General features: G+C 45.2%; 1 protein-coding gene and 1 pseudogene across 1 annotated transcript; both read left to right on the plus strand.

Moving 5' to 3' along the window:
• The first annotated feature begins 7107 nt into the window (after positions 1-7107).
• On the plus strand, positions 7108-17813 carry LOC116833358 (E3 ubiquitin-protein ligase TRIM39-like; annotated as a pseudogene).
• An 11674-nt stretch (positions 17814-29487) lies between these two features.
• LOC116833357 (olfactory receptor 12D1-like) lies at positions 29488-30677 on the plus strand. The gene has a single exon (XM_032794830.2). The coding sequence runs from the start codon at positions 29676-29678 to the stop codon at positions 30615-30617; it is 942 nt and encodes a 313-aa protein (XP_032650721.1). The 5' UTR covers positions 29488-29675; the 3' UTR covers positions 30618-30677.
• The last annotated feature ends 21177 nt before the right edge of the window (positions 30678-51854 follow it).

A 51854-nucleotide genomic window follows, 5' to 3' on the forward strand; every position in this document is an offset into this window, starting at 1 on the left:
TTGCTTAATTATTTCGGTCTTTGAGGGTGCCAACGGTGGGAAGCCCCAGACCAGGTCATAGCCCCTCTCCAGCCACTTCCTCATAATGAGGTCTCCCATTTCAGTGAGTAGCCTGTGGTATGCTGTCCTTTCCCCCAAACAAGACCCCCGAGAGGCACCCATGGACTTTGCCTCCTGGATGCCCGGACAGTAGCTCGAACAACACCAGGGCTAAAACTGGTGTGTCAGCTTTAGCAGACATTTTGCCAGGTAGGTTTTGGGGGGGGGGGCCCCCTATGACATCCTTACACATTCGGCAACGTAATTCCTGGTCAGGACCATGTAAAAATCTGTGGGAAGCTCATGAGTGAATCACTTGGTTTCCAACCCTTACCACCATCGAACCCAAGCCTGTGAGAGTCTAAGGAACGTGGACCATGTACAAAGAAATTAGTAAAGTTGAACACTCCAATAAGTTGGGACCCTAGTGTTGCAGCAGTTGGCTTCTTGCTACTAGGGCTGTACCACATACCTAGCTTAGGGTTTCACCAGTTCAAAACCTGTGACGGCCACGAGGTAAGGGCCATTACACGTTGGGAAGCAAGCAATGGGATGGGTGACGCCTCTCTCAGGAACTAACATCAGATCGTTTGTACAACTCTACAAAGCATCTCCAACACTATTTTTAGCCCTTGCTAAGAAAACCTAAAGGCTCAAGAAGAGAAAAGGCCTGGTAGGATAAGACAACCAAGAGCGTTCCTTCAATAGGGGACGCAGGTTATGGGCTTGAAGGGCACAGGTCCGCATAATGATGGAACAATCATGGAACGGCCCTTCACGGTCCAAGAGCGCCTGAACTTGTTAACTATCTCAGAGCATTCCCCCTCAACATAAAGCCTATAGGCGACCATGTTAAATTCTCTATAAGCCCTCTTATTTCAGAGACTAAAGTTTGCATTTAAGACCCAGGAGGAGATAGTGCTGAGTAGCCTTGAAGGGTCTACTACGACATGTAAAAAATGATGGTGGCGTGGAAGAGTGAACCTCTCATAACCGGAAGGTCTGCCGCGACGAGCAGATCCAAAGGAGCTGGCACTAAGGCTTAGCCCCCTATATTCTCACCACCTCAATGTATTAGTAAGGTCTGGAAAAAATTTAAGAAAAGTAGTTAAGGACATTGAGTTCCAAGAATTGGACGAATTGCAACATGGTTTACTAAAGGAGAATCGTGCCAACTCAACCTGATCCTGCTGAGAAAGGTACAGATACTTAGACAAAGAAAGTGCAGTAGATCTAATTACCTTGATTTCACGTAAGGCGTTGACTACGGTCCGCATGGGAACGTTGTACGTAATGATAAAGGGGGATAATTAAAGTGGTAAGGGTGATAAGAACTGTAAAGGGGAACTCCAGCGGTCGACTGAAGGGTGAACTGTCAGGCCGCGGAAGGAGGGGTACGATTGGTCCCTAAATCGTTTTGGACCGATCTTATTAACCCTTTATGAACTGACCTTGGCAACAAAGAGCGGAATGTGCTAATACAGTTTGTGGAAACACACAAGTTGTGGGGTATGTAACAGGAGAAGACTGGATACAAACGGAAGATCGGATGACCTTTGTAAACGGAGAATAGAATAGGTATGAAATATAGATAGTGAAAAGTGCAAGTCCATGCATAGGGAGTAATAATTATAGAATTTTTAGATAACATTGGGACGCATCAGTTGAACAACGGAGGAAAAGGACCTGGGGTATTGTTGATAGCAGATTCTATGAGCCGCCATGCGATCTGCCGTTAAAAAAGCAAATCGTTTTAGGGTTTGCATCGGTGAGGTAATTTCAGCACGATACAGGAGGTGTTAGACCTGTTATAGTAAGCGCTGGTGAGACCCCACCTGAATATTGTGCATTCTGGTGGCTGTAAGAAGGATAATTTCAACTGGAACAGTCAGAGACGGGGCCTACTAGGAGGATCCGAGAATGGAAAACTGCCTTATGAAAGAAGACTCAAAGAGCTTGGCGTTTAAGCCTGCCCAAAGAAGCTGAGGGAATGCTTGCTCTAGATAAAATATATCAGGATGCAACGTAGGGGAAAGGGTAAAAGGGAAAAATTTTATTTTTTTTAGCGTAGTAGGCACAAGGAACAAATGTAGGCAAAAGGACAAATGGACAATTACTTGATATAGGAAGTTAGACTTGAAATTAGACGAAGGTTTCTCACCATTAGGAGTGAAGTTCTGAACAGCCTCCGAGGACTAGGGGGCAAAAGACTTATCCGCTAAGACTAAGGCTGATAAGTATACTGAGTGGATGATATGATGGGATAGTTTAATTTGGGCAATGATCTTGGATTATCAGCAGATAGTCGCTCAATGGTCTGTGAGGATTGGATGATGGGATTCGAGTCTGCAGAGGAATTCTTTTCCTGAGTGCTGCGGGTGCAGTCTTGCCCACATGCTCAGGGTTTAGTCGATCGCCATGATTGGGTTCGGAAGGAAATTTTCCTCCAGGGCGATGGCAGGCCCCTGGAGTTTCGCCTTCCTCTGCGCGTGGCAGGGTAGCTGCTGGTGGATCTCTCGCAGCTGAGGTCTCAACCACAATTTGAGGACCTTCAATAACACCCCCCCCCCCCCCCCCCCCCCCCCCCCCCCCCCCACCCCACCCCCCCCCCCCCGCCCCCGAGTCATGTTTAGGGTGGTTATATGAATGAGTGGGAATGGTCTGTGGCCTGCTTGTGCAGGAGTCAGACTATATATATTTTGGTCCCTTCTGAACCTACGAGTCTATGAGTCTATGAGTCATGAGCCGACCGAACGTGCATACCACTCCATAACACATGACTTGCTCGCCCAATAGAAACCCCCCCACCCCCCCCTCTAACAGGGTGCTCCTCATCCCCAAGCTGCTATAGAACGGAGATGCCAAAGCATGTGACAGACAGGTATAAATCCACTCTCTTAACAGTGCAATGGCATCTCTAGGCTTAGATTGGAAGTAGCCCGGGGGCAGCTGACTACAGTCAGGCTGCAGAGGGCCCCGAGCCGATGACCGTGTGTGTCGGTCAGGATCCCCCCGATCGCTCTGTCAGTGTGTTTCGGTTCGGATCCCCACTGACTGCCACTAGCGGCAACAGCCGCTACTAGGGCCCCGGGCTGGAACGCAGAGGAGTGGGTGGGCCTGCGTTCCCCCTGCCACCCGTAGCCGGGTGGCAGAATCCCCCTCACCCTGACCTAAGGGGACCATTGTGGTTATCACTGCTCTGTCCTGCTCCACAAGGGCTGGAGCTCTTTGTACTGCGTTTGGTGCCCGCCCGACCCAAGGGCTGGGCCCTATAGACTTTACCACTGCCCTGCCCTGCTCCACAAGGGCTGGAGCTCTTTGTACTGCGTTTGTTGCTGCCTGCCTGCATCAAAGGTTGGGCCCCGTTGCCTTTGCCTGCGCTCAGTCCTCTCCATAGGGACCGAACGTCCCTGGACAGTGGGCCGCGGGTCCAAGGGACTGGACCCTCGGAGGACAGAACGAGGCCGGTGTGGCTCCCCTCCTCCACAGGGAGGGTTGAGCCCTGGCAACCCTCGTCACACCTACCCTACACCGAGCTCAGGTTTAACAAGGTGATAACAGGCCTAACACTTTGAACAGGGCAGTGGTCCCACTTAGCACAAGTGGCCCTCCCTTTGAGAAGGGCAGTGGCTCTTGGTAAACAACTTATCAGCCAGGGAGGGGCGGCCACAAGAGGAGAACAAGAACAAAATGGAGTATGGGGACAGCTGTAAGAAACAAAATGGAGTAGGGGGATAGCTGTGACAGGCACCTGGAACTCATTTTTTTGCTTTTTTGTGCTGCCCGCACCCCTCTGCAGCTCAGGCTGCTTGGTTAACAGAGATTTTCTAGCTAGCTACACCCGAGAGCTAGAAAGAAAGAAAACAATTCACTTGTAAATAAATACCTTTTGCTGGCTTTCTGCTGGCTCACAGCTTGAAGCCTCCTCTTATCAAAGTCCCTTGTTAAAAAAACTTAACACCTCTGCTCTCAGGCTGCTTTCCAAGCAGCCAGAAAGGAGAGAAAAAAAAATCCTACTGGCTTTTGGTTTTTAAACCCAATCCCACTGCTGTGCCACCATGTCAAGGTTTTTTCCCCACTTTGAACTGAAGCATAAAAAAAAAAATGGGGACCTGCATGATCACTTTTAAGCTTAATTATTAGCATAAATTTGGTATGATGCCACCTGCAAAATATAGTGTTGGCACACTTCCTGTTCCCCCAAAACCTTCCCTGGGGAACCCAAGACCCAAACCCTTGGATCTGAATACAAGGAGAAATTAGCCTTCCCCCCCCTCTTTTTCCCCCCAGACTTTCCCCTCCCTGGGTTACCCTGAGAGGCTACACTGATCCAAACTCCTTGGATCTTAAAACAAAGAGGAATTAACCATTTCCTTCCTTTCCTCCCCCACAATCCCTGATGAGTTCAGACCAATCCCCTTGGTCTTAAAACAAGGGGGCAAAAATCACTCAGGTTCTTAAAAAAGAGAGCTTTTAATAAAGAAAGAAAAAGTAAAAATTATCTCTGTAAAATTAGATGTAAAATGCTTTACAGGGTATTCAGATTCATATAGCCTAGAGGGACTCCCCCCCGCCCCCCTTAGCCTGAGATTTAAAGTTACAGCAAACAGAGGTAAAAATCCTTCCAGCAAAAGACACATTTACAAATTAAGAAAACAAACATAAGACTAATCCACCTTTCCTGGCTATTACTTACTATTTTGAAACATGAGAGACTGATTCAGAAAGATTGGAGAAAACCTGGTGTACGTCTAGTCCCTCTTAGCCCAAGAGCGAACAAAAAAAAAAGCAGCACAAACAAAGACTTCCCTCCACCAGATTTGAAGTATCTTGTCCCCCTATTGGTCCTCTGGTCAGGTGTCAGCCAGGTTCACTGGCTTCTTAACCCTTTACAGGTAAAAGAGACATTAACCCTTAACCATCTGTTTATGACAACCTGTCTGTGACTTTTACTAAAAAATACCTCTACAGATTGGGGAGCCCAGCTGGAGGTCCCACACTGCCTGAGGAGAGTTAGGCAGCTGCAGGGCTGCTCCAATCTCCGGGGGCCCCCACCACTTGTGGGGGCTTGGAGCTCCAGGGTCCCTTTCACTTGGAGCTCTGAGAGTACCCCTGCCACCTGTGGCTGCTGGGAGCTTTGAAGGACCCCGGTGCTTGCTGCAGCTCAGAGCTCCTGGGCCCTGCTGCTGCATCAACAGCTCAGAGCTCCTGGGTCCCCTACCCTCTGCGGAGGCTGGGAGCTGCAGGGGTCCCACCACCTGTGTCGGCCAGGAGCTGTGTCTGAGTCCAGCTGCCTGCAGCAACTTGGAGCTCCAGGGGGGCCCTCGACGCTGTGGCTAGGAGCTGAGGCTCTGCTGCCCACGTTGGCTGGAAACTCTGGGGCCCCCTGGCACCCATGGCCACGGGCAGCTGTGGAGTCGTCCTGCCACAGCAGGTGTGGGGGGGACTGCTGCAGCTCCCGGCCAACAGGGCTAAATTCATGACGGTCACTGGAAGTCACAGATTCCATCACTTCCGCGACCTCTGTGAAAAAATCATAGCCTTAATTATCACTGAAATGTTCATTACCACTTTTGTGTGCCTCTGTGGGCACGGATTGCACTGACTCCGAGCCTTAATGCCAAGGCAAACTTTGCAAATGCAGTGGATTGACTGAACGAGTTTAAGATTTTGCTTTGAAGTCCTGCTCAAAACTTCCTTCATTAGGGGCCCTTCCTCACCTGACACAGAAAGGATGGTGGGAGAGGAGGTGGAGGGTCGGTAGGAGATAAAGTAGAAAGGGCAGAGCTTAGGTCAGGGGTCAGCAACTTTTCAGCAGTGGTGTGCCAAGTCTTCATGAATACACTCTAATTTAAGGCTTCGCGTGCGGTAATACATTTGAACGTTTTTTAGAAGGTGTCTCTATAAGTCAGTCTATAATATAACCAAACTACTGTTATATGTAAAGTAAACAAGGTTTCAAAGTGTTTCAGAAGCTTTATTTAAAATTAAATTAAAATGCAGATTTTATTAGTTTAGTGTGATCCTTGCCCTTGCTTTTCCTTGCTGAGTTTTCCAATGTCTGCTGGCACCTATTTAGATACTTTAAGCTGCACACAGGCTTCTGAGTTATAAGTTGATAACCGCTGGCAGGAGGTCAGCGGCTGGAACCCAGAAGGCAGCTGAAGTGAGTGGAGCTGGCGGCTGGTAGGGCTGAGCAGGGCCGGAAGCCTGGACCCTGTCTGGCAGGGGGCCTGTGCTGGAACTCCAACTGGAAGCAAGGTGAGTGGGGCTGCGGAGGGGACCTCGGCTAGCAAGGGGACCAGCAGCCAGAAGCCCAGAGCAGCAGCGGGCTGAGGGGGTCAGCCTGCCATCACTCTGGGTTTCCACCACTGGCTCCTGCCAGCTGGGTCTCAGCCTGCCACCTGCCTGGAGTTCCTTCCCCCAGGCCAGCAGCGAGTGCTGAGTGGGGCTGCGGCACGGGGAGGAACCCGACTGGCAAGGGCCAGCAGCGGAACCCAGAGTGTGGGGCTGAGTGGCTCACCCCCCCCTGCGTGATGTCAAAAATCGGCTCGCATGCCACCTTTGGAACGCGTGCTGTAGGTTGCCGACCCTTGGCTTAGGTTATTTGCATGGCCTTAACTGTGCATTTCAATTTTGCCATGTTTTGGAAGGAGTTTGCCTTGGTATATAAACAGGATCAGGGCCTAATTTATGTTTGTCAGTTCTTTTATTAAATGAACAGTAACGTCCAGTGGGCCCATATGTCATTAGGTTTAAATGCTATTTTATATATTTATTTTTGAAAAAGCGACAGTGTTCTTCAGGTTTTTCCTCTTAAAGAAACACAGAAAGATTTATCACTTTCCCCCACTTCAGCACTGCTCTTTGCCTGGGGAATTTAATATTGGTCCCTTCACAGAGAGCTTTGCATTTCTCTGCACAGTCTCCAGAGCCTGAAAATCAAACAGGCTTCCCCCGCAGCTCAGCCAATGAAAAAAGACCCTAAGTGAACAAACACCCAATTGCGGCTGCAGTCTAAAGGCAGAAAAGTGAAATGAAACCTGTCACTTTCCCCCACTGGGAGCCATGGCTGCAGAGAGCCCTGTACAGAGGCTCCAGGATGAAGCTTCTTGTTCCACCTGTCTGGAGTATTTCAAAGACCCGGTGTCTATCCACTGCGGGCACAACTTCTGCCAGGCCTGCATCACCAACTACTGGGAGGAATCGGATACCAAATTCTCCTGCCCCCAGTGCAGAGAAACTGCTAAGCAGAGAAACTTCAGATCCAACAGGGAGCTGGAGAAAATTATCGAAATAGCCAAACGGCTGAGCTTACAGGCAGCCAAAGGCTCAGGAGGCGAGTGAGTGTGTGAGAAACACCAGGAGACCCTGAAGCTGTTCTGCGAGGAGGATCAAGTCCCCATCTGTGTGATCTGCCGAGGGTCCCAGGCTCACAGAGCTCACACGGTGGTTCCCATAGAGGAGGCTGCCCAGGAGTACAAGGTAGGGAAGCCCAGTCTGTTGTAACAGGCAGGAGTTTAAATAAGCAAAGCATCACATAGAATGGGATCTTCCACTGGGAATGTCTAGACTTGCACATATTTAGGGTTCTCGCTAGTTTAATCTGAATGCCTCATTTCCTATGTGTATGTACACACACACACGTAGCATTAAGAAGACAGGAAATGACACACTTATGTTAATTGATCTCTGTTCTCAACCTCTTGCTGAATAAAGTCTGGGAGTTGGATCCAAGTGACGCTGAACTTTTGTTGCCTAATAGTTCTGTTCAAAATGACATTGCTCAGGAGCTGAATAAAACCGACAGCGTTAATACAGGGCCCAATAGAGCAAAATGCTTAGGCACGAGCTTAACTTTAAGAGCATAATTTGTCTGACTGAAGACAATGGAGCTATCCCCTTAATCTAACGCAGTGGCCACCAGCCGGTAGATTGCGATAGACTGGTCAGTCCTGGAGCCTCTGCCAGTCAATCGCGATCTCTGGCTGCTAAAAGTCTGGCAGCACAGTGGGTCTAAGCACGCTCCCTTCCTGCCCTGTCCCCATGCCACTCCCAGATGCATGTCTCTGCGGCATCTGAGGGGAAGGGGCAGTGGGTGTCTGTGAGCTACATGTGCCTGGAAACACCGCCTCCGCAGCTCCCATTGGTCATAGTGCCCGGCCAATGGGAGCTGTGGAGTTGGCACTGGGGGGGGGGCAGGGCCAGTGGCAGTGCAAGGAATTGCCTGCTGGCCTCTCCCCCCTGGGCCACAGAGACATGCCAGCTTCCTCCCGGAGTGGTATGGGACCAGGACAGGCAGGGATCCTCCCTTAGACCCACTGCACAGTCAACTGGGAGCCACCTCGCACCCCTTTCTGAACCCCAACCTCTGTCCCAACCCAGAGTCTCCTCCTGCACTCAATCTCCCTCCCAGACCCCACACTCCATCCCTCCCACCCCTCTGACCCAGCCCTGAACCCACACCCAAACTCACTCCCAGAGCTTGCACCCTCACTCCTTTCTGCATCCCAACCCCCTGTCCTAGCCTGGAGACCCCTTCTTCACCCAAATTCCCTCCCAGAACCTGCACCCTTCCCTCCTGCACCCCAATCCCCTGCTCCAGGCTCAACCTGGAGCCACCTCCCACACGCCAAATCCCTCAGCTCCAGCCCAAAGACTGCACCCTCTGCACCCCAACCTGCTCCCCCTTCCCGGTGAAAGTGAGTGAAGGTGTGGGAGAGCAAGCAATGTAGGGAGGGGGGAATGGAGTGAGCAGCATGGGGCCTCAGGGAAGGGGTGGGTAGATCCTGGGTTGATCTTAAATTCAAAAAGTGATCTTGTACTTAAAAAGGTTAGAGACCACTGATCTAACACAAGCATGTGTTTCAGTGTTTTGCTGAACAATGGCCATTCTTTTCCTTTCTCTGTGTCACTCATTTTATTCCTGACACAGATATCACTCACTTCTTGGTTCCCAAACATGTGATGACTCAGAGGCCAGGGGGCCAAAGATCATATAGACCAAGATGGTAACATCAGTAACCAATAAAAGAGTCCAGTGAATTGGAGGAGACAAACCAGGTGGCCAACTATGCATGGCTGTGGAATCATTTTCTCCTTTTGAGTTAAATCAGCTGCAAAGAGTTTAAACAAATGCAGTCATATCCGTGCAGCTGGGTTGTAGTTTAGGGACTGCATTCTCCTAAGCTGCTATCCAAAGAAGGGGAAAAAAGTTGAACACTCAACATTATTTCTTTGCTCAGGAAAAAATTCAGAACCAATTACAGATTCTGAAGGAAGAGAGAGAAAAGCTGATGGGATTGAAACTGACCAAAGAGGCAAGAATCTGGGAGCATCTGGCAGGTACCAGTTGTTATTATCCAGCAAGGACATGTAGGTGCATGTCCCTCCCAGGGTGGGTATCTGGTAGTGTGGGGGTGGAGAGTCTGGGTCTCATGCTGTGACCATGTGTCACTGAGTGAGATCCTGTGTTTCTCTGTTCCCTTTGGGGATGTCCCATCTCTGCTGGCTGGACTGTGGCAGATACTATGTGTGTCTTGTACTCAGGCTGGTGAAAATGCCCTGGACTCTGATATGTGAAGGGGGAGAGATGCAGTGTGTGATCCTGGACTGGCTTGCACTAGGCATGAGGCCATGGCCTGGCTGCCTCGTTTCCCTCTCCTGAGCAGCCAGAAGCATCACATCTGCTCCAGGGGCACAAGGCAGCTTGTGTGATACAGAAAGTGCCTGTTCTCCCTCCACCCCTGCTGAGTCCAGGCTCAGTCTGGGCCTGTGTGTCTGTGTTTGGACAGGCCGAGAATTACTGGGGGTTCCTGTTTGCACCCCTAGATGTCTATGTGTTTTGGGATCTCTGGGAGCTGGGCAGCTATCCGGATTTCCTGAGTTAATGTATTAGCGCTGGGGTCGGCAACCGTTCAGGAGTGCAGTGCAGAGTCTTCATTTATTCACTCAGATTTAAGGTTTCACGCGCCAATCATACATTGTAACGTTTTTAGAAGGTCTCTTTCTATAAGCCTATAATATACAACTAAACGATTGTTGTAGGTAAAGTAAATAAGGTTTTAAAAATGTTTGAGACACTTCATTTAAAATAAAATTAAAATGCCGAGCCCCCATGACCAGGGGCCAGGACCCGGGCAGTGTGAGTGCCACTGAAAATCAGCTCGCGCACCGCCTTCGGCACGTGTGCCATAAGTTGCCTACCCCTGTATTAGAGGGTTAAGCTGTCTGTTGAGCTCTCTTTTGTTTCATTCTTTTTTGTTTGTTTGCTTCCCCCAGCCTTTCTCACTCTCAATGTCATCGAGGTCTGTCTACACAGTAACTAGACCCCCATGGCTGGCCCGTGCCAGCTGACTCAGGTTCGCCGGGCTCAGGCTGTGGGGATCTAGGACCCTGAGAAGTGAAACCCAAACCCTGAAGTCCATACAGCAATGAAACAGCCCTGCAGCCCAGAAGCACCAACTTTCTGTTTTCCCTGGGGGTGCTCAACCACCGCTCTGCCCCACACACCCACCCTCACTTCCCCGCTTCCTCCAAGGCCCTGCCACATTCCACACCCTCCCTCGAATGCGTCCTAGCCTCGTTCCATCTTTTCCCGCCCCCGCTTCTCCCCCTCCCCACCCCAGCGCATCGTGCATGCCACTGAACAGATGATCACTGGCATGTGAGAGGCGCTGTGTGAGGAGGAGGAGCTGATCAATGGGGCCGCTGGTGGGTATTGAGCACCTACTCTTTTTTCCCTGTGAGTGCTCCAGCCCTGGAGCACCCATGGATTTGGCGCCTATGCTGCAGCCCGAGCCCTGCGAGCCCAAATCAGCTGGCACAGATCAGCTGCAGGTTTTTCTTTGCTGTGTGGATATACTCTCAGAGTCCTGCCTTAACTTCTCCTTCAGGGACCTACCTGAAAGGTCACAGACTCTCTCGTGTCAGGCACATAGACTCACCAGTCAGATTACAGCCATCAGGGAACTGTAGGAAAATCTTCCCCCGACCAATACTGAGAACTAGATAAATTCCTGGAGAATTGATCCATCAATGGCTATTAGCCAGGATGGGCAGGGATGGTGTCCCTAGCCTGGTAGCCAGAAGCTGGGAATGAGTGACAGGGGATGGATCACTTGATGATCACCTGTTCTGTTCATTCCCTCTGAAGCACCTGGCATTGGCCATTGTCAGAAGACAGATACTGGGTTAGATGGACTTCTGGTCTGACCCAGTCTGGCCGTTATGTATTTATGGGAAAGTTTCTCTCAAGCATTATTTAAGGTTGCAATAAAATACCCCTTCCCCCTCCCCACTGAGTACCCAGGGTCTCATCTGGAGCTGCCATGAATTGGCGGAGCTGCCTTGATGTTCGTAGAGTTAAACCAGCTGAAGATCTGGCCTCAGGTGACTCACTCTGTGGGGCCTACCCTGCCCTTTCCCTTCCTCATTACAGAAGCAGGTAGAAACAGAGAGGCTGAAGATTCTGTCTGAATTTGAGCAGCTGCGGCAGTTCCTGGAGGAACAAGCGTGACTCCTGGTGGCCCGATTGGAAGAGCTGGACAAGGAGATTGAGAAGAGAAGGGATGAGAACTTTGCCAAACTCTTGGAAGAGATTTCCTGTCTAAATGACATGATCAACGAGCTAGAGGGGAAGTGCCAGCAGCCAGCGAGTGAATTCCTGCAGGTGAGATACTGGATCCTTGATATGCAAGAGCCTTGGAGTCCAAGAGTCAAACACTAGAGTAGAACTCACAAGTTACGCAGCTGAAATATAATTTTTTACTCTTTCTATCCTTTAGTATTGTTATTTACTTCATTGTTCAGAGAACCTGGGAATTTTAAATCAAATGTAACCTATCTAAGCACTCAAATGTCCCCCATGACCATCGGATCTGCATGCCTCCCCAAAATAAATGTATTGGTCCTCTTCTTAGGGAAGGATTATTAGCTGCAATTTACAGATTGGGTGGACTGAGGCAAAGAAACCTGGATCCCAAAGGGACTTGTCATTGTAAGGCCTAACTTTCAGGTCCTTAGAAAATCACTGTAACAACAGTGGGATCCACAACGTTAGGCCCCCAGACTCCCTGCAGGAGGCACTGGCAGAGCTAGGCACCAAAGAACAGGAGCCACAAAAGCCAGCATGCTAGGCAAGGGGACGCCGAAGCCGGCCAATGGGAGATGCCGAGAAGAGGGGTGTGTCTCACGCCCACCTTACAAAGAGAGGTGCCCAAATCTGGACTGAAGGGAAGGCGCCTGGCTCTTGCAAATGGGAACCCCTTACCTGGAGACTGGTGGTTTCTGGTGCTTATATCGTTCTTGTGGGAAAGAGTCAGGTGGGTAACTAGTGCCCAACAAAGCCACGCTGGTGGCAGAGCTGGCTTGCCCTTGTAACCTTTAGCTCAGTAATTAGGGTACTCGGTAAGGAGGTAAGAAATTCTGGTTCAATCCCTGTCTGATGAGAAGAAGAGAAGTGACAGGGGGTCCCCATCTTAGAGATACACACCCTAACCCCTGGCCTAAAGAGCGGATTTCAGTTTGCTTGTCTTCTAGCCTACTCGAAGGAAGGGGCACAATGGACTAAACAGTTAAGTACAAAGAATACCCCTAAAGTTATATCCTGAAGTCATCTAAACAGCTACCGTGATTGGTTTGCATTGCATCTCGTTGATATCACTAAGGTTCCTTCTCTCCCTTCCCCTTCTAGGATGTCCGAAGCACCTTGAGCAGGTATGCAGCTCCTTCTCACTTCCACTCACAAGTTTCCCTTCTGTTCTTATTATCGGTTTGTATTGTGGCAGTATTTAGGGGCCCCAAATCACAGAATAATAGGGCTCCATTATGCTAGGCAATGGAAAAAAGATATCAGACACTCCATGCCATAGGCGCCGATTCCATGGGTGGTCTGTGGCTGGAGCACCCACGGAAGAAAAATAGAGGGTGCTCAGCACCCACCGGTGGCCACGCTGATCAGTTCTTGCCCCTCCCTCTCAGCAGTTCCCGCCCACTGCGGATCAGCTGTTCGGCAATGTGCAGGAAGCACTAGGGTGGAGGGGGCAGAGAGAGGGCAGGGCGCACTCAAGAGAAGGGGTGAATGGGGTGGGAAGAGGTGGGCCGAGGCGGGGTCTTGTGGGAAGGGATGGAGTGGCGCAGAACATGGGTTGAGCACTCCCGGGAAATGAGGAAGCCAGCGCCTGTCCTGCCACACACCTCACTGGGAAAGGATCCCTCCTTCCTTGCCCTTTTGACTAGGACAAGCGTCGGTGTCCTATGCTCCAGAAAGCCTTACCTTGCAGGTCCCTCCAAATGAGGAGACCCAGATGCTTTCCTCCTCCTAGAGGGAAGGCAGAGTGAATTTCCAAACACACAGTGTCTCTCGTAGTGAAACAAGGTTTATGTGAACATAGAGCAAGAAGATCATTTTTAAAAAATTGATAATCTCCACTTATCTATGTTTATATCTCTACTGGCTGAGAGCAAAATTCTTGGCTACCTGATAAATTTTGGGTGATGCATGAGGCAAGCTGGAGCTGTGGCGTTCTCTCAGTCCACTTCCAAGCGCTTAAATGGACACATTACAAAGATGTACAGCACAGAAGTCATATTTTTTGCCCACTTATTGGTAAATCGCAGCAAGAAAGCCAAGGATGGAATTGGCCGTGAGTTCAGATGGGTTTTGTCTGGTCCATATATAAAGCACAGAATTAGAACTCTGTTAGGAAAGCTTCAACTGAGTCTTGTCTACACGGCCACCTTACAACAATGAAACTTGCTTGGTCAGGGGTGTGAAAAAACATACCCAGTTGTGAGCTGGAGCCGGTTCGCTCTGGTTGGCGGGAATGGGTTATTAAATTTAGAAACCCTTTTAGAACCGGTTGTCCTGTGTGGGACAACCAGTTCTAAAGGGGCTTCTAAATTTAACAGCCGCAGCAGGTAACCCAGGGAGGGGGACATGCAGGGGAACCGCTCTCTGCCGCAGCTCATCTGCGCCTCCTTGGGCCTGAGCGCGAAGCCACCACTTGCTTCTCAGCCCTCCCAGACTTCCTGCATGAACAGCTGATTTGCGGGAAGTGGGGGGTCTGCAAGGTCGGCCTGACCCACTGCTCCAGGCGCTGCACAGTGGCGTGGCCCGGCTCCGGCCGAGCCGCACAGCTGTAGCGCCTCCAGCCACTTCCAGGCAGTACGGTAAGGGGGCAGGGAGTGGTGTGTGTGTGTGTGTGTGTGTGTGTGTGTGTGTGTGTGTGTGTGTGTGTGTGTGTGTGTGTGGATAGGGCAGGGGAGTTTGGCGTGGTGGTTGGGGGTGGAGGGAGTGCATAGGGGTCAGGGTGGTCAGAGGGCAGGGAATGAGGGGTTGAATGGGGGCAGGGGTCCCGAGGGAGCAGTCAGGAAGGAGGAGGGGTTGGATGGGGCGGTGGGAGGCAGTTGGGGCAGAAGTTCCTGGGGCGGTCAAGGGACATAGAGAAGGGGTGGTTGGATGGGGCAGGAGTCCCAGGGGCCATCAAAAATGAGGAGGGTTGGATAGGGCAGTCGGGGAAAGGGAAGCGGGGTGGATGGGGCAGAAGTCCCGGAGGGTGGGGGCGGGCCACGACCCCCTTGTGGGGTGAGAAGGGAACCGGTTGTTAAGATCATGGCAGCTCATCACTGAACGCACCCCAATGAGTGATGCAAGTTTCAGCGCTGTAAAGCGGCAGTGTAGATAGGGCACCAGTGCTGCGAGCTACTCCCCTCCTGGGGGTGGGTTTTTTACAGCACTGGGAAAGAGCTGGAGCTGGAGCTGCGACTACACAGCCATGTTAAAACACTGCCATAGCAGTGCTTTAATGTTGTTAGAGAAGATATACCCTGAGGCTGGGATACACAAAGGCAGTCTAGGGGTAGAATCGTGACCCTGCTGAAGTCATAAGAAATTTTGCTATGGACTTTGGGATCAGGGTTTCACCCCAGTCCCATCAGGACAGTGGGGTTCCATAGCATAAAAGTCATGGGGAAAGATTTTAAAAAAAGAAAAAAGCAAACAAACAATGGAGAATAAGGCATAAACAAAATAATGAATTAGAAGAGTCTTTCTTTCCAGGTGTGAGCTGGGGAAGGTCCCGCAACCGGAGGAGGTTTCTCCTGAGGCAGAAAAAACCCCCAGCAGCATCTCTCATAAATCTATTGCTCTAAAGGAGACTCTGAGGAAATTCCAAGGTACAGAGAAGGGATCTGGGAAGAGGGGAACTTGACATATGACAGTGGGAGGAGTTAGACCAATTAGCTGTTCATGTAAAGTCCAGACAATAACAGTAAACCATGATGTTGTCATTACTGAACTCTGTAAGGGCCTAGAGCAGAGGTTCTCAACCTTTTTTCGGCTAGGACTCCCTTTGAAAATATTTCAGGCTGTGATGACCCCCTCAAAAAATGATGACCCCTCCACACCGCACCTTCCTTACTTCTGTGCTGCTGCTGGCGGCGACGCTGCCTTCAGAGCTGGGAGCCACAACCACCACTCTTGCGAGCCCCCCCCTCAATGGTCTTGCAATCCCCTTTTGGGTCGGACCCCCACTGTTTGGGAAATGCTGGCTCAGAAGAGATTCCTTGGGACTAGAACATAGGATGAGAGCTGGTTGGAAAGTGAGAGGTGTTTTCTCTCTCTCTCAAACACAGTTACTTTCGAAAATGTTTCTTTACAAATAATTCATAAGTATTATCAAAATTTCTTTTTCCCATAGAGCAGTTGTATCCTCCCCAATGGCCTCACCTACCACCCCGATCCCTCCTTTCACCCTGCATCCCCCTGGGCTATCCTTTTCTCTACTTCTACCTTTTGGCTGAGGGACCCACCCAGGCTGCCGCTGATGCTGTGTCCCTCCTCTGAGGGCCGGCCTTAGGGAAAATGGTGCCCTGGGTGCATGGACGGCAGGTGAACACCCCCTTTGGGGAGGCCAGCCCCTCGGCCCTGCCCTCCCTGTGCTGACAAAGCCCTGAGCAGCCCAGCTGCACCTAGGGTGACCAGACAGCAAGTGTGAAAAATCGGGATGGGGGTGGGGGGTAATAGGAGCCTATATAAGAAAAAGATCCAAAAATAGGGACTGTCTATAAAATCGGGACATCTGGTCACCCTAACTGCACCGGCTCAAGCTGCCCCAGCCAGCCCAGCCCCTGACCGCCAGTCCAAGCTAAGGCCCTGCTGGCTTCAGGGAAACGTTGGTAGGGCCTTGGGGTGGAGAATGGGTGGGGTCTCAGCCTGGGTTAGGGAGGCTTAGTCACCCCTAGCCTTGGGGCAAACTTGTCTTTTGGTGCCCCTGGCCCCCACTGGTGCCTCACCATCCAATCACCCCGACCCCACTGGTCCCCCCCATCCAGGCTCTGCGGCCTTTCCTCAGTGCTTAATTTGTATTGAAAGAGATGCCGGTGCTCAGCCCTGGCACAATTAAGCAGTGGCTGTCGGCAGGACAGGGAGTAGGAGTACCAGTCCGGTGTCCCCAGGACCAGCGCTTCTATTTAAGTGACCTAGGTGGTCGCCTAGGGCCCAAGGATTTGGGAGGCGGCAATTCGGCGGCGAGGGGTCCTTCTGTGCTCTGGGTCGTCGTCGGCAATTCTGCAGCGGGTCCTTCACTCACTCCGGGACCTACTGCCGAAGTGCCCCGAAGACCAGGAGCATGGAAGGATCCCCCCCGCAGCAGAATTGCCACCAACGACCTGGAGCGCGGAAGGATCCCCGCCTAGGGCGCCAAAAACCCTGGCACTGTTCCTGGGTGTCCCCTTAAATACCGCTCTTTGGGTGGCAGCCCAGCCCACCCACCTCTAAGGCTGGTCCTGCCTCCACTCTCCCCAGCTCTGTGGCTAGGAGTAGGGCAGCAGGGTGGGAAGCAGAGAGGCAGAATCTGCAACCAAAACTGTAGCTGTGACAGCACCTCTGGTGCCTAGGAGGTGGGATCCGCAGTGAAATCCCTGCTCTGTCCCAGCAGAGGCAGCTCGCTGCAATCTGGGACAGAGAAGCAGGAAATCAGAGATGGTCCCAGCCAGGATGGGGCTGCTGGGGAGTGTGAGAAATGGTCCCAGCCGCTCCCAAGGCTGAGGTCTGCCCCTAACACTCTGATTCTCTCTTGGTCTCCCCCAGCGGATGTGACTCTGGATCCAGACATGGCTCATCCCCGCCTCGTCCTGTCTGAGGATGGGAAAAGCATGAGATAGGAAGACACACACCAGCACGTGCCCAACAATCCCAAGAGATTTGATTCTTCTCGCTGCATACTGGGCCTGGAGGGCTTCTCCTCAGGGAGGCATTGCTGGGAGGTGGAGGTGGAGGATGGGGAATCCTGGGCTGTAGGGGTGGCCAGAAAGTCTGTGAGGAGAAAGGGACGGGTCACTGTTAACCAGGAGGAAGGCATCTGGGTGGGGGGTCAATGTGGGACTCAGTACCTGGCTCTCACCTCCCCCAAGATCCCCCTCTCTCTTACTGAACAGCCCAGAACAATTGGGATTTATCTGGACTGCGAAGAGGGGCTGGTGGCATTTTTTGATGCTGATAATGAGGCCCCAATATTCACTTTCCCACCAGCCTCTGTCCCTGGAGAAAAAATCCTCCCTTTACTGTGTTTGGGGAGAGCATCCCAGTTCAGACTGTGTCCCTGCATCACAGAGTATAATGTAGAGCCTTAGAAATACACATGGTTAGCCTCACACAGCCCAGTTTGTCCTGGAGGCCAAAAGGTATTTGTGCACGTCAAACCCAAGAGAAAGGGGAAAAGGCATTGACCTGTCTGTGTGTCCCAACACTGATTCTGCAGGATTCTAGCAGTTTGCAGGGGCAACTGGAACCAGAAATGGGGCATTGGAGAAGGGTAATTGGGTAGGGGGGAACGGGGAGAAGGTGGATACTGGAGAAGTGGACCTGAAAGAGTGGAAGCTAATTAATAATCTCCAGTTTTGAATGGGATTTTATAGGTGCATTTTTTAAAAAAGCAAATGGATTCTACATTCTTAGAATCCATGGAATAATTGTATTAAAGTGAATTGTAAAGTCCCCAAGGGTCCTTTTTAATCTCCTGGTGGATTTAAAAAGGAAAAAAATGGATTAAGTGAAACTGCAATAAGGGAGGCAGTGTGTCCTAGTGGATAGAGCACTGGATTCAGGAGAGCTGGGTTCTCTTTCCAGCATAGCCACTAGCCTATTGGACAGTTTGGGCATGGCTCTGTACCGCTCTCTCCCCATCTGTGAAATGGGGCTGATACTCTTCTCCATCTAAGTGTAAGGTCAGAAAGGGAGTGTCACATGGATGATTTTGTTTGCAGCAAGTAATTTAACACACTATCATTTTTTAAGGCAAGTTGTACAAATAATAAACTTTATTTTATTTCATGACTTATGTCAGTGAAGTGTTCTATTGTTTACCTTTTTCACATTAATCCTGTTAGCAATATTAAACCTACTATCTTTGATTTATGCAGCATATACCAAAACAAATGTTAAGTAAAAATTTACTTCCCTAAAATGAAAATGCACTAAGGTGTTAACCGTCAATGTCATCAAAATAGAGCAAGCAGCGTGTAAACAATCAGAATGAAAATACTTCCCCACGCATAAAGCCCAAATAACCAGATCTTGGGATGGAGGGGAGTGGAAATCCACCGGGCCACGGCAGGGCTTCCTTCTACCATGTAGCGTGCAATAATGATTGTAGCCTTTTTCAAATGCATATGATGGGTGTTTAGAGTCTGAAAAGTGATACATCCATTGCCTTCGCACATCCACATCCATGTTGACCCATGTAGAGCCAGCACACAGATCCTTGTTCAGTTGCTTGGCAATTTCTACCCATGTAAACCCACCACAATTGTTTTAGTGGACAGCTTCGCAATGCCCTCTGCACGAAGTTAAATTTCACAAACACACCATCCACCAATAAAAACAGTTGAACCAGATAGAACCAAATTTCATGATATATACCGGATAAAGGCAGTGCTCCAGGGGGCGGGGCTGCGCACTCCAGGATCAAAGCAAGTTCAACATAACACATAAAGTGCTCCACTTAGGAAGGAACAATCAGTTTTCACACAATCAGAATGGGAAGAGACTGTTAGGAAGGAGTATGGCCAGAAACGAGAATTCTTAAGGGTATAGTGGACCACAAGCTAATATGAGTCAACAGGTGTGATACTGTTCAAAAAAAAGCAAACGTGATTCTGGGATGCAGATGACGGTGTGGTGTTGTTAGATAAGAGACATCGAGAAGTCATTCTGTCCACTCTAATACACTGCGCTGGTTAGGCTCAACTGGAGTATTGTGTCCAGTTCTGGCACCCGCTTTCAAGAAGATGTGGAGAAAATTATGGAGAGGGTCCAGAGGAAGAAAGCAAATAATAAAAAATATAAAAACAAGGAATATTAAAGGTCTTGAGAATGACCTATGAAAGGAAGGGGAAAAGATTGTGGTTTTATTGTTGTAGTTTGAGAAAAGCGAAAGAGTGAGAGGGGACATAGATAGCAGTTTTGCATGGGATAAAGGGTGTCATGAGAGGAGAAAGAGGAGATAAAAATCTGTAGTATTCACATTCAATATGCTCTAATAGTGATAGAACAAAGAAGACATATGGAGCGTAAAACGCAGTCAAGGGTGTGATTTTGTTTATGTTGTTTGGATCATCAAGGAAAAGTTCCTAAACTGTCAAGGTAGTGGCAACACTGGAATAAATTGCCTAAGGGAGGTTGTGGAATCTCATCTCGAATATTTAAGAGTAGGTTAGATAATCTATAGGGATGGTCTGAGTATTTGGTCCCAATGGAGGGCGGGGGACTGGACTAGATGCCTCTCGAGTCCCTTCCTCCTAGAGTCTATTTGAGTCTATAACGCGGTTTCACTTACAAAGCGGTAAGATTTTTTGGCGCCCGAGGGAGAAGAGTGTATAATAATTAGGTGAGAGGTGTACTTGCATGCGAGTGTAGGTAAATTATCACCAATGTATTCTGTATCCGTGACAATTCTTCTTTGAGCAAGCTAGAGCAGGAAGACTGTATAGCCAAGAAATATTTTATTAAAAATTAGAAGGGAATAATGATGTGTAGGTATTATATATAGGATTAATCAGTGAGTTTTGATGGGGACTTGTTGTCTTGGATGTTATTAAAGTTAAGACAGTATAATTAAGGTAAGGTAGATGCTTTAGAAGATGGTAAAATGATAATAATTCAAATTAAGAGAGGTAGCATCATAGAAGTAGCAGAGTGAAAGGAAAACGTGATTAAGATCAAAGATGAGAAACAGGAGACATTGAAAAGATCGAGAACAGATTTAGGTAATACAATCAAGATACAAGAGAAAGAAAAGAAATTAGTGGAAAGTACATAGGGTTTATTTACACAAGGACTCCAATGACACGTCATTAAACCATCAGACAAAACTTGACATATTATTCTATGACACTAGAGCAGCCTTGCAGCAATGGGTATTGGTCAGTTCGAACAAATCACAATCACACACGACCCCGCCCGCTGAAGTGTATAATCTTGGGGCAGCACCGAGCACAGAACCACAAGGCAATTCGGCGCTGCGTAGTACTCACACCCTCCCCTGCCATGTTCAGCGGAATGATCATCACATTTCTGAATTTGGTCTAGGGGGTCTCTCCGGCTTTGGCTCCCACTTTGTCAACACCGTGGGTCTTAATCTGTCGTGCATACGCAGGAAAGTCAGTGCTCGTATCCTCGGCTTTCGCAAGCCACTTTCTGTCCAATTGGAAACTCAGGTCCCCGTCTCCATTTCCCCTGTGCAGAACAAGAGCAGAGAGTGAAGGAACCCTCTGGCTCACTTTCACACTGACACCCAGTGCCGAGGCAATGAAAAATGGAATTATCGCTTCCCTGTTTCCTCCCTCAGGATCATCACCCAGATTGAAACAGACACTCCAAGGAACAATTCCTCTCTCTTTTATTTTGCCCCAAAGCAATGCCTCTCCGCTCCGTATGCTCCTCGAGGCTCTTCCAGGGGAAAAAATCATTGAGCCTGCTAGGAGTGAGCAGTAGAAACCGAGGGTAGAGGGGTTTGATAGCTCCTGAGAAGACCTTGACAACGATAGAAGAGCCTCCGTCTCGGTTTAGAAGCCTCCTATCGAACTTGGCTCCTTTGTTGTCAATTAACTGTGGCCATCAGAGAGAGCAGCGAGAGGAGTCATCTGGAATCATAGAATAGACCGGATACCGTCCAATCCGACATGAGCAATGTAGCAACTAGCAAGACAGGTGCTAAGTTGACCGGCTAGTTAACACGGTTTGGCACTCCATACCTTTTATGGAAATATGCTTAACAGGTGTGAGTATGATGTAAACTGGAATATGGCATTTACTTCGCAAAAAGGTCTTGTAACATGGTCTAAGCAAAGGTTCTATTGAACTCTACATGGAAACAATTGAGCCTCCTATTTTGTATGCGATGTGCTCATTCTGTACTCTGAAGCCGGGAAACATGAGTCGTAACTCTGAGGTCCTATGTTATATTATGCAAAGCGTGGGCCCTAATGGTGGTTTAAAAACCTTGACGGCTCCCATTGACCCGATCAATTAGGTTGTAAATTGTTTTTTTCCTGCAAACCTTCCTGTGTACGTGCTGGGCCAAGCCAGGAAGAATGGAGATTAGGGTCTTAACAGAGACCACGGTACTGGAATCCTTCTTAAATCTGGTATTTTTCCATCTAGAAGGAAGGGTGAGGACCCAGAGAGACAAAAGATTCCCGCCTTATGCCAAAGCTAGAAAAGGGGGTGAAGCAGGACAAAGGGGCTGCCAGTCATGAGAAACCCCCTGCTAAGATGTCTACTGGAAGTAAGGAGGACTGTAGCAGGGGAAAGGATTGGGCCCAGACTAGGAAGGAGTCTAGTCTGTGAAAGAAGCTGATTGGAACCACCTCTGAGGGTGAGCGATTCCCTGGAATCAGTTTCTTTATGTGTTAGGCTTAGGTTTTGTTTTATTTTGCCTGGTGACTTCCTTTGTTCTGTCTGTTATGACTTGAAATCACTTACCTCCTACTTTGTATACTTAATAAAAATGACTTTTCTTTATTAATAAACCCAGAGTAAGTGATTAATCCCTGGGGGAGCAAAGAGCTGGGCATATCTCTCTGTCAGTGATCTAGAGGGTGAAGAATTTAGGAATTTACCCTGTATAAGCTGTATAGAGAGTGCAAGGCATTTATTTGGGCATCACAACTTTGGGCACTTACTAGAAGAGGACAAACAGAACCTTCCTTCCTTGACCTACAATCAGCTTGATTCCAGGCTGAGGTTTCAAGAGAATTGATTTTATTCTTAGATGCAATGCAAAACAAACATCCCCCTGTAGACATTGGAAGAGGGAGTCTGAAATGGATCTACCACTAAAGCACGTTGCCTTTCATCAGTAGCCACCTGAGCAAGAGGGTAACCATTGGCCTAGAGGTGAAAGGCCCATAGCCCACACTCCCAAGTCTTCAGCAGCTAGATCTTAGGAATGGAAAAGCTTAATGATCTTTCTCTGGGGTGGTTAATTCCAAAGACTTGTATATAGCGCTGGGTGAAAGATTTTTGGATGAATATTCTATTTAGTGAAATATTTTGGTGGACCCAAAATGATTGTTTGGTTTGGTTTGGTCTCACCAAGAAAAGTGAAAAAAAAGAAAAAGAATATAAGGGAAAAAGCAATGTTTAGGAGTGCAAGATCAAACATCCAACGTGGGGCTCAAACCCACGATCCTGAGATTAAGAGGCTCATGCTTTACTAACTGAGCTAGTCCTATTGCAATTATGCACAGCATGGGCTATTAATTGTGGTTTTAAACCTTGATATCTCCCACTGACCCAGACAGTTGGTTGTAAATGTTTTTTTGACCTGTAAACCTTCTTGTGTATGTGTGGGCCAAGCCAGGAAAAATGGAGACTAGGGGTCTTACAGAGACCATGATACTGTAATCCATCTTAAATCTGTTATTTTTCCATTTAGATTGTTCCCTAATGGCCACACAATTTACCAATGTTTTTATGGCTTACTCAGAACAATGCTTCCTCTGGTCTTGTCCCATAGCGGCCCTACTCTACTTACACTATGTTGATGACATCTTCATCATCGGGACCCACGGGAAGGAGGCCCTTTAGTAATTCCACAAGAATTTTAACTATTTCAACCCCATCATCAACCTCAGCCTGGACCAGGCCACACAGAAGATCCCCTTCTGCACACTACACTGCATATAATCGATGGTCACGTAAAGACTACCCCATACCAGAAACCTACTGAACGCTATACTTACTTACATGCCTCCAGCTTTCATCCAGGCCACATCACATGACCCTTTGTCTATAGCCAAGCGTTAAGATACAACCGCATTTGCTGCAATCCCTCAGACAGAGACACACACCTACATGATCAAGCAATACCCACCTGGGGTATTGAAGAAAGAGACTGACAGAGACAAAAGAGTACGCAGATGTCTCCTACTACAAGACAGGCCCAACAAAGAAACTAACTGAACACCACTAACCATCACCTACAGTCCCCAACTAAAACCTCTCCAGAACATCATGAAGGATCTACAACCATCCTGAAGGACGATCTCACTCTTACAGACCTTGGAGGACAGGGCAGTCCTCACTTACAGACAGCCCCCCAACCTGAAGCAAATACTCACCAGCAACTACTCACCACGCAACAGAAACACTAACCCAGGAAGCAGTGCCTGCAACAAACCCCATTGCCAACTCCGTCGTCATATCTATTCAATCAACACCATCATAGGACATAACCACATTAGCCACGCCATCAGGGGCTCGTCCACCTGCACATCTACCAATGTGATATATGCCATCATGTGCCAGCAATGCCCCTCTGCCATGTACTCTGGCCAAACCAGACAGTCTCTATGCAAAAGAATAAATGGACACAAATCAGACATCAAGAATTGTAACTTTCAAAAACCAGTAGGAAAGCATTTCAGTCTCCCTGGACACTCAATAACAGACTTAAAGTGGCTATTCCTCAACAAAAAAACTTCAAAAACAGACTCAAATTAATTTGAATATTTGACACTATCAGATTAGGCCTGAATAAAGGCTGAGAGTGGCTGGGTCACTACAAAAAAATCACTTTCCTTATGTTGATAATCACACCTTCTTGTCAACTGTTGGGAATGGTCCACATCTGCCATGATTAAGCTGGCCTAGTTAGCACTGACCCTCCACTTGGTAAGGCAACTCCCATCTTTTCATGTGCTATATATTTATACCTGCTTACTGTATTTTTCACTCCATGCATCTGATGAAGTGGGTTATAGCCCACAAAAGCTTATGCCCAAATAAATTTGTTAGTCTCTAAGGTGCCACAAGAACTCCTCATTGGTTAAATCTGGACAAGTAATTACTGATATAACTATTGTGAATATGTTTATAGTAAATGGAGGCAGAGTTACTAAGTAACCTATTGTGGGTATATTAATAGTAAATAAGTAGCAGAACTTCCTGAACTGGTAGATTGTCTTAGACAATCTGCAATGATTGGGTGTACAAAATTTGCAAAGCTATTGGTCCTTACATACAAGACGCGATGTTGGTAGCTAGGAAAGATGTTATTAAGTGTGTGTGTTTGATATGAATGGAACTGTGGATTCACTTGCACCTAAGCCCCAGATCTGGCCTGGCCAGCATGGGAAAAGCTGTTACATGCCTAATAAAAACTTACTGTTGAGCTGGGAGTGAATGAGAGAGGTTTTTTTGGTCCAGAGAACTGGTAACCGTTCCAGAACTGGATGAGGTGTTCTGGTAAGCCAAGTGGAAGGGTCTTGGAGAATCAAACATATGGATCAAGTTTCCCAACACAATGAAGTCTTCTGAATGTCATCCACGTCAGATATATTAGATCTTCCTCAACTCCTCCACACACGGCTTGATTGGTTTGGGATTAACAGATTAGCAGGTTGAATAGGAAAATCTTGAAAAAATCCAGTTAACTTTGAGGGTGTAACAAAGGCCATTTTTCCACTTTTCATCTGAAAATTTCCATCACACTCTCAGTCATGTTTGTAGGAGTGAAAGTCTTTGGTCAAGTCATTACCAAAACATGGTAGACTGGGGACATTTGCTCACTTCTTTGCACATACTGATGCTTGATTGCTTTGGTTTGTTCATAAAATCTAACCTCCTGCAAAATTGCATCTAATTTGCTATATCTGTTTTAACCCTTCACAGCTAATGGAACATTATCACAGTGAACCAAATTCAATCATGGTGGACATTCAGTGGTTTAGTAAAAATAAAAATAAATAAATAATAAAAACACAAACCATATTTGCTACCAGGGTTTTTTTTTTTAGGCTGGATATTCAAATATATTGAATGGAAGTTGAGTGCCTAACTCCTTAGGATTTTTGCTTATATTTATTTATTTTCCTAGCAGCTTCCTGCCTGCTTGACTTTGCTTTCTGTAGGGAATCTTTGGCTTGTTATGCACATACCATGACCCTCATGTGTTCAGAGATTCTCCCAGAGGACCATCTAGAGAAGGAATTGGTCCCCTGTGTATTCAGACTTGTAATATGATAAAAGGTTCATTTGTTCACAGATTCAGCACATCATCCAGAAGTTCATTCAATAGGAGCTTGCATCTCTTCTTCATTCTGAACAGACGAACTCCTGCTATTTCTCTTCACCATTTGACACCAGTCATTTTATTGTTTCCATTACAAGGGCGACCAACGTGACCCTGTAATAAGCCTCCTTTCACAATCTGGATTTAGCGTTCAAAATCTGGGGTTAGCATGAACTCAAGCTGTATTATCGTTTGGTCTTTCTCGCTGCCACCATCAAAATTTCAGGGTTTTGGCCACTTTGTCTCCGCAACTTTCCCTGGCGAGACCCAAGGACAGAGCTCTGAGTCTTTGCAAAGGAAGTATCAATTCCTTCCCTCCCTCCCACACAGACTTTCCTCTTTTGGCTATGAGAGTATTTGATGGCAACTCTTTACATCACCAATACCAAGAGCCTGTTCCCTCTCTTCACAAGAGGACAACTCAAAAAGAAAGTGATGTTATCTCTCTTCTCCCCCCTCCATCAATCCTGGTGGCTGCGAGGCTTATCTGAGAGAAAACTCAAAACTTTAAGAAATTTATATTAAAAGAAAGAAAGACATAGATATAATCTGTTCAAATGCATAACAGGGTATTGTATAGAAAATATTGATAATAGCCTTATTCAAAAGTATCCAATTTAACTTCCAGAACTCACACATGTAAATACAAATACATTAAACTATTGCTTTTTTTTGTACTCAACACTTGGTACAGAAGGTAGAAGAAGCTTGGGAGATAGAAAAAAAGACTCTTTCCCTCATAGCGAGAGAAACATAGACGACAAAGACAAAAAACACCCAGAAGTTCCCTCCCTCACTTTGAAAAATCCGGTTTCCTGATTGGTCCTCTGGTCAGGTGTTTGGTTCCCTTTGTTAACCCTTTACAGGTGAAAGAAACATTAACCCTTAGCTATCTGTTTATGACAGGCCCCTGGCTGAGCTTTGAGGGAACAGCATGAGAGAGTCACCAAGGGTAGGAGTTTCAAATTGCATCAGACTCCTTTTGAAAAGCTCTTGATTTTGGAAATGCAAGTAGCCCTAACAGCCAATGCTTCAGAAACTTGTGTATTACCCCCAAAATTAAGGTAGGTTTCTAGACTAGGAGTTTCAAAACACAACACATTTAGAAGGTGGCATAGGTTTCATAGATTCATGAAATTGAAGGCCAGAAGGGACCATTATTATAATCTAGTCTGACATCCTGTATAACTGGGCTTGGAAAAATTCAAATTTTGCTTTTTTTTTAAATATATTTTTGATGGATAATATCAATGTTTATTTGTAAACATTTTTATCACTTTAAATTTTCACAGCTGTGGGAAATTTAGGCAGGGCGGAAGGTCAGACAATCATTATGGAATGATAGTGGACATTGAGATTCAAAAAGTTTAAGCTTTATAACCCTTACAACACAAAATGTCAATGTCACACGTCAAAATATACGAAGTAAATAGCCTTAAATTAAACTCAAATGAGTTCTCAAGCAATATTTTTCTTGTGTTGCAGAGCGATACATTTCTATTATCAACAGAAATATTTTTTCATTGTTTTGTGTGTGTATGGTGAAATTGACATTTAATGATATTTACAGATAAAAAGCTGATACCTCCGAGTCCACTTATGCAGCATTCATTACAGCTCATTTTATACACATTAAAGTTTGACTCTAATAAATGTTCCAGCAGCATTTTTCTACCTTTGCCTATGTCTAAATTTCAATGATCAAAGGCAATATTTTTCCATTGGTTTGTGTGTGTACATTGAAATCAATGTTCACTGACATTTACTGATAAAAACAAATGCTTCCAAGCATATGTATAAATTATGCCAAAGAATCCCACCAAATGATTCCTGTGTAACATGTATGTGAGATATAGCAGATAGCAATGCAGTTTTTTAAAAAAAAATATCAGCCTAGTTTAGTGGCTAGAACGACCAACTAGGACTCAGGAGATCTATACTTTACCCCAGCTCAACCATTCACCTGCTGTGTGACTTTGGGTAGATGGTTCCCTCCCTTTGTTTCACCACACACCCTTTATTTAGCTTGTGAGCTCACTGGACTGGGGCAGGGCTATCTCTCACTTTGTGTCTGTACAGTGTAAACAGGGCTCTAATCTCAGTTGTCACCTCTAATTGCTACGATATTACAAATCATAGTGGACTTGATGGGAAATGCTCAGTTGAATTGTTATTAGGCTTATGGATCCCTAGATGTAGCTTCCTGTTAATGTCCTAGGATTCTAAGCAGATAACCTCCAGTCTAAGCTCATTATGAGTGTGCCAGACATGGCAATTTTCTCCAATATCTTGGGGATACCTTACTGGATTAAGTTTAAGTATTTTGGAGGTCCATTGTATTGAATGAATGGTTTCTGTATTTTTGTGGGTCAGAATTGTATGCAACCTCTCAATGGCGGAGATGACAGGTGTGAGATGAAGGGGGTTCAACAGATTATATTGAAAAATGTGCCAGACAAGAACAGATTTTTGAGACAAAAGTGGGGGATATCCGTGAGGACTATATAGGGGGAGGTGAACGCAAATTCCCCGCCTATGCTTATGCAAAATCCCAGCCATTTGTAGCTGCACCCTGAGCAGTGAGCCATTCTCTGCTGATGACCTGTTACATGATGATAAGATCAAAGGCCCAAGATATCTAAAGGAAAGATGGAACTTTTCATGGTTGTTCTGGTTCTGAATCCGTTATGAACTTGTGACCACAGGGAAAACCCAGTTGTGGATCTGATGGACTTACTCCTACCAGAGCCTGAGGCTGGAGTTAGGTGACCTATGTTAGTCTTTTTAGCATGCATGTAGGCTATTTTATTATTTTTAATATGTTTACTCTATAATGCTTTCACCCTACAATAAATGTCCTTGCTTCTAAAGAACTGCATGGTAACATAACTGTGAGCCATTAAGCTGTTCATAGCCTTTGGAGAGAAAACAAAGCACTGGTGCTGGCATGTGTAGGCAATCTGGCTAAACAGTATAGGCAGAGAACTGTGCAGCCTGGAGAAAGCCTAGCCAGGAGGGGGAGAGACATGGTTCTGTACCAAAGAAAGGTGACGGCTGAGAAGCCTAAAATGAGGCCTTCAGTGGATCCCCGGGGAGAATACAGGTGCAGTTGCCCTGAACTGTGACAATGACTACCAGATGCTATGGGTGATCCCCAGTTCTACTCTGAGCATGTCCATTCTTCTCTAGGTGCCCCTCCCCTTCTTTCCAGTGAGAGTGGTGGGTAATAGAAGTAAATTAATGATAACAACAGGAGAGTTAAACATTTTTGCCCTAAAAATCTCACAGAAGGGGCAATGAAAACCAATGGGATGTAAACTCTGAACAATATTTGATTTTTTTTTCATGTTGGTTCAATTAAAATATCTGGATTGTTCATGGAAAACTGGGCTAATAAAGAGAGAACAATAAGAGTTTGAAAATCAGCACTCTACAATTTTCACTGGAGTCTGTCCTGTTTCTTTCAGGACCCCTTTAGCAAAAAATCTAAAACACTCTGAGATCTGTGCTTTGCTGGAATGACTGCTTTCCATGCGGCTATTTCCCATTATCAGATATGCATAGTGTTGATCTGTGAAGAGTTCTTCACCTCTTGGGAACTGCTGCAAATAAATTCATCAAGGACAATGGTCAGGTTTAACGAGCGAGAGTAAGGCAATTGGGAGTCTCACTTCAACATGGGATGGAAGATGCTTTTGCAACTGCAAAGTAGTATGATTAATATGTCTACTTTTATACATTACTCATAACTGCAGTGATAGATAGGTAGATAGATAGATAGATAGATAGATAGATAGATAGATAGATAGATTTGATTTTCTACCTATCTATCTCAGCTTTACAAAGAAATTAAAAATCGGTAATTATTTTACCTCTTTGTACTATACAATTATATCTAGGTACAGAATGCACCTATGGCTGCAGAAAGAAAACTCTCTACCACAAAATGTCTGACTCCAACCCAATGTATTGCATTAGGATCAAGTTCTGCAACATAGAGGGGGGTGGAACCTTAAGCTGCTTCACTTCCTGTTGCTTTGTCCTCTTCCTCCTGCAGGGATGGAGAACCAGACAGACGTGAGCAAGTTCTTTTTCCTGGGCATCACCAATCTGAGGAGTCTGCAGTGTTTTCTCTTTCCCCTCTTCCTGCTGCTCTACATGGCCAGTGTTTTGGGGAATGGAGTCATCGTGGCTGTGCTACTGGCCGAGCCCCAGCTTCACACTCCCATGTACTTCTTCCTGGGAAATCTCTCCATCCTAGACATCTTCTACTCCACAGTCACTGTGCCCAAGATGTTAGCCGGCTTCCTCTCAGGGCACCAGACCATCTCCTTCTCCAGCTGCCTGGCACAGCTCCATTTCTTCCATTTCCTGGGCAGCAGTGAGGCCATGCTGCTGGCTGTCATGGCCTACAACCACTACGTGGCCATCTGCAACCCACTGCTCTACACACTGGTCATGAGCCCACAGGCCTGCCTGCTGCTGGTAGGAGTCACCTGGGCCACTGGATTCCTGCACGCCCTGATGCACACGGTCATGACCTCCCGGTTGCACTTCTGTGGCCCCAACCATATCCACCACTTCTTCTGTGACATCAAGCCCCTGCTGAGCCTGGCCTGCAGCAGCACCCACCTCAACCTGAGCCTCCTCCACACCGTCACTGGGATTATTGGTGTGAGTCCATTCATCATCACGCTCCTCTCCTACCTCTACATCATCTCCTTCCTCTTCCTGAAGGTCCGGTCACGGGAAAGCAGGAGAAAGGCCTTCTCCACTTGCACCTCCCACCTCACTATGATAGCACTGTACTATGGGACAGTGATCTTTGCCTACAAGCATCCTTCTTCAGGAAGCTCAAAGAAAGAAGAGATGATCATCACCCTAGTGTACAGTGTCATCACCCCAGCTCTGAATCCCCTCATCTACACCCTGAGGAACAGTGAGGTGAAATACGCCACCAGGAAATTCATCACTAGAAAACTCTTCCCTGAAAGGAATTAAATAAAATGACTGCTTCTTGTTGTGAAGTGAAAAGGAGAGATGTTGACCAAGGGAAATATAATGTAGGGGATCTATCTTCAATATTCTCTGTAGGTGACATTCTTGCAGTGACCAAGATAGAGATGGAAAAATGTCCTCCCAGGATTTCTTCATCTCTAATTACTATGGGGGAAAATGTTTGGAGATTAATTTTAAATATTATTCCCAAACAAAATTGATATAAAGATTTATAATACATACAATTAATTGAAGTTAAACTACTTTACAGAGATATTGCATAGATTCCAAAACCAAGCACTACAAACCTTGGAAGTTGAAGGTTAACATTACATTTAAAAGAAATCTAACCCTGTTAAGGTTCACAAATGCACAGATCAGGCTTGCAAACTACCTTAACTCTGTCATGTCACAGACTCTTCCAACTTCTCTTCTTGTTAAAACACACTGAAATTTGGTACATAGGTCACATTTGAATATTTATTGATTTATTAGATGTAATTCTCATTTCCTCCCATTATTCGTCATGAATGAAATTTCTTTCACTAGAAATCTCTACTCTGGTTTGTATTCACAGCTGGCAACTAATGCAGACCATAGTGATCAAGATATTTTAAGGTCTGTGCAGCCAGCTTAAATGAATCTGATTTTTAAAGCCCCATTGATTTGTTTCTTTTCCCCACACCTCTCTTCTGGTCACAACAATGGGGAGTTAAGATTTTTTGGATGCCCCAACTGCGCATGTAATAAACCTTGTGTGATTATTTGTGGTATCTGTCTTGGTCCACTTAAGAATTGGGGATCATCCTATGAAATGTCTATATCTGTATGAAATTTCTGACAGTGGCTCAGCCCCAACTTTCCACCTCAATGTCCTTCTTCCTAGGCAAAACATCTTCTATTCCACAGTCACCATACCCAAGATGCTGGTCGGCTTCCTCTCGGGGCACCAGGCCATCTCCTTTACCATCTGCCTTACCCAGTTCCATTTCTTCCACTTCCTGGGCAGCAGAAAGGCCATTCTGCCAGCTGTCATGGCCCGTCACTGCTACATGGCCCTCTTTAACCCGCTACGCTACATGCTGGTCAGCAACTCATAGGCCTGCCTGTGGCTGATAGCAGCCACCTGGGCCACTTCATCCCCAAACATACTGATGCAACAGTCATGACCTCCTGCCTCTGTTTCTAGTGCCTCAGCTGCTTCTATGACTTCCTTTGTGACATCAAGCTCCTGCTGAGCCTGGCCTGCTATAGCACCCGCCTCAACCTGAGCCTCCTCAATATCATCACTAGGAGCTTCACACTGGGTTCTTTTGTCCCCAAATTCCTGCTGTACCTCTACTTAATTTCCTTCCTCCAGACAATCGTGGGAAATCAGGACCAATATCTTTTCTATCTAAACCTCTCACCCCATGATGGTGTCTCCATGCTATGTACCAACCCTTGGCAACTACATGGCTTCCTCCCCTGGGGTCTCCTCTGAAAGGAACTTTATAGTCATCCACATATACAATGTTGTCACCGCAATTCTGAACCCCATGATCTATCTCTCAGGAATGAGGAGTTGAAATTTGCCCTGTAGAAATTGCTGAACAGAAAACTCTTCCATGAAAGGACATGAATAAAAAAAAAAAAGTCACATAAAACCCTTTAAAATTATGATTAAAACCTTTTAGTCTTTTTGGACTCCAAGATTTTAAAGTTTACATTAGATTCCCCCTCTCCCCTCATTTTTTTCCTCTTCAAGGTATCACTGTAGAGCAGTGCTAAGTTTGTTTGGGTGCCCTAATATCATTTCTTGCTGTAACATGTATGCATCTTGTTTAACTTTCATTTTGAATTTCCTGTGGGATTTTGTGGGGAAATTATACCTTGGTAATGTATTCTACCCTAAATTAAGGACATGTTCTCTAAACCTTGACTCCATCTTAATGACTGCTGATAGTGAAACTTTGAAGGATAATGGTGAGGAAAATACCATGAACCATACAAAAAATATGTATGCAAAATGTCATTGTTTTAACTAGAAGGGAAGTTGGAAAAAATTATGATAGGGCAGCGTTAAGGTTATTTTGGTGGTTTAACTGTGCATTTTCATTCCTTAATATGTTTGGATTTAAGTTTAACCTTAACTTGGAAGTTCTTGAGTTTTAACGCTTAATTGTGTATAATTACAACATCCCTGCAATGCATTATATCAAAATTTACTGATGTAAAACATTATCTCTGTTTTAACACCGAATTTATGTGGTACTTGCAAAGGGAAGATGGCAATGGAATATATAACTGCAGCAGCCAGTCTGCATTGGACAATGAAAAACAGGTTGCAGGGGACAATCCTGGCCCCTGAACATAACAAAAAGTTGGCAATGAACTATGGAATGTGGGAGAGCAATCGGCGTTAGCCACTGAAAGATTGATTCTACCGGAGAACTCACAGCTGCAGAAATGGGTGGAAGGAGCTGAACAAATGTCAAAGCAAAACTCTCTCATCCCTGCCAATTGTGGGGCAACATTAGATGAATTATTCATTATTATTATTACTACATTGACAACTTTAGGCAACAAACGAGATCAGAACCTCGACGACTTGGGAAAAAAAGTGAGAACCAGTCCCTGCCCCTGGAGACCTTCCAAAGTGAAGTGTTTCAGAAGGAAGTATGAGATTTAGGCAACCATAAGCTAGATACGCTAAAGAACTTAGGTGCTATGTTAAGCACCTAAATCCCAGAATGAGGCCCCACTGGGAGTCACAAAACCCTGCTCAGTGTCGGTGCCTCAACTCTCTTGGAACCTAATTTTTTCAGGAAAAATTTCCCTCGGCACCTATGATTCTTCCTCTGAGCATGAGGACTGCAGCCCCATGCCAGGTATCTGCACATCTGAGCCCCACAATGATGCAGAAAATAGGGTCTGAGTCGCTGTCTCCAGCAATCCATGGCTGCCAGACCTCCTGGATCATCAGCCTCACAGGCCTTCTGGGGACAATGCCGTGATTGGGTCCATCAGCAGCACAGGTGGGCCTCAGGGATAAAAATTGGGAACCCCTGCATTAGGCAGTGATGTAGGGCTGTTCTGAATAGAAATTCAGTGCTTTCTCTTAAAAATTGTATCTCAAACACAGAATATTATTACCAAAGCCTGAAAAGCTTTTGACCAACAAATTTTCAGTTTTTGCAGAAAATAAAATGTTCCCGACATTGATTTTGATAAAAAGTCATTTTTTGTCCAAATTGTGTTAGATGGAAAACTGTGACCAGCTCTAGTGCTGAGGTTGAAACAGAGCCTGGCAGGAACCAAAGAGCCTAAAGGAATTAGGCACCAAACTCCCAAAGTGTGGTAATGGGAGTTGGGCACTTGACTCCCTTTGCCACTTTTGAAAAGTCCAGCCTACATTTCCAGCATAGAAAATAAATCTGCCCTGCAAGAATTAGATTTAAATAGCAGGTTAGATGGTCAGGGATGGTCTAAGTATATTTACTTCTCTCTCAGCATGGGGGCATGGACAAAATGACCTCTTGGGGTCCCTTCCATCCCTACATTTCTATAACGCTACGTAAACAAAACCTTTGGAACATTTTCATGCAAACAGGTCTCACTCCCAAAGGGTTACAGCACAGAGATGATTAAAAATTGGGATCATAGGCATAGACTTCCTTGAGTTCCATTGAAAATCCCAGACATAGACAATACTCTCAGCCTGTTTACAAATTGGATGCAAATATCTTCCAAGCAACTGATGAACAAATGTGGAGGAATTTTTGTGTTTTAATATGGCTAAATGTTAACGTATACATCTCAGAATAAACAATGGAGGCCATGCTTACAGGCTGGGGGCCTGGGAAGCATTGACTTTGAAGAAATGTTTGGGAGCACGGAGGACAGGCGGGGGGGTAGTTAGCTGAACATCAGCTCCCAGTGCAATGCTGTAGGCAATAGGACTAATGTGATCCAGGGACGAACAAACAGGAAAATCTCGAGTAGAGAGCTTATTGGCATTGGTGCCACTGCTGCTGGAATGCTGTGACCAGTTCTGGTGTCCACCATTCAAGAAGGATGGTGAGAAACAGGAGAGGGTTCAAAGAAGAGCCACAAGAATGGCTAAAGGATTAGAAAACCTGCCTTATAGTGATAGACTCCAAGAGCTCAATCTGTTTAGCTTAACAAAGGGAAGGTTAAGGTGTGACACAGAAAGGTACGATGTGATCCACTGAGTGGAAGTTGAAGCTAGACAAATTCAGACTGGAAATAAGATGCACATTTTTAACAGTGAGAATAATTAACCATTGGAACAATTTACCAAGGGTGATAGATTTTCCATCGCTGACAATGTTTAAATCAAGACTGGATATTTTTCTAAAAGATCTACTCTAGGATTATTGTGGGGAAGCTTCTGTGGCCTGTGTTATACCGGAGATCAGACTAGATGATCACAATGGTCCTTCCTGGCATTGGAATATATGTATCTGTGAACTTCCCTCCCTTTAAGTTTATCACTGCTTGCCTTTGTGATGCACTGTATCTTATAATAGCACCCTGTAAGTCCCATACTCATAATTTGTATATGATTATGATCTTTTGTATGTAAGATATCCAATGAAAGGTCATGACATGTTGAAACTCATTGTTCTGTTAAAATAGCTGTATCATCATTGTATATGGAATTAGGATATTCTGCTATATGGTTGATATGAAATATGTTGTGTGTCTGGGAGATGCCCACAGCTAGCTATCCGGTGGCAACAAAGGAGGTGACCCACATGCAAACAGGCATTAAGCAACCATCACAAGCCATTGACTAGAGGGGTAATTGTGAACAAGAGGCTTACAATTCTGTAAGAGACAGTTACGCAAGCACCACACAATGGGGATTGCTCAATTCTATGACTCACTTGCGCAACCGCCCTCCAGGACATGCCTAGGCCAGTATCTTCTCTGGGACATGAGATGAATTGAGAGTATAAAATAAGGGACAGTGGCATCCTGAGACCACTACTCTCCTCCCTCACCTATGCTGAAGGTAACAAGAATGCTGGGAAGACAAAGACTTTGAACTGAGGAGATTGGTCCCAGGCTGAGAAGGAAATTCAATCTGTGTATTAAGAACTGTAGCCTGCCTGTGACATCCAGTGGGGTGAGAAAAGCTGTATAATCCAAATCTTGCTTAGTCTAATAAGAATTTAGGATTTAGAATGTGTGTTTACTTTTTATTTTCTTAGGTAACTATCTCTGACCTTTATGTCTTATGTCTTTCTGTAGTTAAACTTATTTCAATATTTTCTCTTTACCAGTGAGTTTGTCTAAAGTGCTTGGGGAATTTGCTCAGATTACAAAGGCTGGTGCATGTCCACTATCCTTTAACAAAGTGGCAAACTAATTAATGAGCTTCAAGAGAAGGTCTTGAGCAGTGTAAGACGGTGCATTTCTGGGGTGCAAGACTGGGGCCTGGGGGTATTTGCTGTTGTCTCTCTCTCTATAGTTCATGAGTGGCTTAGAGAGCATTCATGCAACTTCCTTGGTTGAGTCTCTGTACTTTGGTGGCTGAGTGATAACAGCTGCTTGTCACTAGGAAAGCATGAGAGACAGTCCAGGCAGGAGAGTTAAGGGGGATGAAAAATTTTCAGTTTTCCAGTTTTCAGATGGAAAATAAAACATTTTTTGTAGGAAGGAGATTTTGGGAAGAAATGTTTGTTTTGTCCCAAACCCAGTTTTTGGCCAGTAAGTTGTTCATCCTGAAACTGAATGGTGATGCTATAAATGTCAAAGACATTAACTATTTTCATGCTGATCAAATAAAGCAAGCAAGAAGAGGGACAGTCTCTTGTGAGTGACATTTTAGTTTGAATTGTGAATGGGTGGAGCTTAGGTTGTGGTCAGAGCCGGGAAGATTAACTCCACTCTTTCTTTTGCAATATGGACTGGGGATATTCAAACAAAATAACTTTGCAAGCAGGAGCGGCTCCAGGCACCAGCGCAGCAAGCACGTGCCTGGGGTGGCAAGCCACGGGGAACAGCGTGCCAGTTGCTATGTGGGTGGCAGTCAGGCTGCTTTCGGCAGTATGCCTGCCGAAGGTCCGCCAGTCCCGTGGCTTCAGCGGAAATTCGGCCTGGACTCCAATGGCACGGCACCAGCAGACCTCCTGCAGGCATGCCACCAAATCCACATGGCCAGCAGATCACCAACAGGTGCACTGCCGAATCCGTGTGACCAGCAGACCACCAGCAGATGCGCTGCCGAATCCATGTGACCAGGAGACCGCCAGCAGGCGTGCTGCCAAAAGACGCCTGCATGCCTTGCTTGGGACAGCAAAAAACAGCACTGCTCCTGTTTGCAAGGGGTGCCTAAATGTTCCTGAAACAGCCCTTCCAAAGCATCTCTACCATGCTCCTCTACCAATATGGGAAGGTGGGTAGAAAACACAATTCATCTCATAGTTCAATGATTTCCTCAGAGCTAAGGGTAACATTCAGAAATTCTCAAAACCACACTCTGTGTTGGCCTTCTTTATGAGTTTGTTGCCGTATAAAGTTCTCAAGTCAAACCCCCAGCTGGCATAAATCAATGTCGCTCTGTTGGAGTCAGTGGGACAGACCCCCAGCTGATATAAATCAGCATTGCTCTTATCAGAATCAATGGGGCCAGATCTCCAGCTGGTGTAAATCTGCACGTCTCTGTTGGAATCAATGGGATCAAATGCCCAGCATTGCCCCACTAGAGTCAATGGGGACAGATCCCCATCTGGTGTAAATCAGCAATAGTGACATTGATGCCTTATTCTTGGAAGAGGCATTGCTTCTGCTTTGAAATGAAACTCTTCTTCCCCTGAATCATACTTGGTTGGACAAGCTGGTTTTTCATTTGTTTAGCTGGGGCCCTACTGAATTTCAGCGAAAGTCAGGTGCCCAACTCCTTTAGGCTCCTTTGAGAGTTCCAACCTGAGTAACTGAAAACACTATTGATTGTATAGGACTTAATCCTACAAAGTGCTGGGAATTGCCTTTAAAGGCTCCCAACTCCAACTGAGAACTTAAATCTCAGTAATTTAAGAGGAGAATTTCTATAGGAGTTAGGTGTCCAGTTCCTATTGAATTTCCAAGAGAATCAGGTGCCTAATTCCCTCAGCCTCCTTTGAGATTCCCAGCCTGTAGCCGATCGGACTCACCCCTGCGGCACCTCCTGCTGGTCTGTTCTGAGAATTAGCTTATTCCAGCTCTGGAGCCGCCTCTGCAGGCCGGTGATCTGCCTGTCCTCTGGCCCCCATTTCCCTCCCTGGAACCCGGTGCCCTTTTACTTGGGGTGCTGCCCCCTCGCAGTACCCCCTAGTCTTAGGGTCTCCCCTCCCTGGGGAACCCCCACCCTCTATCCCCTTGCCTCAGTAATGGTTACTGCTAGTCATCGTCTAGCCCCATGCCCCGGGGCAGACTGCAGTATCAGCCACTCATCATAGGCAAAAGGGTTTGGACCTGTTGCCTTGGCTTACCCCTGGGCTGACCTCTATAACACCCAGTACCTTTTAGCCCAATGCTAGGCTGCAACCTGGGGCTTTCCAGGCTGGAGCTCCCCAGCTGCTCAGCCTGTTCCCAGCCCTGCTCCACTCAGGTACTTTGTGTCTAGCTCCCCACAGCCAAGCCCATCTCCCTCTACAAACAGGAAGATACTGTTCACTCCTGGCTTCCCTGGCCTTCTAAAAAGGCCCTGTTACTCAATTTGGGGTGTGGCCCCAGCTGTAGCCACTTCCCCCAATCAGCCAGGGTTTATCTTGCCCTCTGCAGGGCTTTTCCAACCCCTTCCAGGTGGGAGCAGGTGTTCACCCCGCTACACAGCCTCACGACCATGCAGGATCATGTCCTGGTGAGTGACGGTGGTACATCACGCAAGTCATATGGAAAATGAAGTCCAGTTGGGGACCTGCTCACAGAGGATAATTGAGACATAAGGCACTTGAACTATAACTCCCACAAGGAACAGCGGTGGCATTTCAGAATTAAAAGACCTCAATTTTTGGATGAAACATTTCACTTTTTGGCTGCAATATTTCACTTGTCAACACTGAATCAAAAAAATTGTGGTTTCAGGTGTTCAATTTTTTCAAGACAAATATTGTACAGAAAGAAGAAACTTTAAAGAAAATTTTACTTACTTGAAAAATCTTCTTTTCTCTTCCAAAGAAGTTTCAGCTGAAATTTTTTGACTATCCACACATATAACATAAGGAATCAGTCAGAGCTGGCCAACTTTCTCAAGAGCAAGAAATAGCAAAATAATAAAACAGAAAACAAGTTGAAATGGAGAGTAAGTGAAATCCATTTCATCTCAGTACATCCTTAACTGAGGATGTTATACAGGTCAACGGCTTATCCAGATGGTAAGAAATACGGTGGGAGGTGGGAAGAGCACCTGAATTGAACCAATCTAGTGTATATAGGAGCTATCGACCAATATATTTTAGAACACAAGGTGATTAGCAAATGATGGACAGGAATATTTTTTTTTCCTGTCTGATATGTGGCAGAGATGGAATGGATGACTTAAAGCCTAAGGGTCACACCTTCAGCTGGTATACTAGACTGAACTCCCATCCTTAGTCCTGCTCTGCTCCAGAATAGGGTGGTGTGCACCCCCACTGTGAGCCCACTGGATCCAGGGCTCTATTCAGTTAATTGAAAAAAAAGCTTCTTCTTCCCCATCATACTCCGAAGAGCCTCTTTCACATCCTTGTTCCTGAAGCTGTAGATGAGAGGGTTTAGCACGGGGATCACTAGGGTACAGAACATGGACACCATAGTGCTCTGGTTGGGAAGGGATATAGGGACTGGCTGGGCATAGATGAAGAAGGCTGTCCCATAGAACAGACTCATGGCCATCATGTGGGAGGCACAGGTGAAGAAGGTTATATACGTACCTACTGCAGAGCAGGTCTTGAGAATGGTGGAGGGGATGAAGGCACAGGAGGGGACACTACAGTGACAGCTATGATGACATTGCAGAGGGCGAACACCATGACTTCACTGATGTGTGACGTATATCATCCCTTTCTGTGTCACAATGTAACATTTTGCTTTTCAGTTTGTTTGTTTTTTTTTAACTTTTCTTCCCCCTTTCTCCTTTCCTCTCTTTTTTTCCAGTGGCAAAAATGGAAAATGAAGCAAAGGCAGGGGGAGAGGGGAAAGTAAGGAAAAAGAGAGGAAACCAAAAAATGTAAAACTGAAAATGAAATTTTTCAATACACATTTTTTCTGAAAAATGAAGAATTAATGAAAAAAAATGCCTTCTGATATTTGTACATTATTTCACATTTCCAGGAGTTTTCATGAAAAAATATTTACCAGTTTTCGATTAGTTCAAATGTGCATGTGAGGCCTTAGTTATCACTTAGTTTAAAGGGGGTTAGATTGAAATAAAGAGCTGGCCAGTGGAGTTGCAGCCTAGATTTCCATGGAAGTTCTCAATTTACACCATCCGAGTATCGGGCCCCAAACTGGAACAAAACTAAAATCTCAAAATTTCCTACAAAGCAATTTTTTGGATAAAAACCTCGTTTTGGGTCAATAAAAATATTCCATTAGGATAAAATCTGCATTTTTTTTTTAATTTTATATTTTATTTGCTAAAATACAATAAATTCTGAAACAGAAAGTTTCTTTTGAAATGAAAAATCACAATATCACATTCCAATAAGCTTGAAATGGAGCTTTTGTTGAAATGCTTAGCAAATCTTGTCACAAAAATTCATTTCCTTTTTTTCAATGAAATTTTAAAGAAATAGACACTTTCCCATGGAAAGTTTCAATTTCAACAAAACTGCATTTTATTTGAAGAAAAAGTTTTTCCATGGGTAAAGTTTAGATCAGCTCTACTCTCTAAGTACTTATCTAGCTCATCACTGCAGTATCTGAGTGCTTCACAGTCCTTAATAGGTTTGGGGACAGATTTTTAGACTAGGTGGGATTTACAAATGTGCCTCACTTCACTGATTTCAATGGAAATAAGGAACCTAAGTGCTTGTAAAACGAGGATATGGGGCCTCCAGGATCTCAGAACTTCCCACTTTGGTGCCTGGTACATTGCTGCGCCTTTGAGCAGTTTGTAAAGAGGTGGAAACATTTTGAAAAGTCAAAACAAAATACTCTAAACAAAATTTGGGAATTCCTGGTCTGTGGGAAATTAATTTGTTTTCTTCAACATAACTTTTCTCTTTTTGAAATTTCAGAATTTCCCACAGAATGTGATTTTGAGTTTCCAGCCAGTTCCACTACTGACAAAATGAATTTGGCAGTGTGTATTCATACTTGGCCAGTTGTGCTGTTGCATTGTGTCCACATAGCAACAGGTATTATTGGCAAAAGATGTGTGCCCATCTGGGTAAGGATAGGCATCCCTGTAGACATGTGGACTCACCTCTGCGGGACCTCCTGCAGGTCTGTTCTAGAAATTAGCTTGTGCCAACTCTTGAGTGCCCTCTGCTAGCTGGTGATGGGGGCCAGAGGACAGGCCAGTGTCCCTCTCAGGACCCTGGTGTCCTATTAGCTGGGGTGCTGCCCCTGAGCAGTAACCTCTTTCGGTCTCTCCCTCCCCAGGGAACCCCCAACTCGCCTCAGCATATGGCTACTGTCAGTCATTGTCTATGCCCATGCCCTGGGGCAGGCTGCAGTAACAGCTACTCACCACCAGCAAGGTTGGGTTTGGACCTGCTGCCTTTGCCTACCCCTGGGCTGCCCTCTGCAACCCCTAGTACCTGTTGGCTTTATTCTAGGTCGCAGCCTGGGGCTTTCCAGGTTGGAGCTCCCCAGCTCCTCTGCCTTTTCTCAGCCCTGCTCCACTGAGGTACCCTGTCTCTAGCTCCCTACAGCCAGGCTCTTCTTCCTGTACAGGCAGAGGGAGACTGTTTGGGCTTCTGGCTCGCAGCCTCTTATACGGACCAGCTGTGGCCTGATTAGGGCATGGCCCAGCAGCTGCTGCTTCCCCAGCCAGCCCAGCTTTTAGAGCTGTAGCTCTCTCCAGGGCTGCTTTAAACCCTGAGGGGCGGGAGAGGGTAATCACCCCACTACAATCCCATTGTCCTTTTCCCCACCTTCTGGCATGCTATCTTGGGGGACATTTTCACAATGAATTGTGGGATACACTCACACCTCTCAGGGAAATGTTAAACTGATAAGTACAGGTAGTCACACCCAACATCTGACTCTCAGAGTTAAATTAATCATTTCAGGGAGTAGACAAAAATACCATTTGAAGAGAGCAGATTTGTACGTTGTAAAAGCTTCTGTCAGTGAAAGAAGAACAGCAGTCAGTTCTCTGCATTTGCCAAAGAGGCTTGTAATTTTTAGTGACAGGAGCTATGAAAACACTCGGTGTTTTTTGATCTGGCAGGAAATGAAAACATTTGGCCCATTCTGTAATCATTCACTGAAGCAAAAATCCACTTACCTTCGATGGGATTTTGTGGTATTGACTGAGTGGCCTCTCCCAGTGCCTCCATGCAATCAGAGACCAACTGAGTGCAGCACCTGTGTCCTTTATTGTTGTGTCTGTTCCACCACCTTATCAATATCTACAGACACAACACATCCTGGGGACTACGGAACTCTCCCAGCCCGGGAATCTGAGACCACCTCTCCTTCCTGTCCCCCCTGCTTCCTGTCCTTAGCCAGCCTTATAGGCGGATTGGCTACCCAGGCCTGCAGGTGATCAACTCTGGTAATTGTGTGGCCCCTCAGCCAGCCAACTATACCCTTCTATCTGGAACAGAGTGAAGCAGGCCTGGCTTGTTTCTCTAGCCAGCTACCCCTGTTCAATGACTTATAGGTTTGGGTGCGCTCCAGCATTAACGAGAAGGTCCAGGACAAGCATTGACTGAGTTCTCTCCTTGCAAACCTGGGTAAGAAAATCTGAATGCATCACCTATTAATAAGAAGATCTAATTATGAAGGGACATATAGTCTCTCTGTTTCCAAAATGTGAAGAATTTAGGCTAAGCCTAGAACCTTACTCATATCAGAGAGTAGTAAGGGCCCAGGTCCCAAAGTACCAAGGCTTACCACTCCCAGTGATTCAATGAGAGTAGGCACGTAATATGTTTGGAAGTCTGAGGCCTTTCTCCCTTGATTAACTTTATTGGCTGCAGTAGAACTACTCATTTAAGTGCCTTGCCTGTCATTCTCCATCTGGCCTTTAGTTGTAGTGGGCTCTTTTTTATTTTCCTGGTTTAATTTGTCTGATCGAGATAGAGAACAATCATGCTGTCTGTTTACAGTCACTGGAGTTTACCTTTGATGTCAATGGGAGAAACATCTACTGCTTATTGAAAAACAATATGTCACATCAGGTATTTACCACTTCCTGAATTTCATTCTCTAGCCAAGATAAATCATACGAATAGGTGTGTTTCTAAGTGATTCTGCAAGGATCGGTTCTGGCCCTGTGCTATTTAACATTTTATTATGACCTGGAGAAACATCAAATCATCACTGATAAAAGTTTGCAGAACACAAAATGGAGGAAGGTAACTAATGAAGAGGACAGGTCACAGATACAAAGCATCATGGATCCTTGTAAGTGTGGCAAGCAACAATATGCATTTTATATGGCTAATATGTAAATATCTTGAAAACAGAACATAGTGACTGGCAGCCCGAATCTGTGTATGACCACATACATTTAACAAGAGGAATTCAGGGTATCAGGAGAATTACAATTTGCGTATAAATTCAAAATAGATGTACTAGACAAGGGTCATTAACCTATTCATTTGTAGTAATGAAATCAAGGTAGATGCTAAGTGTATTGTCTGTGTATTGACATATCCTTAGAAAGTTTTACAATGCTAACCTTGTAAGCTAATTCCCTTCATGTCTTAATTTCCTTACATTATGTATAAAACTGCATTCAGTAACCTTAAGTCAAGATGTGAGTAATGCAGGAAAACTTAAATAATCTGCATTGTCTTCAGCATTCTCTCTCTCTTTTATAATGAAGACGACGGCTAATTGTTATGCAAATGACCTGGCTGGCAAATCAGGGAGAAAAATCATTTTAGTAATGGAGATCTTAGTCCGAGGTCCCTAACTGCACATAGCGTCCCATACTTCACCCTGTTGAAAACGCTTTATCCCACGGTCCAATGACCCATACGTTCCCATCTTCCTGTTGAACTGGATGTAGAGAATTTGTGACTCTGTCTACATTGGCTGGATGTAAATGAGACCAAATTTGAAACTTGACCTTTTAAGTCAGAGCTCACCAAAAGAATATCAGAATATTCAGCTATGCTCTTGGCTCAAATTGTAAAGTGAATGTAAGCGAACTGGCACGACCATGCCTGAATGTTCCAACCACACCTCACTCCCCTCTTCGAACTGCATAGCCACAAGTTCTGACTCTATGTCCAGCATAACCACTCGATCAGACAGATCTCTCAGTGCCGAAGACACCAGGACCTGGGATTTCCAATGTTCTGAGGAAGACGAATACCAGTTCATCCTCTGTGTCCTGGATACCCTCCCTTGTGTCAGCACCAGTCAACACTGTAAACATTCCAGCCTGTTGATTTACGTGGCAAAACACAAATCAACCAAATGAAACATGCTGTGAACTGTTAAGATTCCTCTGTTGACAGAACCCTAAGCTCTGGGGACCGACTTCTTGATCAGACCCAGTAAGCTCAGGGATTTCAGGAGTTTTCATCGAGCACTTTTCAGATTTTATACATGGGAAAGATTCTGGGAGCCTGTCACTTCACCTGCCAGTCAGGAGGGCAGTGAACATCTCTAAGATGTGACTTCCCAGCCATCCTCATAAGGAGGCAGCCAGTTCTGAGATCACAGGCACAAGCAGTTATGTGAAGGTATGACTTTTATTGCAGAAATCTGCAATATCTATTAGTGAAACACATTGTAATTGCAGAGGGAGGAGTGGTGGGGTATCTTTGGATATAGACTTTATTTTACAGGAGCATAAGTGAGTGAGGAGAACAGCAAAAGACACATCCCCATCAGTGCCCGTTTCCCAATCTAAATCAAGGATAATGAAGTGACCTTTGTAAAGTGCTTTGAGATCTACATATAAAAACACTAAAAAGAGGCAAAATTATTAAATGAAAAATATTTATTTGTTCCAAAAAGGAATCAAAATGAAAATTCCATGCAGAATTTGAAATTTGGAAAAAAAACTTGTTTGAAATTGAAATGAAACTTGGATTTCAATATCAGGAAATACAATTTCTTTGCTTATTTAAGTACATTATTTTTTTTCAAAAAACAAATATTTTGTTGACGTGGTTTGGGACTATCTAGTTAGGATCTAGCTCTCCCCATTTAGCATCTGAACCCCCATGAGGAAGCGCTTTCCTTGTGATCCACATCTCCCTACACTGACTCCTAGCACCCATCAGAATCTGTGACCATCAGAGGTTCCCCCTCAGGGCTGCAGAAGATGAATGGGACAGTGGTTAGCAGTGTTGTCTCAATGTGTAGATGCTCCTCTTCACTCAGGACCCAGGACAGAGATGACACTGTGGATTCACAGTCTCGCGAAACAGGGTTACGTCACAATGGCCTGAGGAGAGTGGAATTAGGAAACAAGAATTACCAAGCAAGTTTTTTTGTTAAAATTGATTAATATCATTTGATTCAGTAATGCAGTGGGTTATATCTAATCATTATATCATTGTTCTTTGCAGGCACATTTTGCAATTAATAAATGGAGAGACTCACCACCAGTAACAGAATTTGTCTCTTGGTCTCACTCAAATCCTGAGCTGCAGCGATTCCCTTTGTGGTTTTCTTCATCACATGTGAACATTGCTGGAAACTTTACCATCATCACCACCGTGATTAAAGACACCAGCTCCACATCCCAGTACTTCGCTGGCCAACTTGGCTTTCTGGATTGAGAATGACCCGGGCCACAGGCCTGGTGCCCCTTTAATTGGGCATTTTGGTTCTTGCTCAAGCTGGGCACACCGCTTGCTTATCTCAGGAACTGGCCTCCTCATCTCCCCTTGCTTTCACAGCGGCCTCGTCTGCACCTGGCAGTGTTTGTAGCTTCCCTTTTGCAGTTTCTCACACTGACTACTGTGTTGCAGCTGGGGATGTTTGTAGTTTGCATGCTTTTGAGCTCGTGATGGAAGATTTTTAGGAATTTTGAATGTGCTGTGCATTTGCGCATGTGAATCTTGTATAAAGAGGCAGGGAACTCAGAAAAGCAGCTTTTGCTCCTCGGATTCTACAACTTGGTGCAAGTCTTTCTTCATTGGATGTCAGTGAATCATCAGTAATGCTCCAAAATTGCTCTCAGGTCTCCTCACCAGAGTAAAACCATCATTCAATGAGTGCATCCTCCAGATGTTCTTCTTCCACTTCATTGCGTGCTAGGTCTCTTTACTGTGATATGGCCGATAGGTACGTGGCCATCTCTAAACCACTGAGATACATGATATCATGAACCGGGTGTGTGGTGGTGTTAGTGTTAATGCATGGCTGGTGGATTGGTTCACTCTGCTGTTCAGCTTGGACTGCTCCTCCAGTTGCCATTCTGTGTCCAATGTCCTGGACAATTTCACTGATATCCCACAAGTCATCAAACTGGCCTGCACTAAATCACTTGGTTGAATGGCAGATGGTCTTCAATGCTGGAGTGCTCACTCATACAATTCATCATTCTGCTGATTTCCTACACTGTCATCTTAGTCAAGATCAGGACACATGTCATGGAGGGAAGCGCAAGGCTCTGTCCACCGTGGAACCCAGATTATCGTGGTGTGTTTACAATTATACCGTAGCATCTTCATCTATGCTCAGGCCTTCAAGTAGTTCACGCTGGACAAGGTGATATCCGTCATTTACACTGTATCACCCCGATGCTGAACTGATGATCTGCACGTTGAGAAACGCTGAGAGAAGACCATCAGGAGACTGATGAGGAGAATGCTCTTCTTGGCGAGGGAAGAGAGATATAATTTATCTTTCAATCGTACATTTGTGTTCAAAATCTAATTTGTCACTGTATCAGACAGCAGATATATGTGGCACGTGAAAGTGTGTGGAGTAAAAAGAGATCAAATATGGGACACTCAAGAGATCTGTGCTCACAACACATTATAGACTGAGGGCAAGAACCCCCATGAGAAGCAAAAAAGAGTCGGTATACATAAGACATAGCTCCAGGAGGTAATGGTCAGTTCCCACGGAAGGAAATGGGGCATCCTTCCTAATTGGCTTCCACCACTTGGGCTTTGACACTGGAGAATTGCTAGCTGAAATCCTCTAAGATGATTCTCAAGTAATGGAACTCATGAAATCAGTTCCTTCTCTGAAAAAGATCTGTTCAGTAAAGTTGTGTATCAGAACTACGTACTGATTGTGGATAGGAAATACTACAGATGTTCCAGGATTGACAGGAACAATTTTGCTTTATGGCTTATTCTTTTCTTCTTTTTACATATATACCATTTATCCACATTACATGTGACTCTATAGAGTGCTTTTAACCACTGAGATATTATTATAAGAATAATTGGTTTCAATTTTGTTATATATACTTCAGTTTCTGTCATGACTTCTCAGGATAAAACAATTCATCTTGTGTGGCCTTTTCTGCTAATCATGATAAAATGCAGTTATAAATAGAGGAGGGAAACATTTTGTCTTGGATTTGTTTAGTGTCCTTTTCACTGGCAATCTATAAATAACTTATAAATGTTTTCATAATTTTCCAGATTTTATTTCAAGGACAAAAAAGCAACTTTCTTTCCTAAATAATTTAGTTTTAAATTTTTCTTACATCATCCTCTTTTCTAGAAAAGAAAGAAAGAGAAGGAAGAGCAGTTATGAGATTTTTACATATGAGGAAACAAGTAAATAGTTTGGTTAACTTTTCAAGAAAATGTTGCTTTTTTTCCTTTCCCAAGCAGTTCTATATTTTCAAATTGATGATACAAATAAAGTTCTACAGTGAAAAATACTTTAAAGAGCTCTTTCCTGAAAAGATGGACCCTCCATGTGTATCAAATTGGCTTTTCAGATCCAAAATGAATTGACTATTTATACTCTGAAGACACTAACCAAGTGGCTCTAAGAGAACGCTAGCAGCTACTTCTGGCATAACATCTTAAAAAAAGCATTGTAATGAAGTCAATCAATACACTTGTCTTAATGAATGAAGACAACAGAATGTAAAAAACAAATAAAGGAATGAGTTTCCGGCAGAGAATGAGGAGGAGCAGCTACAAGGACTGAGACAGGGTGTGAATGGACAAAAACATTTTAATATGTTGAAGCATTATGTATAAATATTTCATTACTGGCTGATGATTTTAAAATAAGGTGGCTCGTACTGAAATAGAAAATAAAGTAAAAGCTTCAATCGTTTGAGCTTTGTTTGAGGCTAAAAACTAAAAAGCATAAAACAAAATCGAATCATCACCTCTTGTTTATTATCTTCCCTTTAATTCCCTTGCTAAAGCAGACAGGGAAAATTTGCATTTACTGTGCCGGTCTATAATCATGCCCAACCGACACAACGGTATCAATGGAAGGTTTTGCCCCAGGGTATGCTAAATTCACCAACGCTATGTCAACATTTTGTTGATCTGGCTTTGCGCGATTTTCGTGTAACACACCCGGAGTTAGAGATTTATCATTATATGGATGACATTTTGCTGGCTGGAGTTGTTGTTGATGACCTTGTTTTACAGGCATTAGAACAACACTTGCGTTTGTTTGGCCTCATAGTTGCCCCAGAGAAGGTTCAAAGGGAAGCACCGTTTTTATATTTAGGGCATAAAATGCTTTCCACTTATTGTAGTAATAAATCAAGGTAGATGCTAAGTGTATTTGTCTGTGTTTATCTATATCCCATTTGAAGTTTCAATTAACCATTAGCTTGAGGATGCTAATTCCCTTTCATGGCTTAATTTCCTTACATTATGTATGAAACTGCATTCAGTAACCTTAAGATCAAAGATGTGAGATATGCAGGAAATAATATATCGCATTGTCTTCAGCTTCTCTCTCTCTGTTATAATGAGGACTGGCTAATTGCTATATGCAAATGACCTGGCTGGCAAAATCAGGGAGAAAATCATTTAATGGAGATGCTTATCCCAGGTCCCTAACTGACACCATACGTTCCCATCTTCCTGTTGAGAGCTGGAATGTAGAAATTTGTGGACTCTGATTCTACATTGGCTGTGGAGTGTAAACTGAGACCAAATTTGAACTTTGACCTTTAAGTCAGAGCTCACCAAAAGAATATCAGAATATTCAGCTATGCTCTTGGCTCAAATATGTTAAAGGGAATGTGAGCGACCTGGCACGACCATGCCTGCTTGTTCCAACCACTACACCTTACTCCCCTCCTCCAACTGCATAAGCCCAACAAGTCCTGACTCCTATGTCCAGCGATAACCACTTGATCAGACTGATCTCTCAGTGCCAGGAAGAGCACCCAGGAGTCCAGGGATTTCCAATGTTTCTGAGGCCAGACGAATGCCCAGTTCATCCTCTGTGTCCTGGACATCCTCCCTTGTGTCAGCACCAGTCAACACTGCAAACGTTCCCAGCCTGTTGAGTTTGGGTGGCTAAAAACAAACATGAACCAAATGAAACATGCTGTGGACTTGTTAATGATTCCTCTTGTGATGGGAACCGCAAAGCTCTGGGGAACCGACTTCTTGATCAGACTCATTAAAGCTCAGGGGGATTTCAGAGAGTTTTTCATCTCAGCACCTGTTCAGATATTATATATGGGAAAGATTTTTGGGAACGTGTCATTTCTGGAACTAGGGCCACTTCACCTGCCAGTCAGAAGGGCAGTGAACTTATCTAAGATGTGACTTCCCAGGCCATCCTCAATCATAAGGTAGCAGCCAGTTCCGAGATCACAGACACAGCAGTTGTGTGAGGTAATGACTCTTATTGCAGAAAATCTGCAACATTCTATTAGTGATACACATTGGAATTGCAGGGGGAGGAGGTGGGTGGATGTATCTTTGGATATAGACTTTTATTTTTAGAGGAGCATAAGTGAGTGAGAAGAACAGCAAACAGATACTTCCCCGTCTGTGCCACGTTTCCCAGTTCTAAAACAGGGATAATGAAAGTGACCTCCTTTGTAAAGTGCTTTGAGATCTACATATGAAAAACGCTAAAAAGAAGTAAAAATTATTAAAATTTAAAAATATTGTTTGTCTCCCAGAAAAGGAATCAAAATGAAAATTCCATGCAGAATTTGAAATTTGGAGGAAAAAAACTTGTTTGAAATTGAAATGAAAACTTGGATTTCAATATCAGGGAAATACAATTTCTTTGCTTATTTAACCACATTTTTTTTTAAAAAAAAATACAAATATTTTGTTGATGTGTGTTTTTGGGACTATCTAGTTAGGATCTAGCTCTCTCTCATTTAGCATCTGAGACCCCCATGAGGAAACGCTTTCCTTGTGATCCACAATCTTCCCTACACTGAACCCCTAGGACCCATCAGGAATCTGTGGACCATCAGAGGTGTGCCCCATCAGGGCTGCAGGAAGATGAATGGAGACAGTGGTTAGGCAATGTGCTTGTCTCAATGTGTAGACTGCCCTCTTCACCTCCAAGGACCCCAGGACAGGAGATGACCACTGGTGGAGTTCACAAGTTCTGCTGAAACAGGGTTACTCACAAATGGCCTGAGGGAGAGTGGAATTTAGGAAACAAAGAAATTACCAAGCAAGTGGTTTTTTTGTTAAAATTGAGTTAATATTCATTTGATATCAGTAATGCAGTGGATTATATCATAATCATTATCATCATTTGTTCCTTCTGCAGGCACATTTTGCAATTAATAAATGGAGAAGAATCTCACCACCCCAGTAACAGAATTTGTCCTCTTGGTCTCACTCAGAATCCTGAGCTGCAGCGATTTCCTCTTTGTGGTTTTCTTCATCATCTATGTGAACACTTGGCTGGGAAACTTTACCATCATCAACCACGTGAGTACAGACCACCAGCTCCACCACTCATGTACTTCCTGCTGCCAACTTGGCTTCTTGGATTGTAGGAATGACCCCGGGCCCACAGGCCTGGTGCCCTTTAATTGGGGCATTTTGTTCTTGCTTGCAGCTGGGCACACCCCGCTTGCTTATCTCAGGAACTTGCCTTCCTCCATCCTCCCATCCTTGCTTTCACGCAGGGGCCTCGTCTGCAACCTGGCAGTGTTTTGTAGCTTCCCTTTTCGCAGTTTCTCACACTGACTACTGTGTTGCAGCTGGGGATGTTTTTGTAGTTTGCCTATTGTTTGAGCTCGTGTGGAAGATTTTAGAAATTTTGAATTGTGCTGTGCATTTGCGCATGTGTAATCTTAGATATAAAAGAGGCAGTGTGAACTCGAAAAGCAGCTTTTGCCCTCGGATTCTACAACTTGGTGTCAAGTCTTTCTTCATTGGATGTCAGTGAATCATCAGTAAATGCTCCAAAATTGCTCTCAGGTCTCCTCACCAAGAGTAAAACCCTCATTCAATGAGTGCATCCTCCAGATGTTCTCTTTCCACTTCATTGCTGGTGCTATAGGTCTCTTTACTTGTGATGATGGCTGCCGATAGGTACGTGGCCATCTCTAAACCACTGAGATACATGACTATCATGAACCGGGTGTGTGTGTTGGTGTTAGTGTTAAATGCATGGCTGGTGGATTGGTTCACTCTGCTGTTCAGCTTGGACTGCTCCTCCAGTTGCCATTCTGTTGTCCAAATGTCCTGGACAATTTCTATCATGATACCACAAGTCATCAAACTGGCCTGCACTACATCACTTGGTTGAATGGCAGATGTCTTCAATGCTGGAGTGCCCTCATACAGTATTCATCATTCTGCTGATTTTCCTACACTGTCATCTTAGTCAAGATCAGGACACATGTCATGGAAGGAACGCAAGGCTCTGTCCACCTGTGGAACCAGATTATCGTGGTGTGTTTACAATTAATACCTAGCATCTTCATCTATGCTCGCCCTTCAAGCAGTTCACGCTGGACAAGGTGATATCGTCATTTACACTGTATCACCCCGATGCTGAACTTGATGATCTCACTTGAGAAACGCTGGATAGAAGAAGCCATCAGGAGACTGATGAGGAGAATGCTCTTCTGGGGAGGGAAAGAGAGAATAATTTATCTTCAATCGTACATTTGTGTTCAAAATCTAATTTGTGCACTGTATCAGACAGATATATGTGGCACGTGAAAAGTGTGTGGAGTAAAAAGAGATA

The sequence above is a fragment of the Chelonoidis abingdonii genome, chromosome 25, assembly GCF_003597395.2.
Source record: "Chelonoidis abingdonii isolate Lonesome George chromosome 25, CheloAbing_2.0, whole genome shotgun sequence".
Lineage (NCBI taxonomy): Eukaryota > Metazoa > Chordata > Testudines > Testudinidae > Chelonoidis > Chelonoidis abingdonii.

Coding starts and splice junctions, on each gene's coding strand:
- LOC116833357 (XM_032794830.2), top strand. CDS start 29,676: ATGGAGAACCAGACAGACGTGAGCAAGTTCTTTTTCCTGGGCATCACC.